The 72089-nt window shown below is 44.1% G+C and overlaps 2 protein-coding genes across 10 annotated transcripts; both read left to right on the forward strand.

Moving 5' to 3' along the window:
* Positions 1-8751: 8751 nt before the first annotated feature.
* On the forward strand, positions 8752-22201 carry gaa (alpha glucosidase). 8 transcript variants are annotated; one of them, XM_090194014.1, is made up of 20 exons: positions 8774-8870; positions 9149-9845; positions 10092-10243; positions 10656-10821; positions 10930-11026; positions 11242-11361; positions 16043-16161; positions 16441-16572; positions 16822-16932; positions 17214-17327; positions 17487-17571; positions 17676-17793; positions 17952-18085; positions 18524-18681; positions 19070-19218; positions 19364-19505; positions 20302-20400; positions 20745-20909; positions 21384-21536; positions 21688-22201. In XM_090194014.1, exons 2-20 carry the CDS (start codon positions 9234-9236, stop codon positions 21751-21753), a joined length of 2892 nt encoding a protein of 963 aa, XP_090050140.1. In that variant the 5' UTR covers positions 8774-8870; positions 9149-9233; the 3' UTR covers positions 21754-22201. The 8 variants fall into 8 exon arrangements, 6 of the variants coding, with proteins under 6 accessions (XP_090050139.1, XP_090050141.1, XP_090050140.1 ...); XM_090194013.1 differs by having other exon boundaries at positions 8752-9845; XM_090194015.1 differs by having other exon boundaries at positions 8752-9845; positions 18524-18675.
* A 920-nt stretch (positions 22202-23121) lies between these two features.
* On the forward strand, positions 23122-50337 carry LOC110539036 (TBC1 domain family member 16). Of its 2 annotated transcripts, none has more exons than XR_016485403.1 (13): positions 23122-23539; positions 28618-28824; positions 29836-29998; positions 31983-32291; positions 40197-40391; positions 40739-40886; positions 41082-41246; positions 41589-42978; positions 43908-44042; positions 45582-45768; positions 45921-46100; positions 46491-46637; positions 47632-50337. XR_016485403.1 is itself a non-coding variant. In XM_090194019.1 (13 exons), exons 2-13 carry the CDS (start codon positions 28650-28652, stop codon positions 47908-47910), a joined length of 2232 nt encoding a protein of 743 aa, XP_090050145.1. In that variant the 5' UTR covers positions 23122-23539; positions 28618-28649; the 3' UTR covers positions 47911-50337. The 2 variants fall into 2 exon arrangements, 1 of the variants encoding a protein (XP_090050145.1); XM_090194019.1 differs by having other exon boundaries at positions 41589-41737.
* Positions 50338-72089: the final 21752 nt, after the last annotated feature.

Raw genomic sequence — 72089 nt, forward strand, 5'->3', positions numbered from 1 at the left:
AACTAGGCTGTATTACACACTGCAATGGACATTCCAACCCTGAGCCCTGGTCTGCTCTGCTCTTACTGATCAAAAACCTGTCAAAAGCCTTTTCCGAATATTTGTTGGTTAGGCCTAGCCTATGTTCTGTTCAGTTTGAGAAGGAGAAAGTGAATATGAGAAGGAGGACTCCAGGTCAACTTTGATAGCTTGCTAATACTATAATTTATTTTTGTTCAAAACAGTATGTTTGTTGCCCATGATGTAGGTCTATTTATCAGACTTATTGACATCACAATAAGACAGATTCTAGTAACTTACATTGTGGTGCTGAAACCTGAAGCAGCGACACAATCAATCGTAAAAGGGCAGCTCATTGAATTGAATTTAATTTATTTTTGTCAACAGACATATATAACAAAATGCACAATGTGGACCCAGACGATTTCACTTGAGAATGCTATTCATTGACTACAGCTCAGTGTTCAACACCAAAGTGCCCTCAAAGCTTATCAATAAGCTAAGGACCCTGGGAGTAAACATCTCCCTCTGCAACTGGATGCTGGACTTCCTGACGGGCCGCCCCTAGGTGGGGCGGCAGGGTAGCCGAGTGTTGGACTAGTAACCGAAAGGTTGCAAGTTCAAATCCCCGAGCTGACAAGGTGCCGTTCTGTCGTTCTGCCCCTGAACAGGCAGAACCCACTGTTCCTAGGCCGTCATTGAAAATAAGAATTTGTTCTTAACTGACTTGCCTAGTTAAATAAAGGTAAAATAAATACAAATAAAAGGTGGTAAGGGTAGGTAACAACACACTGATGAGTGAACAGGGGCCCTCTCAGGGGTGCGTGCTCAGTCCCCTCCTGTTCTCCCTGTTCACTCATGACTACACGGCCAGGCACGACTCCAACACCATCATTAAATTTGACCTCTATACCAGGCGGTGTCAGAGGAAGGCCCTACAAATTGTCAAAGACTCCAGCCACCCTAGTCATAGATTGTTCTCTCTGCTACCGCACGGCAAGCGGTACCGGAGCGCCAAGTCTAGGCCCAAGCCATAAGACTCCTGAACATCTAGTCAAGTGGCTACCCAGAATATTTGCACCCCCCCCCCCCCTCTTTACACCAGTGCTACTCTCTGTTGTCATCTATGCATAGTCACTTTAATAATATATTAATTGCACATCATACTGATCCTTCAAATAAAAACACCTGACCAGCTGTAGGGGGCACAAGGGGCAGTGGTGTGGTTTCCCTTTCTTAGACAACCTTGTCCAAATGGAAACCTTTGCCTGCTTTTTAAAGCTATTTTTTCTTTTTATTTTCTTGATCTCCAAGAGAAGGCTTGGCTTCCATAGACAAATGCCTGTATGGAAAAACTTGCTCCTCGAAGATTTTACAAGACACTAGCTCTGGTATTGTGACTGTGTTGGTTATAGACACAGTCACAGGCTTGTTGACAGTCAACACAGTCAACAAGCCCACCTCCCGGAACTCCTGTACCCATATATGGATCCTAGGGGGGACATTCAGCATATACGTAACTGATAACAGATTTTTTGATAGCCCACTATACCAAGCAGAGCAGGCATAATCAAAATTACACTGAATCAAGGTTTAGACAAGCAGTTTCTTAACTTTAATGTTAAAACATCTAGTGTTACGATGTAAACGTTTCAATTTGCTTTTTTCTGTCCACTCTTCCGTAAAGCCCAGCTCTGTGGAGTGTACGGCTTAAAGTGGTCCTACGGACAGATACTCTAATCTCCTCTGTGGAGCTTTGCAGCTCCTTCAGGGTTATCTTTGGTCTCTTTGCTGCCTCTTTGATTAATAGCCTCCTTGCCTGGTCTGTGAGTTTTGGTGGGTGGCCTTCTCTTTGCATGTTTGTTGTGGTGCCATATTATTTCCATTTAAATTTTTTTTATTTAATGGTGCTCCGTGGGATGTTCAACGTTTCTGATATTTTTTTATAACACAACCCTGATCTGTACTTCTCCACAACTTTGTCCTTGACCTGTTTGGAGAGGTCTTTGGTCACTTGCAGTGGTGTTGCAGACTCTGGGAACTTTCAGAACAGGTGTGTGTATATATACTGAGATCATGTGACAGATCATGTGACACTTAGAGTGCACACAAGTGAACTCTATTTAGCTAATTATGAAGGTAACTGGTTGCACCAGATCTTATTTAGGGGCTTCATAGCAAAGGGGGTGAACTCATATGCACGCACCACTTTTCCATTTTTTGACTATTTTGTTTATGTCCATTGCATGAAATCCAAATAAAAATACATTTAAATTACAGGTTGTACTGCAACAAAATAGTAAAATCACCAAGTGTGTGAATACTTTCACGAGGCACTGTATCATTGTTTTGTTTCTTTGACATTCAGGCAGAGCTACAACCTTCTATAGCCGAGGAGACACAAAATGTACTTTACTTGGGATGTAATCTAGTTCTGTCACTATCAATTGATTAACCTATTCACTTTCTGAACAATAGAACATTTCTAAACCCAGACAGCTTTTAGGGAAGCACTTGTGACCTTCTCTCATTGGGTTATATCCATGTGACCGTAGAATACGTGTAGGTATGTACGGCAGGACCAAATCGGAAAGATAGGTAGGAGCATTATCCAATCTAATTGTCCAATCTGTTGGATTTATTGCATCCGTTACTGAGAACTGGTTGTTCCAGTTTAGATGATTGAGGTGGTCTCAGTATTCAATCTTCCCTACCCTAACAGTCATTCTCAATCCAGGTTGCAGGAAATTAACAATTTCACATGTTGGCTATCCTAACTCTGGCTGGATTCCAACAGGAATTATACATCATTTTCCAAACCACCATAACGTGACTTGCAGGCCTGATGTGGCTTGTAAACCCGGAGATTCCTAACACGACTGTGATATGGTATAACTAGGCCCTCAAAGAAAGGCCTTATAATAATTACATTATAAAGGCTAATAAGGCTGGTGGAACCGTTCATAGAGGGTTCTAGGAAAAACTGTCCAAAGATAAAAGGGTTCTCGTTAGAACTCTTCATAGACGGTTCTAGGAAGACTCTTTAGATGATAAAATTGTTCTTCGCAGTACCCCTCATAGAGGGTTCTAGGTAGAACTATACACAGGGGGTTCTTTGAAGAACTCTACATATATGCTTCTAGATTGAACCCTCTGCAAAGGGTTCTACCCAGCACCAAAAATGGGGAAAAACCGAAGAATGCTGTATGGTTCTACTTAACACCATTTTTCTGAGTGTATATGTAACTACAAGAGGCAATACTGTAGCCCTCATTCTTGATGACTGGAATCTCTTTCTGGAGTCTGTTTGGCGTTGAGGCATTAATTAGAACATTATAAATACCAAGTTTGCCAAATCTTTGTACATATCCAAAGTACCTCAATTGTAGGATGTGTGTATTTGGTTAAATCACCCATAGCTTCTCAATGGATGTTGATTGATTCAGTTATTTTCTGGCCATCTGAAATTGTTTCTCCATTCTAGACTGAAATACAGTGAGGCAAAAACAGTCTGGTACCCAGGCTAGTAATCCTGGGTTCCTTTAGCTACAAAGCTATAAGGTAATAAAGGAGATATTTGAGGAATTAAAGGAGGAGGAATTAAAGGAGGAATTTTCCCCTGTAGGGTGTGAGTGACTGGATTGATGCATAGTCAAAGCTGACGCGGTTGTATCGCGATGCAATCATCAATCAGCTGGAGTCAGACGGACTGAAATTGGCTGAGGCGAACTGCATGGAACACATCACTGAGGATCTGATAAAAAGTTAGTGTCTGAGATGTATTGTTTTAACATTTGTCATGGGTCCTCAGATCCTCAAAAGGTTTTACAGCTGCACCATCGAGAGCATCCTGACGGGTTGCATCACTGCCTGGTATGGCAACTGCTCGGCCTCCGACCACATGGCACTACAGAGAGTAGTGCGAACGGCCCAGTACATCACTGGGGCCAAGCTTCCTGCCATCCAGGACTTCTATACCAGGCGGTGTCAGAGGAAGGCCCTAAAAATTGTCAAAGACTCCAGCCACCCTAGTCATAGATTGTTCTCTCTGCTACCGCACGGCAAGCGGTACCGGAGCGCCAAGTCTAGGTCCAAGAGGCTTCTAAACAGCTTCTACCCCCAAGCCATAAGACTCCTGAACATCTAGTCAAGTGGCTACCCAGAATATTTGCATCCCCCCCTCTTTACACCAGTGCTACTCTCTGTTGTCATCTATGCATAGTCACTTTAATAATCTATTAATTGCACATCATACTGATCCTTCAAATAAAAACACCTGACCAGCTGTAGGGGGCACAAGGGGCAGTGGTGTGGTTTCCCTTTCTTAGACAACCTTGTCCAAATGGAAACCTTTGCCTGCTTTTTAAAGCTATTTTTACTTTTTATTTTCTTGATCTCCAAGAGAAGGCTTGGCTTCCAAATGCCTGTATGGAAAAACTTGCTCCTCACGGTAATGTTTACTCTTGGGATTTTATAAGACATAACACTAGCTCTGGTATTGTGACTGTGTTGATTATAGACACAGTCACAGGCTTGTTGACAGTCAACACAGTCAACAAGCCCACCTCCCGGAACTCCTGTACCCCTATATGAATCCTAGGGGGGACATTCAGCATATACGTAACTGATAACATTATTTAGCATGATCTGCATTTTCTTTTTCAGATTTTTTGATAGCCCACTATACCAAGCTGAGCAGGCATAATCAAAATGACACTGAATCAAGGTTTAGACAAGCAGTTTCTTAACTTTAATGTTAAAATATCTAGTGTTACGATGTAAACATTTCAATTTGTTTGCCATTTAGAAATAATTTTAGCAGCAATGAGGTCTCCAGAAAGGGATTGATCTAGGGACACACCAAGATAAGTTACACTTCAATCTCCTTGCCTGCACAGTTTACCATTATCTTGTCAGCCCTAAGTAATCTACATTTTGTTCCAAACAAAATAGACTACGTTTTTCCCAAATGTAGTGACACTTTGTTGTCAGACAACCATTCTAATGAAAAAATGCAATTCCTTACTCAGGGTCTCCTCTACATAAACTGTATCCTTCCTTGATGCCAGTATGGCTGAATCATCAGCATAAAGCAAGAGTTTGCACTTTACTGCATCTGGCATATCATTAATGTATATAAGAAATGAGGGGGCTAAAATGGTGCTGAAAATGGGCATATTCTATAAGGCAATCATTTAAACTTTATTTTAATTAGACTTTACTAACAACAATTCTATTTAACTTCCTATTTAAGAAAGGTAGGCCTACCTGTTTGACAGACAAAATGAAGCTATAGGCTGCTATATCCATAGATATAGTCAATTCCTCCACCCATCATGCACTCTTTAAATACCAGCTCTTCACTGACACAGAAGTAGGCTAAGTTAAAACCAAGACTGGAATTGAGGGGGTATGAGAGGGTATGCCATAGGCCTGCTTTTTATCAAAGAAAATAGAAAAAAGCACAAGCCTACCCCTTGCTAGCTCAAGATTTTGAAGAAAATACAAAGGATCTGATTTATAAAGTGATCTATAACACACTTTTTTAAATGCTAGTGTAACGGATGTGAAATGGCTAGCTTAGTTAGCGTGGGCGCTAAATAGCGTTTCAATCAGTGACGTCACCTGCTCTGAGACCTTGAAGTAGTAGTTCCCCTTGCTCTGCGGCTGTTGTGGAGCGATGGGTAACGATGCTTCGAGGGTGACTGTTGATGTGTGCAGAGGGTCCCTGGTTTGCGCCTGGGTATGGGCGAGGGGACCGTTTAAAGTTATACTGTTACACTAGAAACAAGTTGCGAAAGTATTCACCCATTTGGCATTTTTCCTATTTTGTTGCCTTACAACCTGGAATTGAAATGGATTTTTGTGGGAGTTTGTATCATCAGCTCATCTGACCAGAGTACCTTATTCCATATGTTTGGGGAGTATCCCACATGCCTTTTGGCCAACCACAAATGTATTTCTTATTTTTTTCTTCATGCAATGGCTTTTTTCTGTTCACCCTTCCGTAAAGCCCAGCTTTGCTAAGTGTACGGCTTAAAGTGGTAACTGGTTGCACCAGATCTTATTTAGGGGCTTCATAGCAAAGGGGGTGAACACATATGCACGCACCACTTTTCAATTTTTTGACTATTTTGTTTATGTCCATTGCATGAAATCCAAATAAAAATACATTTAAATTACAGGTTGTACTGCAACAAAATAGTAAAATCACCAAGTGTGTGAATACTTTCACAGGCACTGTATCATTGTTTTGTTTCTTTGACATTGAGGCAGAGCTACAACCTTCTATAGCCGAGGAGACACAAAATGTACTTTACTTGGGATGTAATCTAGTTCTGTCACTATCAATTGATTAACCTATTCGCTTTCTGAACAATAGAACATTTCTAAACCCAGACAGCTTTTAGGGAAGCACTTGTGACCTTCTCTCATTGGGTTAAGGAAGAAGATCAGCCAGCAGTTAAAGCATATTTTTCCTGCGTCTGTAGGCCTGGGATGGAATGGTAGGCCTAACTTTTGAAAGTACCATGCTCAGATTCCTAATGAGGTCCCAGATTTAATTATTTACAAACAGGGACAGTATCATTGTAAACAAGACACACTGCAACTCAATATTAGGAAGGTGTTCATAATGTTTTGTACACTGTGTATATAATGGTGTGTACAGACAGTATGGACAGTATATGAATAGAAAAGGTGTGTACAGCAGTAGTTATATAGGATGAGCCTTGACTAGAATACAGTATATATATATATATGAAGTCGGTAAAACAGTATGTAAGCATTAAAGTGACCAGTGTTGTACATAGATACTGCTGCCCTAAGGTGCTGTCACTCGAATGAAATACTATATTGGTATTAGTAGTTAATTGTGTAACATTAATACTTATTTAATTATTGAAAAAAACTAAGATTGTTATCAGAATTCATCAAATATATAACATATAGACATATTTATTTGTGACTACAGCCTCCTTTTTAATATACTGAACAAAAATATAAACACAACATGCAAAAATGTCAATGATTTAACTGAGTTACAATTCATATAAGCAAATCAGTCAATTTAAATAAATGAATTTGGCCCTAATCTGTGGATTTCACATGACTGGGCAGGGGCGCAGCCACGGGTGGGCCTGGGAGTAAATAGGCCCACCCACTTGGGAGAAAGGCCCAACCACTGGGGAGCCAGGCTCAGCCAATGAGAGAGAATTAGTTTTTCCCCACAAGAGGATGTTATTACAGACAGAAATACTCCTTAGTTTCATTAGCTGTCTGGGTGGCTGATCTCAGACAATCCCACAGGTGAAAAAGCCGGATGTGGAGGTCCTGGGCTGGCGAGGTTACACGTGGACTGCGGTTGGGAGGCCGGTTGGACATGCTGTCAAATTCCCTAAAACGACTTTTGAGACAACTTATGGCAGAGAAATGAACATTAAATTATCTGGCGACAGCTCTGGTGGACATTCCAGCAGTCAGCATGCCAATACCACGCTTCCTCAAAACTTGAGACATCTGTGGCACTGTGTTGTGTGACAAAACTGCACATTTCAGTGTGGCCTTTTATTGTCCCCAGCACAAAGTGCACCTGTGTAATGATCATGCTGTTTCATCAGCTTCTTGATATACCACACCAGTTAGGTGGATGGATTATCTTGGCAAGGAGAAATGCTCACTAACAGGGATGTAAACACATTTCTGCACAAGATTTGAGAGAAATAAGCTTTTTGTGTGTATGGATGATTTCAGGGGTCTTTTATTTCAGCTCATGAAACATGGGACCAACACTTTACATGTTGTGTTTGTATTTTTGTTCAGTATTGATAGCCTCACTAAATGTGTGCAAGTGACATTCGATAACTGTATGCTGTTTCCCATAGAGTAACCATTACGATGAAATTCCTGATCTCCAACAGACGTTCCCAAAAGGCTTTATGTCCTCCTTCACCTCCTGCTTCCCCCACCTGCTGCTGAACACATACCTGGCCATGCACACCTGTGCTGAGGAGCTGACTTTCCAGAAATGCTACTCCAAGTTGAGAGAGGCGTGGATGGTCTATGACACACCCACATCCTAAGACCAAAAAGTACTTTACACCAACCTTTGAAGTGATGACAACCAAGCCACCAGCCCAAATATTCTGTCTTTTGTTTTGAGGATCTGCAGAGAATGGGAGAAACTCCCCAAATACAAGCTTGCAGCATCATACCCAAGAAGACTTGAGGCTGTAATCGCTGCCAAAGGGGCTTCAAACAAAGTACTGAGTAAAGGGTCTGAATACTTATGTAAATGTGATATTTAGTTTTTATTTGTAAACATTTTGCAAAAAAAAACCAAACCTGTTTTTGCTTTGTCACTATGGGGTATTATGTGTATATTGATGAGGGGGAAAAACGATTTAATCAACTATAGAATAAGGCTGTAACATAACAAAATGTGGAAAAGTCAAGGGGTCTGAATACTTTCCGAATGTGATAACATGATGTCTGTACTGTAGCTACTAATTCATTTTGAAGCTTTGCGAAATCTAATCACTCAAAACTAGTGGTTCACATGGTGCCTCAATATCCTAAATATTCTCTAAGTCCCAGTAATTGGAAATGGGTTCACTTCACATTCATTACAATTAACACATGAGCATAATGGATAATGTTTGTATTGGTAGTTTTAAACAACACAAGACGTTTTAGATAGATGCACTCAAATAATCTAAGTATAGGTTACTTCCACTGTGTGGTAGCCCAATAGGCAGCGCCCAGTTTGTCCCTAGCGGCATGCCGTCGAAATGTCTCAGTCCAGTTCAACAACAACTTTCCATGTGCGAGGACAAGCGACATTCAATGCATTTTGTGTGGCCTGCCCTAGAGTAAGTCTTGGGGAAAATGCATACTTTTCATCTCCTAATTTTCACCCGCTTTCTAATATCCCTTGCTAACGTTTAGCTATGTATGCACTAGGCATACAATTCTAGCTACAGTTTGTTCTAGCTAGCTTGTACACTTCCTTGTTAATGTGTGTAGACTGTGTAACGTTACGTCTGTCAGCTGACAAATAACATCGATAGTAAGTGGTAGGTCCACAATTTGTTGTAGTAAGTCCATAGTTGCCAATTATCCTAGGCGACCGTTTCATATCATTTTTCAGACTTCTACACTGACACACGGGCTCGTCAGCATTTGGAGACAGTTTTTCCCTAACACCTCCCAGATGTCCCAACTCGACACAGGCCATGGGTTTGTCTAGTTGTCTGTCTGCCCTGTCTCTCTCAGCCCTGCTCACCCTGGCCTTGATAACTTGTTTACACCTTAGCTACCTGTCTGACCAAAAGTTGTCACTGATAAAGTTAACTAGCAAACAACAACCAGATGAGACACCAATACACCTATCAGTAAGACCTGGTTTAGAGGAAGATCCAGCAACAAAACAGGCCGGTGAGAGGGAGATAGTGAACCTCCAGAGGGGTAGCACCCATCCAGCCCCCAGCCACAGATTGCTGTGGGAAGGCCCCCATCCAGCCATCTCCAGTGGTCCCAGAGAGGCAGAGTGTAGGAGGGGGGCCCTGGAGAGCCGCTTTGACTGCGCCCGGGACCGAGTTCTGAGCCAGACAGAGTGTCAGGGGAGAGGGTGCTGCTATGCCCCCCTACCTCAAGGCCTCTCTGGAGGACCCCCCTGGTGCTTCTACCCCCCGTCATACAGCGGCTACAGGATGGGGCCCCTCACTCCCACTTCCAGGGGCCAGGCTGCCACCCTTACGAGGCCCACTCCCTCCTACCTGCCCCGGGATATCTCTACGCTCCGGTTGGAGATCCTGGATGAGACAGAAGGCCGACTGCACCTCACGGTGAGTCTCTGTGGCTGAAAACCACTCGTATATTTACTGCAGAGATACAGGGTTTGGTTGCCATTGTCTTTCTCTATAACATTTCTTTTAAAAGTGCTGCCTCTGAAAAGGGCGTACAGTATTTGCTAAATGTTTTCTCTTTACTTTTTCATGACTTTTATTATAACCAATCGCTCATCACTGAGAATCATTCTTCTCAGACCACATTATTGTGTAAGAGTCATAACACGTTTCTTCTCCTGACAGTTGAAGGATCCGTTGTCCCGGCGATATGAAGTTCCTTTATCCACTGCCCAGTCCAGGGGTAACACTGACACCCAGGACCACCAATATGTTACTGAGTTTCAACCCGACCCTTTTGGGATCATAGTGCGCCGAAAATCCAACGGCCGTGTCCTGTGAGTATTCATCGTCAGTTGTTCTTTATGTCTAATATGTCTGGCACTGGTTCATTGATCAGATCTTATAAACCTGACATAAAACTGTTGTAACCATGTCATAGGACTAACACATAAGATCAGTTAGGATTTATAGATCCCAAAGGGTAAATTGGCTTGCAGATACTACTGCACTGTTGGAGCTAGAAACACAAGCATTTTGCTACACCTGCAATAACTCCTGCTAAATATGTGTATGTGACCGATACAATTTCATTTGATTTATATCGCTGTGTTTCTACTTGTCGCAGTCATAAGCATGACATAAGGTGCCCCTGTCCCTACTTATAGTTGCCATAAGCATGACTTAAGATGCTCTCTGTCCTGACTTACAACTGTCATAATCATGACACCTCTGTCTTCTGTCTGTCAGTGTGAACACCACAGTGGCCCCGCTGCTGTATGCTGACCAGTACCTGCAGCTGTCCACCTCCCTGGCCTCCTCACTGGTGTCTGGGCTGGGGGAACACTACACCCCCCTCAGCCTGGACCTCAATTGGACCTCCCTTACCCTTTGGAACAGGGACATGGCGCCCCACGTGAGTCTGACGTCATTATCATTATCGTCATCATTATCATACATTTGTTTCCTTTTTAAATCATGGTCAGGAGTGGGAAGTCATGTGTCTTCTTTCTCCTCCATGCAGGGCGATGCCAACCTTTATGGCTCTCATCCGTTCTACATGGTGCAGGAGGGGGATGGACAGGCTCACGGGGTCTTCCTGCTCAACAGTAATGCCATGGGTAAGAAAGCATGTTACTCCATGTACCATATCCTTAAGCAGAAATGTTTTGTTCTAATAGGATAGCTTTGGTTTGAGCTAGTAGAGTTTGTAATGTATCATGCTACTTAGCAGCTCTGGACAGAATTTTGTTGTGTTCACATGGCACAGTACTTCAACTGTATCAAGATACAGGTTTACATGATGGAGCTGAGTTTGACCTCCTTCTCTCTGTAGAGGTGGTGCTGCAGCCTAGCCCTGCTCTGACCTGGGTGGCTGTGGGAGGAATCCTGGACCTGTACATCTTCCTGGGCCCTGACCCTCAGAGTGTTGTCAGACAGTACCTCCAGGTTATAGGTATGGCAATATATGACCTTTAGCTGTAACTTCCTGTTACTGAATATCATTTTCTTGTCTCATATCCCAATGTTGCTATGGTGGGTCGGGCACTGCTGGGTCACAACTAATTCCTTTTGGGTAATGGCTAAGGGAAAGATAGTGGCTGTCTGTGTCCCAATGTCCTAGTAGTCTGAACTTGCTGCCTCATCTCCTTTCATTCATCTCCTTTCACTTATGTGAAAGAACTAGACTGGTGAAAGCAAATACATTTTCCACCATTAGGCACCATCCACCATATAGGTATTATCCACCATATAGGTATTATCCACCATATAGGTATTATCCACCAAATAGGCACCATCCACCATATAGGTATTATCCACCATATAGGTATTATCCACCATATAGGTATTATCCACCATATAGGCACCATCCACCATATAGGTATTATCCACCATATAGGTATTATCCACCATATAGGCACCATCCACCATATAGGTATTATCCACCATATAGGTATTATCCACCATATAGGCACCATCCACCATATAGGTATTATCCACCATATAGGTATTATCCACCATATAGGTATTATCCACCATATAGGCACCATCCACCATATAGGTATTATCCACCATATAGGTATTATCCACCATATAGGCACCATCCACCATATATGTATTATCTACCATATAGGTATTATCCACCATATAGGTATTATCCACCATATAGGTATTATCCACCATATAGGTATTATCCACCATATAGGTATTATCCACCATATAGGCACCATCCACCATATAGGTATTATCCACCATATAGGTATTATCCACCATATAGGTATTATCCACCATATAGGTATTATCCACCATATAGGCACCATCCACCATATAGGTATTATCCACCATATAGGTATTATCCACCATATAGGTATTATCCACCATATAGGTATTATCCACCATATAGGCACCATCCACCATATAGGTATTATCCACCATATAGGTATTATCCACCATATAGGCACCATCCACCATATAGGTATTATCCACCATATAGGTATTATCCACCATATAGGTATTATCCACCATATAGGCACCATCCACCATATAGGTATTATCCACCATATAGGTATTATCCACCATATAGGTATTATCCACCATATAGGTATTATCCACCATATAGGTATTATCCACCATATAGGCACCATCCACCATATAGGTATTATCCACCATATAGGTATTATCCACCATATAGGCACCATCCACCATATAGGTATTATCCACCATATAGGTATTATCCACCATATAGGTATTATCCACCATATAGGCACCATCCACCATATAGGTATTATCCACCATATAGGTATTATCCACCATATAGGTATTATCCACCATATAGGTATTATCCACCATATAGGCACCATCCACCATATAGGTATTATCCACCATATAGGTATTATCCACCATATAGGTATTATCCACCATATAGGCACCATCCACCATATAGGTATTATCCACCATATAGGTATTATCCACCATATAGGCACCATCCACCATATAGGTATTATCCACCATATAGGTATTATCCACCATATAGGCACCATCCACCATATAGGTATTATCCACCATATAGGTATTATCCATCATATAGGTATTATCCACCATATAGGCACCATCCACCATATAGGTATTATCCACCATATAGGTATTATCCACCATATAGGTATTATCCACCATATAGGCACCATCCATCATATAGGTATTATCCACCATATAGGTATTATCCACCATATAGGCACCATCCACCATATAGGTATTATCCACCATATAGGCACCATCCACCATATAGGTATTATCCACCATATAGGTATTATCCACCATATAGGCACCATCCACCATATAGGTATTATCCACCATATAGGTATTATCCACCATATAGGTATTATCCACCATATAGGCACCATCCACCATATAGGTATTATCCACCATATAGGTATTATCCACCATATAGGCACCATCCACCATATAGGTATTATCCACCATATAGGTATTATCCACCATATAGGCACCATCCACCATATATGTATTATCCACCATATAGGCACCATCCACCATATAGGCACCATCCACCATATAGGTATTATCCACCATATAGGTATTATCCACCATATAGGTATTATCCACCATATAGGCACCATCCACCATATAGGCACCATCCACCATATAGGTATTATCCACCATATAGGCACCATCCACCATATAGGTATTATCCACCATATAGGCACCATCCACCATATAGGTATTATCCACCATATAGGTATTATCCACCATATAGGCACCATCCACCATATATGTATTATCCACCATATAGGCACCATCCACCATATAGGTATTATCCACCATATAGGTATTATCCACCATATAGGTATTATCCACCATATAGGCACCATCCACCATATAGGCACCATCCACCATATAGGTATTATCCACCATATAGGCACCATCCACCATATATGTATTATCCACCATATAGGCACCATCACCATATAGGCACCATCCACCATATAGGTATTATCCACCATTAGGCACCATCCACCATATAGGTATTATCCACCATATAGGCACCATCCACCATATAGGCACCATCCACCATATAGGTATTATCCACCATATAGGCACAATCCACCATATATGTATTATCCACCATATAGGCACCATCACCATATAGGCACCATCACCATATAGGCACCATCCACCATATAGGTATTATCCACCATTAGGCACCATCCACCATATAGGTCTTATCCACCATAATATGGTGTGGCTTGTTTGGTGTCTGCTGTGAAGTAATACCACAACAAGTCAACTACTTGATTGATGAAAGCATGTCATCCAGCAAAGGCAGCAGCGCGGTCATCAACTACATGCACCATTTCTTCAACTACATGCACCATTTCTTCACCAACTACGGAGTGTGGACCTGAATTGTGAAAACTGCAGTGGCCGAAACAAGAACAAGTTTGTGTTCTGGTATTGTGCCTGGTGGACCATACACAAGCTCCACCACAGTCTGGGCCTTCACTTCCTGATCACAGGCCACACCAAGTTTGCCCGCGACTGGTGCTTCAGCCTCATCAAACAGCGCTTCAGAAAGACCAGAGTGAACACTTTGTCTGAGATTGCTGGTGTTGTGAAGGACAGCACTGTGACAGGAGTCAACATCCCACAGCTGGTTGGACTGGAGAATGGTACGGTGCTGGTGGAAAGCTATGGCTGGTAACAACACCTGACTCCGTACTTCAGGTCGCTGCCACAGTTCAAGCGGTACCAGCACTTCAGGTGAATATCATTTTCATTGCATTGTATGAGGTTATTCTTCTTATCTAAACTTGGGAGGTGAATTGATGTCTTCTATATTTTTTTGGTTATTTCCTGTTTTACAGCTTCAATGCTCTGGAATCTGGTGTTGTTGTCGCCAAGGAGCATTCAGACTCTGCTGCTGCGCAATGCTGACATCCTTCCGCCCATGGATGGTCTGCCTGTACAAGCACCACCTGGACACAGCTACACAAACATAGGTTTTTGAGAAGATCAGGGATTTTTGCTGACGAAGAGGCTATGGACATCACATGCCCTGCACCAAAGTCAAGGGCAGGACAGAAACAGGCTCTCCAAATAAATATAGATTCCCTTGTGTGTGGTTCTGACAGACCATCAGCACTATCTGCAGTGCCTCTATTCAAATGACTCTCTCCTGCTACTATTATAATTTATTTATCCTGCTGTTCATCTATCACTGATATTGTTATTGATATTGTTCTTGTAAATACTGTATATTATATTTATTTTGACACTTTCTGATATTGCTACTATGCAGGTAACCATTTGGCTGTGCCGTTTACACATTCTATAGAGACCCATCCACTTGGCAAGATGTGGCTAGGGTTATAGCATTTCTTTCACATGACCCATCAATTAAGTGTGTCTGGGTAGGAGTCAATCAATATTTTAAAATATTTTTTTTCTGGACACTTTCTGTTTACCTGGAACTTTTCATTATTGTAGACTACTACTACTTTTACCACTTTAAATCTGAATCTTTCCTTAAAGAGATGAGTGGGGCTAAGGCTTAAGAGGGTGTGAACAATGCTGAATGGGTGTAAACAAAGAGCTCTCCAGTAGGAACCAAATCATAGGTATCATAGCTCCAGTAAGTACCAAATCATAGGTATCATAGCTCCAGTAGGTACCAAATCATAGGTATCATAGCTCCAGTAGGTACCAAATCATAGGTATCATAGCTCCAGTAGGTACCAAATCATAGGTATCATAGCTCCAGTAGGTACCAAATCATAGGTATCATAGCTCCAGTAGGTACCAAATCATAGGTATCATAGCTCCAGTAGGTACCAAATCATAGGTATCATAGCTCCAGTAGGTACCAAAACATTCAAAGGCCATTTTCTCAAAAGTGAGTTCATAAGTTTATCAACTTTCAAAGCAGAATGTCTTTCCCATTGTTCCTCAAACATGCAGTGTATGATATACCATAGCTGTGAGTCTCTACTTTTATCCAATGTAAAAATACATTTAAAAAATTCAAATTTTGCTACGTAAGTCCAATTTGAGCAGGTTGGTTTGCTCTCACCTTTTGTGAATCTTCCGTCATAGCTAATGTTTATCCCGTCCTCCTCCCCCAGGGTACCCTATGATGCCTCCTTATTGGTCACTGGGGTTCCACCTGTGTCGCTGGGGTTACCGGTCCACTAACGCAACCCGAGAGGTGGTGCGACGCATGCACAACGCCAACTTCCCCCTGGTAAAGATGCTGGAGAAAACACTTATATTGTACTACATTATCACTTGGGTTGACAACTATTGGGTAATGCTAACATTGAATGAGCATCAACATTGGATTAGCAGATTAGCATGGAGAAAACTCATTATAGTATTATCATGCTACAATGGGTTTTCTCCATGCTAATGCTAATTGGATGTTTGCGTTCTCAAGTACAGTATTATCATGCCACTGAGGGTTCACAACTCATGGAAAACACTCACTGCATTATTTAGTTCAACTGCTTTTGTTTTTGGTCAGGACGTGCAGTGGAATGACCTGGATTACGCAGACAAGCGTCGGGTGTTCACCTTTGACCCCCAGCGCTTTGTGGACCTGCCAGACATGGTGAAGGAGTTCCATCAGAAGGGCATGAAGTACATTCTCATCCTGGTAAGAGAGAGGCCTCAACCCTCACAACATGTGGGACACATAGGCACACTAATAACTCATATTAGCTTGAAATAGTGGTTCAATGTGATTTTTGATTCTAAATTACAGTGCGTTGTGATTAAATTGTTAAAAATGCAGTATTGGAAGGTACAAGTCAAGGGAACTTTCCTTCTCAATCCTCAAGATGGCAGCAAAAGCATTACTGTCATTTATTTTAGAGGCATCTTTCCTGTTTGTTCTCTTTCCCAGGACCCTGGGATCAGCAGTACCAGCCCCCCTGGTACTTACCCACCCTTTGATGAGGGTCAGCGGAGAGGGGTCTTCATCAGGAACTCTACAGGACAGACACTCATAGGGAAGGTCAGACCTAAAACTCTCACTTCTCTATCTGGAGACCCACTGTAAACTGGGCTACATATACTGTGAATAGTTTGGAAAGAACATATTTTTTATCTGCTTGATAACATTGTGTATGTCCATTGTGTATTCAAGTAATGTGTCCTCTGAAAAGCAAGGTTACACTAAACAAAACCCCCTCTTGAAGGTGTGTGTGTGTGTGTGTGTGTGTGTGTGTGCAGGTGTGTGTGTTGTGTGGAAAGGTATGCATGTTCGGTTCCTCACTCGTCTTCCTCTGTGTACAGGTGTGGCCTGGTCCGACAGCGTTCCCTGACTTCACCAACCCAGAGACACAGAGCTGGTGGGAGGACTGCATTCGGGAGTTCCACTCCAGAGTCCCGCTAGATGGCCTGTGGATTGTGAGTGTGTCTCAGATAGAATGTCTTGTAGAGGGCTGAAATCATCCCCTATTCTATTGTATTGTATTCTATATTTGCACTAACAAGCTTGCATCATCCAGGCTGTGTCAATGCTACTCAGCATCCAGCATACTCTTTCTCTTGTCCCTCTGTTCTCAGGATATGAATGAACAAGCCAGTTTTGTGCAGGGCTCTGTGGAGGGGTGTCCTGACAGTGATTTGGATAGCCCCCCCTACGTGCCACGTGAGTGTGCTGCAGCTGAGTAGTTTCCTGTCTATTTAAAATCAATAGAGGAATTTAGTGAATTCATTCATTCATTTCCATTCTGTCTCCATACGGTCATACAGCGGTGATTGGAGGACAGCTGAACACTGGTACACTCTGCATGTCAGCTCAGCAGAACCTGTCCACTCACTACAACCTGCATAACCTCTATGGGCTGACGGAGGCTAGCGCCACCCACAGGTCAGACACAGCACCACAGGGATCAGTGCGTACTTATCCTGAGACTGTTGGCACTTTTACTTCTGCTTGTTTGAATGAAGCTGATTTTATTTATCTTGTCTACATTACATATTTGTAACTGTAGTTGGTAGATCATTTATAGCCTTTGACCCTCTCAGTGCCCTGGTGAAGGTTCGGGGGTCGCGACCCTTCGTGCTGTCCCGCTCCTCCTTCCCTGGCATTGGCCGTTTCTCCGGAGTCTGGACGGGAGATGTGAGGAGCGACTGGGAGCAGCTCAGATACTCCATCCCTGGTGAGGGGAAAGACATCCCCAACATTCCCAACTCCGTTCCAAGCCATTCCTATTCTCAACGAGATTCCCAAAGCCATTCACAAGCCCTGTGTGTTTTAGCCATCAGAGTACTAATGGTACCGATGCACCATCCAGACAGTACATGTTGCAGTGTGCTCTTACTCAGCAGTTTGTCTCTATTGTCTTTAGTTGAAAGAGTGCCTAGACAGAGTTGGAGCCTTTTCAGTGGTAGTTATCTATGGATTTGAATGAGGGGTTTGAATAGAAAAATACCCAGACTTGTAATGGAACCACTTACTATTTATTTGATACTATGTAGCTAGCAAGTACAGAGAGATGCCTCTGACTGCCTGACATCAAAGTTAAATAATGAATACAGTAATAATGAATAAAGGGAATTAATATGTTCAATATCCATCTGTCCCTCCACCCCCCCAGCGGTGCTGCTGTTTGGCCTGTTCGGGGTGCCCCTGGTGGGGGCGGATGTGTGTGGGTTCGGGGGGGACACCACAGAGGAGCTGTGTGTACGCTGGACCCAGCTTGGAGCCTTCTACCCCTTCATGAGGAACCACAACGACAAGCCCAACGCTGTGGGTGTGGGTGGTTTTATGGTCTTTACAGTTAACTCGGTTGGATAGGAATTTACCACAATCTTTTCCTGACCTGCTAATATCTTTTCACTGTCTCCATGTAACCAAGTTACAATATTTTCCTATTTACCATGGTGGCTGATTTACCATATTTACCATGGTGGCTGATCTGCTAGTGTCTTTTCACTGTCTCCATGTAACCAAGTTACAATGTTTTCCTATTTACCATGGTGGCTGACCTTCTAGTGTCTTTTCACTGTGTCCATGTAACCAAGTTACAATGTTTTCCTATTTACCATGGTGGCTGACCTGCTAGTGTCTTTTCACTGTGTCTATGTAACAGTCCATCAGTCCCATGTATTATGAATTGAGGTAACTCTAGCTCTGTGTGTAGCCCCAGGAGCCCTATGTGTTTGGTCAGGAGGCCCAGACAGCCATGCGTAGCGCGGTGATGTTACGTTACTCTCTCCTGCCGTTCCTCTACACACTCTTCTACCACGCACACACCTCCGCAGACACTGTGGCCACGCCTCTCTTCCTCCAGTACGTCCCTCTACTCCTCTTCTTCAGTTGCCATTGTCCAATCTTCCCTTCTCTCTCTCTTCAACATTTGGATACTATTGTAACACATCTTATTTACTGTGTTGATACTGTTCTCTGGCCCTCCCTCTCTGTCCATCTCTCCCAGGTTCCCCTCGGACCCTAACTGCCAGACCATAGACAGACAGTTCCTGTGGGGGAGTTCTCTGCTTGTCAGCCCAGTGTTAGAGCAGGGGGCAGTGGAGCTGGCTGCCTACCTCCCCCCGGGGACTTGGTACAGTCTGCACAATGTAAACAGCTCCGAGATTCAATACAGTTATACACTGAGCGTACAAAACATTATGAACACCTTCCTAATATTGAGTTGGACCCCCCCCCCCCTTGCCCTCAGAACAGGCTCAATTTGTCGGGGCACGAACTCTACAAGGTGCCGAAAGCCTTCCACAAGGATGCTGGCCCATGTTGACTCCAGTGCTTCCCACAGTTGTGTCTAGTTGTCTGGATGTCCTTTTGGTAGTGGACCATTCTTGATACATACGGGAAACTATTGAAAACCCAGCAGCGTTGCAGTTCTTGACACAAACTGGTGCGCCTGGCACCTACTACCATACCCCGTTCATAGGCACTTAAATATTTTGTCTTGCCCATTCACCCTTTGAATGGCACACATAAACAATCCATGTCTCAATTGTCTCAAGGTTTAAAAATCCTTATTTCACTTCTCCTCCCCTTCATCTACACTGATTGAAGTGGATTTAACAAGTGACAACAAGAGATCATAGCTTTCACCTGGATCAGTCCATGGCATGGAAAGAGCAGGTGATCCTAATGTTTTGTACACTCAGTGTATTTCTGTAGGCCTTTCATAATGTCACTGCAATTAGTTCGCAACTGATTAAAGGGATTCCTAGGAGACCGAGACCATATTTTCTGTCGTCACACAGATTGATAAAAATCCATCTGTGTGAGCCTTTCTTAGGGTCTTGAAGGCTTACTTTAGGACCAGGCAAAGATGTGTAATACGGTTGTACTGTGTATACTAGAACCATATTTTAGTGGTCACCTCTTTCATCCCTTCCTCACTAGGGCCAGCCGTTCTACAGCAAGGGTCAGTACCTGCTCCTCCCAGCCCCTCTGGACACCATCAATGTCCATGTGAGAGAGGGACACATCATCCCACAGCAGGTGTGTGTCCTCTGTACACAATAGAATTTGGTTGTCTGTTGTTTCATTGTGCGACAAAGCTTCATCTTAGGCCCATATTGTGGGTGTTACATACTGATGGTGGAGGAGATGAATGAGCTGCCAAACTCTTATATCATGAAATCAATGAAAGTTATTTGTCATAGAAATTCCTTTGTGAAACTATGTGATAAAACCTCAAATGAAATACTCTCTGCGTACTAATCTGACCATGTTGTTTTGAAGCTTGTATGAGTTTGTGTAAAACCTGTTGCCTGTCTTAATCAGTAATTATATTATATCTTTCAATGAAAAATCCCCTCAAACCCCCTCTAACTGAGATACAGGAGCCAGGCCTGACTACCTCAGCTTCTCGCAGTAACCCTTTCCTCCTGACGGTGGCGCTGTCTGCTGGGGGCTGGGCCTGGGGTGACCTGTTCTGGGACGACGGGGACAGTCTGGACACCTTCCAGAGAGGAGACTACTCCTATGTTATCTTCATCGCTGGACAGGTAGGAGATGTAGAGGTCACATATGGTCCTGAGTTTTTCATGATCACATGACCTGACCAAGGAAAACTCTGGGCCCAAGTTATAGCCCACTTCAAGGCTATCCCTGATGCAGTGAAGAAAAGGAAGTAAGCTTTATGTGACATCTTTTTGAGTGCGGACCATCAAACCTTTTGTCTGTCCTACTTCAAGGTATTTCATGACATCTGGGTAGGAAAAACGTAGGGCCCTAATTGGACTTTAAAGAGGATGGAGATCAGAGAATTATCTAGGGTGATTTGGATGTTTCTGCAGTACAGTATGTTTCTAGCAATGCTCTCAAGATTGAGATCCAGGTCCAATCCAATCAAGATAGAAGACATACTCTTTCCTGCCATCCTGTGAACAGTAGACCTAACTGTTAATGTCTAATGTATACTGGTACTATACATGTGTGTGTTTGCCAGTGGGGATAAATAAGGTTTTCATTTGACCCAGTCCCAGGTGATGAGTGACCCCCTGCGTCAGAACGGGGCGCTGGACGGGCTGGTGCTGGGAGGGCTGCGAGTGTTCGGGGTGCCTTCCCCACCCCGCTATGTATGGGCCAATGGAAAGAAAGTGTGGGATTTCTCTTATCAGACTGACACCAAGGTGAGCTCTAGCTGTCTGAGTTACCTCTATAGAGTTCAGAATTAAGAAATAGTAGAACGAACAGTCTAATTCTGCTTACCTACCTGTCTATTCTATTCTACAGTATAATATGATATTGTTTATAATCCTTTCTTTCTGTGTCTGTCTGTAGGTTCTGACGGTGACCAGCCTGGCCCTGCCCATGTCAGAGGTGTTTGAAGTCCTGTGGACCTTGTGAGCCTTATGAACTGTGACTCAGTGGACTCTGACCCAGTAGACAGCCTCTCAGGTGGTTCTAGAACTCCTGAACTAGCACATCTCTGACAAAAACCTCCACCCAAAGTTTCCCCTCAGTCACTGCTACCCTGGATAAGACATTGCTCTAATAGACTCCTGGGTTTCTGAATGGACAGGCTACACTGAAGAATTTTTGGAAATCATGTTTTTATATTCAACTGTATTTTCAATAAAATGATGTGAACTGTGTGAGTTAAAGCTCTATCAGATATCTTTCCATTTCCTTGTTGTTGCAGATGAGTGATTACATGACATTGTCTCAGGTGAGATTCTGAGACAGTGGTGTGAATTTGAGAATTATGGTCATTCTAGAACACTAGGCCAAAATGTATTGTTGTTTTACTATTTTAATTTGTCTCTAAGAATATATAAATATTTTTAAATCTTTCTAACCTTTTATTTTATTTGTTAAGCACTTTTGAAATGCATCACCTGTAAGAAATGTTCTCTATAAATAACATCTGATTAATTGATAAATATTGTGCTGAGGAGGACAGCAGTGGCTCTACACAATTATTTTTATTAATTGAACATCTAAAATTGACCAGAATATGCCCATTCTGTACTCTTCTAGTATGATGGTAGGCTCTGTGTTAAGTCTCATCAAATTACTTCCAGTGATATTGCCACATTGTTACCATTAAAGGCAATTGATAGCTCTGGGTTTGTTTCTCCTAAGCTAAGCATTGTTTCTCGTGTTCTCCTATTAGTGAGCTGTCACCACTCAGTGTTTGAATGTGCAGTCAATTATCTCTTTCTTAATCTATTCATAGTCCCGAGGGTGGTCTAAGGCACTGCTTCTCAGTGCTAGAGGCATCACTACGGACCATGGTTCGATTCCAGGCTGTATCACTTCCGGCCATGATTGGGAGTCCCATAGGGCAGCGCACAATTGGCCCAGCGTCGTCCGGGTTTGGCCGTCATTGTAAATTAGAATTTGTTCTTAACTGACTTGCCTAGTTAAATAAAAATAGTCTTCCCATCTGGAACATCTTCCTTATAACTCAGTGCAGTTAAGCTCAATACAGTTACATATTGTAAACTATTCTGAATTGTAAATATCATACCTGTAATATGGTTATGTTAGCTTATGTTTTAAAATATTTTTGGTTATTGTTTAAAACATTGCCCTCGAAATACCTTGTTTTGAAATAGTCATTTTGAAAAGTGCTGTTTATTGTTTAAATGATTGCTCATTGTCCTTGCTGCTAGTGGTTTACCTGCCATATATAAGAGTTCCAGCGGGACATCTGAGATCCGCGTCATGATGCTCAGACTCCAGCTCCACTGGTCCTGATAATGCTCATGTGAGTTCGGGATCAGCCAACTGCAGTGAAGCTTTCGGCATTGACCTCTAAAACGTCATACTATGATAAAAGGTCAGCCTTACTTAGATATATCATTGTGGTGTGTTGACGATCATTTGCTTTTGCTAATAAGACAAACATACTTCCAAATGTAAGGCGATCCTAATAGTTGACTGGTCCGTGCATTCACAGAAGCAGCCTTTATCCAGTCTGCCATCCCGGAAGCAGAGGAATTTGGGGGTTGGGTTAGTGAAACATAGCAGCTCCGCGTGCGGTAGAGAAAGACCGCACGGATACAAACACTCACACCGCGTAACAAAATACCGAAGACGTGACCTCAAACTACACGGATACAACCACCATAAACATCGCTCCGGAATGGATAAGCGGCAAAGACAGTAGTCTCGGGTGGGACAGAGGGTGAGAAAGCAAGACCGCATCGCCTGTGTTTTTGAGTGTGCATTTATTTATTAAGTCCACTGCTCGCACAGGTGTACACCGATGACCGAGAAAGAATCAAACGACCTCGTTTATTATGGATAAGGTTATGCTGTTTGTAGCCTACACGACCCCCTTATTTCCTAGGCTAGGCTATTCCTTTGGCGAACTATGCGGGTTGGTCGGGATGTGCACTGCATGTGATGGGGAGAAATTTGAGGACATAGGCCAGCCAGCTAGACTAAAATATGTATTCGTGATGGTAGGCTTAACTACAGATAAAATCCCTGCCCGGCCAAACCGATAGCAATGTCGGAGAGGCAGGAGAAGGACTGGGCCCGTGAAAAATAATGGTGCGGCAGCGAGAATCCCGCTGCTCCATCCTCTCCTGTCAAATGGATGTTGCCTGTCATTGGTACAATGTGTCAATAGTTGATGTAGCCTCGTCATCACGGACGGGACGCCACTCTTGAGGATACTCCTCCGTTACTATGTCGCGTAGGCTATTGATATCCTACAGCTAAAATGTCCATATGGCTATCTCATTGACTTCATATCTATCAGTTTATAGCTTAATAACATGATCAAATTATAGGCCCATGCTTTGTGAATGTGATTTGGAAAGGTGAGCTAACCCAACAATTTTCAGCTCCCATTCGAGTTGTCTCACCTAGGCTACTTCCATTCAAGCTCTACTTTACTAGGTCTAATGTAAACAGAATACTTATTGCTGTCTGTGTCTGTGTCTGATACATAGTCTATTGACTCTTTGCTCATGGAAGTGAGTCAGCCTGAGGGATTGCAACTCACTGAGAGTCCATGTGGTTATTTAAGTCTTTTAAGTGCCCCTCAGGCAGTGGTTTGGTGTCACGATCCAGATGAACAGGAGAGGCAGTTAATTATGGAAGCCTCCTCTATTCAAATGTCAGCAGCCTGACAAGTTTGTTAGCGTGGCCCGGAGGTGAACTTGGACACACTGATCTGAGGCACAGGAATCCTCTGCGTTTATAGTCATTGAGGCTGGCAGGACACAGTGGGATACTGTACTGATACACTCGCTCTGTAATCTCGTTGGGGAACGTTTGGTTGTCTCAGAAAATCCTTAGGACTGTTTTGTTTGATGTTTTTCTGAACAAAACAACTCCATACAGCAAGGCAGAAGGAGATGAATACTAAATTAGATGAATGGCTACAGAAAAAATTATGACCGAATGCAGACTTCACACTCACAGGAGAGTAACACGTTCTTTGGAAAGCTGTCTCCATTGTTGGAATGCTACAGTAGGACCAGTGTGAGGTGACCAAGGCTAAAGTAGAGGAGACAAGGCAATGTGTGAACACACACTGAGGTGATGACAGCATGGAAGAAGGAGAGAGCATTGTGCTATATCAGTCAGGCTCCCTGCTTAGTCATACGCTGAATATGGAATCATATCACACTCTGACCTCTTCTCGCCCTGCTGCTATCATACCGACCAGAATAACCTCAGGCTATGGATACACACAGAGAACTGGCTATAGCTGTTGTTTTACCACCAAATAACCTCTAACTTCCCTGTTTTGGTGGAGATCTCCACTGTCTATCAACCGGTTAGGGGTAGCTGTTGTCTGGGGCGATCAGAAGACTATGAAATGTAGCTTTAATCTGCTGAGGTGTGGATGGAAGGTCCAGGGGGGTATAGTTGACACTGAACACCTGGTATAGTGAGTTCAGCCTGGTTTACTACTGCTCATTTGCAAGTGAATTCAATGGATTGGCTTTGTTCTGTAAGCAGTTACCATGCAAATGTTTAGGTGAGCAGCTCAGCGCTATGGTCAGAGTGGTTTTAGGATGGTTGTAGTTCTGAAGAATAGTGTGGACATGCAGTGTTCTAAGAGAGAAACTTAATCATTGTAAAGTGTTACCCGGCCAAATGAGTACCTCACTCACTCTCCCTAGCCTGGTACCCGGTCTGTTTGTGCTGTCCTGCCAACTCCTATGATCATTGTCAGTCCAAAGACCATAGCAGTTGGCAAGACGGCACAAACATATCTGGGACCAGGCTATAGTACATACTCACTGGCCTTGCCCGGATTCCGGGGTAGAAGACTTCCTGTCCGAGTCCTGATAAGCCAGTAGGGTGAAGTTACCCCTAGATGCTGATCTTGTGTCAGTTTTGCATTTCCCCCACAAATTGTTAGAATTGGGAGAGGGGAAGCTGATCCTAGATCTTTACCGAGGGGAAACTTCACCCTGGAGCCCTGTTAACAGGAAGTCGTGCGGCATAGAGTTAATCAGAGGAGGTAAACATGGCTACCTCCCAAATGGCACTCTATTCTCTATGTAGCACAGTACTTTCTACCTCGGCACATAGGGCTCTGGACTAAAGTAGTGCACCATATAGGGGAGAGGGTGCCATTTGGGTCACAGGTCATGACTCAGGGTTCTCAGGAAGAGGAAAAGGAGGGAACATTCCACACATTCAGGAGTAGTGGGGCACTGGGAATGTGTTCGATGTCATAGACTGTAGTGATAGGGAACTAGGCTACATTATCATAGGGTCGCACAGAGGAACTTACATAGTATGGACCAACACTGATATGCCAGTAGCGCTAGTGGCCAATTCCAGTCATAGCAGAAAGGTTGACTGGAGTGAACAGCAAAATGATTTTGTTTACAGTCCTAGTGTAGTCTCTGTCATCAGCCGCTGTGAAAGCTATGAGTCTGGCATGAGACTAGTCATAGTGTAGTCTCTGTCATCAGCCGCTGTGAAAGCTATGAGTCTGGCATGAGACTAGTCATAGTGTAGTCTCTGTCATCAGCCGCTGTGAAAGCTATGAGTCTGGCATGAGACTAGTCATAGTGTAGTCTCTGTCATCAGCCGCTGTGAAAGCTATGAGTCTGGCATGAGACTAGTCATAGTGTAGTCTCTGTCATCAGCCGCTGTGAAAGCTATGAGTCTGGCATGAGACTAGTCATAGTGTAGTCTCTGTCATCAGCCGCTGTGAAAGCTGTGAGTCTGGCATGAGACTAGTCATAGTGTAGTCTCTGTCATCAGCTGCTGTGAAAGCTGTGAGTCTGGCACATGAGACTAGTCATAGTGTAGTCTCTCATCAGCTGCTGTGAAAGCTATGAGACTGGCACATGAGACTAGTCATAGTGTAGTCTCTCATCAGCTGCTGTGAAAGCTATGAGACTGGCACATGAGACTAGTCATAGTGTAGTCTCTCATCAGCTGCTGTGAAAGCTATGAGTCTGGCACATGAGACCAGTCATAGTGTAGTCTCTCATCAGCTGCTGTGAAAGCTATGAGTCTGGCATGTGAGAGCAGTCATAGTGCACAGTTGTGTGACATGTTGAGAATAGCCATAGATGCTGACATCTGTTAGCTCCTAATAACAGACTAGGATTTCACATAGAAGGATAGACCAGGTTTGTGTAGTGTGTGTGTGTTTATTCAAGGTGGGGGACACACTTGCACACACACCTACACTAACAGAGCCAAGTGTGTGAGTCAAGATGGTTGACGTGGCATAGGAAAACACTAACTGTGAGGTTTTGTTGCATGGCAGGGTTGACTTGTCGGGGTAAGAACACACTAATACTGTACAAACATCACAGTGTAACTTGAGTACAAATGTCTGTCACTGCCTTTAAATGAAAGCTCAACCTGTAAAAGAGTTAGCTTTGCCATGTATGACTATATACGTTGCCTTCAGAAACTATTCACAGCCCTCGATTTATGATGTTATAGCCTGAATTAAAAATGAATAAAATAAAACATTTCACACCCATCTACACACAATAATAATGACAATGTGAGAACATGTTTTTAGAAATGTTAGGACATTTTAAGAGCTTTGCACACCTGGATTGTACAATATTTGCACATTATTCTTTTAAAAATTCTTCAAGCTCTGTCAAATTGGTTTGTTGATCATTTCTAGTGAGCCATTTTCAATTCTTGCCATAGATTTTGAAGTAGATTTGAGTCAAAACTGTAACTAGGCCACATTGAAACATTCAATGTCGTCTTGGTAAGCAACTCCATTGTATATTTGACTTTGTGTTTTAGGATATTGTCCTGCTGTAAAGGTAATTTGTCTCCCAGTGTCTGTTGGAAAGCAGACTGAACCAGGTTTTCCTCTAGGATCTTGCCTGTGCTTAGCTCTATTTGTTTCTTTTCATACAAAAACATCTAGATTCTCTGGTCTGATGAAACCAAGATTGAACTCTTTGGCCTGAATGCCAAGCGTCACGTCTGGAGGAAACCTGGCACCATCCCTACAGTGAAGCATGGTGGTGGCAGCATCATGCTGTGGGGATGTTTTTCAGTGGCAGGGACTGGGAGACTAGTTTGGAACGAGGGAAATATGAATGGAGCAAAGTACACAGAAATCCTTGATGAAAACCTGCTCAGGACCTCCAACTGGGGCAAAGGTTCACCATCCAAAAGGACAACGACCTTAAGCGGTACAGCCAAAACCACGCATGGGAGAATCTCCCCAAATATAGGTGTGTCAAGCTTGTAGTGTCATACCCAAGAAGAATCGAGGCTGTAATCGCTGCCAAAGGTGCTTCAACGAAGTACTTAGTAAAGGTTCTGAAAACTTATGTAAATCAAATCAAATTGTATTTGTCACATACACATGTTTAGCAGATGTTATAGCGGGTGTAGCGAAATGCTTGTGTTTCTATCTCCAACAGTGCAGTAATATCTAACAATACGCACAACCTAAAAGTCAAATGAAGAATATATAAATGTGATATTTCAGTTTTTATTTTTAATAAATTAACTAACATTTATAAAAAACAGTTTTTGCTTTGTCATTATGGGGTATTGTGTATAGATGAGGGGAAAAGACAATTTAATACATTTTAGAATAAGGCTGTAACAAAACGGAGAAAAGGTCAAGGGGTCTGAATACTTTCCGAAGGCACTCTATATATGATTTGTTAATTTGAATAGGTAAATGTCATACTGTAAAACACTAGTGCCCCATGTCCTCCATTCTGACCTGATTCTGTCTCTCTCCATCCCTGTCCCCCTCTCTCACCTTTCCTCCTCCCCCCACCCCAGAGGATGGGCGCAGAGTCCTGGTGTCGGTGTAGATGTCTCTCGGTCGGCTCTTGCGACGCGCCTCCTCAAAGGCCTCGGACCTCCTGACCTTTAACCCAGGGTCGGCGGGTTCGCGGAACGGCTTGGACGGAGAGATCATCTTCTCCAAGAACAATGTGTGTGTGCACCCTGCCGAGCCCCTCCCGGGCCTGCCCGAACACCACCCAGGTACAGTATATAGCTGTCTAAGAGTCCCCTACATAAGGGTCCTATTCATTAGGGCACACCGTAACGAACGTCTTTGAAATGGAGAAAAGCATTTATCGGACAAGTTCAGGCAGTCCCTTCCTGTTTCAGTCCGTTTTCTTGCATTTGGTGCCTAGTACATACAACCCTGGGGTGTATTCAGTGAGCTGAACTATTCTGAACATCACAGAAATGTAATGAATAGCACTAACACGATTACCTATTCTACCTGACAATCATATTTGTTCTACACCATACATTTCTATCTGAATGTTCTGTAACATTACATCCTCCTGAACAGGCCCCAGCTATGACTATAGCGTTCACCTATTCCTCTGCTGTTCTTCTCTTCCCAGTGTGTCCTATAGTGTCTCTCTCTCTTTCCACCATGTACCGATGAACTCTCACCTGAGAGATATGAGACTGTATGGTTCATTGTCTCTCACCTCTGCATTTCCTTGTTTGTTCATGAGTCAGATCTCCTTATTTCTTTTCAGGTTACTTCCTCTTTGCCTCACTTGTTTTTTGTCATACCTAGTAATGTTTCCATGTACAGTATGCCACTACTTTGTCACCTCTTCCATCATGGTATGGTATGTTAGCTATGGACAGTATATTTGTGTATCAACTTATTAAGGTTATAGATGTCTAATATATTATAGTTCTCAGGCCAAAATATTTTTCCCATGAACCAGAAGTCAGATTGACTCCAGATTTGGTATATTTATCTATCTGACTTCTGGTTCATGGGAAGAAGGTTTGTCCTGAGGAGAACTGACTGGGTTCTGGGATCCTTTTCTCTTAGTGTGATCTTCTCAGGTGACTTCGGTTCTTGTGTTTTCTTGTGTGTCCTCTTTCTCAACCTGTCTCCAATCCTCTGATGATATGATTTCATCAGAGTGAGTGTGTGTTCTCGTGTGTGTTGTTGTCTGTGTTCCTGTGTGTTTGTGGCCATGTTTCTCCATCTCTCTCATGACTTCCTTCTCTCCTCAGGGTACCTGTGTGTGCACATGGAGAAGGATGAGAGCCTGGGAACCACTCTGATCCTAACCTGGGTTCCCAACTCCCGCATCCAGAGACAGGACGAGGAGGCCCTGCGTTACATCACCCCAGAGAGCTCACCTGTCCGCAGGAACGCTCGGCGCAGGCCCCGCAGGTAGAGTGGGGGGAAGGGAACGTAATGGACTTCTGTAGCTGGTGATATTGCAATAACGGGTGTTATCGGGAAAACGGCTTGTATCGCGGTAACAGGTTTTATTGTGATAACTGCTTGCATCGCGGTAACAGGTTTTATTGTGATAACTGCTTGCATCGCGGTAACAGGTTTTATTGTGATAACTGCTTGCATCGCGGTAACAGGTTTTATTGTGATAACTGCTTGTATCCTGACAACTGAGCCTGAACTTTTGTAATATACAGTGCCTTGCGAAAGTATTCGGCCCCCTTGAACTTTGCGACCCTTTGCCACATTTCAGGCTTCAAACATAAAGATATAAAACTGTATTTTTTTGTGAAGAATCAACAACAAGTGGGACACAATCATGAAGTGGAATGACATTTATTGGATATTTCAAACTCTTTTAACAAATCAAAAACGGAAAAATTGGGCGTGCAAAATTATTCAGCCCCTTTACTTTCAGTGCAGCAAACTCTTTCCAGAAGTTCAGTGAGGATCTCTGAATGATCCAATGTTGACCTAAATGACTAATGATGATAAATACAATCCACCTGTGTGTAATCAAGTCTCCGTATAAATGCACCTGCACTGTGATAGTCTCAGAGGTCCGTTAAAAGCGCAGAGAGCATCATGAAGAACAAGGAACACACCAGGCAGGTCCGAGATACTGTTGTGAAGAAGTTTAAAGCCGGATTTGGATACAAAAAGATTTCCCAAGCTTTAAACATCTCAAGGAGCACTGTGCAAGCGATAATATTGAAATGGAAGGAGTATCAGACCACTGCAAATCTACCAAGACCTGGCCGTCCCTCTAAACTTTCAGCTCATACAAGGAGAAGACTGATCAGAGATGCAGCCAAGAGGCCCATGATCACTCTGGATGAACTGCAGAGATCTACAGCTGAGGTGGGAGACTCTGTCCATAGGACAACAATCAGTCATATATTGCACAAATCTGGCCTTTATGGAAGAGTGGCAAGAAGAAAGCCATTTCTTAAAGATATCCATAAAAAGTGTCGTTTAAAGTTTGCCACAAGCCACCTGGGAGACACACCAAACATGTGGAAGAAGGTGCTCTGGTCAGATGAAACCAAAATTGAACTTTTTGGCAACAATGCAAAACGTTATGTTTGGCGTAAAAGCAACAGAGCTGAACACACCATCCCCACTGTCAAACATGGTGGTGGCAGCATCATGGTTTGGGCCTGCTTTTCTTCAGCAGGGACAGGGAAGATGGTTAAAATTGATGGGAAGATGGATGGAGCCAAATACAGGACCATTCTGGAAGAAAACCTGATGGAGTCTGCAAAAGACCTGAGACTGGGACGGAGATTTGTCTTCCAACAAGACAATGATCCAAAACATAAAGCAAAATCTACAATGGAATGGTTCAAAAATAAACATATCCAGGTGTTAGAATGGCCAAGTCAAAGTCCAGATCTGAATCCAATCGAGAATCTGTGGAAAGAACTGAAAACTGCTGTTCACAAATGCTCTCCATCCAACCTCACTGCGCTCGAGCTGTTTTGCAAGGAGGAATGGGAAAAAAATGTCAGTCTCTCGATGTGCAAAACTGATAGAGACATACCCCAAGCGACTTACAGCTGTAATCGCAGCAAAAGGTGGCGCTACAAAGTATTAACTTAAGGGGGCTGAATAATTTTGCACGCCCAATTTTTCAGTTTTTGATTTGTTAAAAAAGTTTGAAATATCCAATAAATGTCATTCCACTTCATGATTGTGTCCCACTTGTTGTTGATTCTTCACAAAAAAATACAGTTTTATATCTATATGTTTGAAGTCTGAAATGTGGCAAAAGGTCGCAAAGTTCAAGGGGGCCGAATACTTTCGCAAGGCACTGTAGGTGAACACTGTTTCAGGATGGTGCTTCATTTCCATCTGGTCGAATTTCATCCTCTGAAAAAACATTTTACGGTAACACTAATGTTAACCCTACCTGCAGGCCCCATTCCCGACACCCTCCCGCCCAGGAGGAAGATGAGGACCGGGAGGAGGAGGAGAGGATTGGGAACGGAACTGGGATTGGAGGGGGCCTGGGTCTGGAGGCCAGCATAGAGCCCCCTCCTCCCCAGCAACAGCAGTCCCAGTCTGGGACGGATGAGGGGGATGAGCTGTCGGCTGACGAGGTGAGCAGGGACAGCACCATGGGCTCGGACTCAGACACCACCTTCTCCTCACCTTTCTGTCTGTCGCCCGTCAGCGAGTCCCTCTTTGAGAGCAGCGGCTCTGTGTTCCTGGACAACGAGAGCAGGTGAGCTGGGAGGGGATGTGCTTGTGTGTGTGGATAATACAGACCTTGGTTCATATTGTAATTTAAATCCTTTCAAATACTTTATCAGGGCTTTGAGTTTACATGTTATCATTAAACCAATAGAAAAAATCAGGCTAATGCAAATAAAAGTATTTCAAAGATTTCAGTATTTGAATGCAGGTCTGTTGTCTGCACGTATTTGTTTGTGGCTTGTGTTAGACATGGATATGAATGGGGTGTTTTGGTGAGTTATTATCAGTTGGATTTTGTGTGAATTATCTATGCGAGTTAGCTATTGATATGCAGGGCACAAATGGAGCTGTAGTTTCCATGGTATTTATAATTTATGTATGTATTGAATCCAGTCTCTGTAAGTTCAGACGCTGAATATTGGTGTCTTATCTCGCAGTGGAGACATATTGAAATAGTTTAAGCATATAAGCACATGACAGAAATGCTTTTCCAATTATTTGGGTAGAGAAGCATCCAACTTGTTAAATACATATTTGAAACTGACTGCCTAAATACCAACAAGAACCTGCAACCATTTGCATAAATATCCTATGGATATTTTAGGTAACTGGCGATTTGATCGTTTCCCCACCACTTTATAAAAGAGTTTTAAAAAGAGAGCGAGAGAGAGCAGTGGTCGTCCGTGTTTAACGGCTATAACCTTGAATCATGTTGAACCTACACTCCAGATGCCAGTTTCTCACCTCGCAAGACAGAATTTCTCACCAGATCAAGGTAGTTGTAATAGGCCAAATCTACCACATGGTGGAGCCACCGAGAAGGGGATAAGTGTACTCTTACTGTCATTGGGGGAGGTTCACACTTCACACAGCATTTTTTTAAATTAAACCTTTATTTAACTAGGCAAGTCTGTAAATTAGAATTTGTTAACTATTACTGCCTCCCAAGGCTGGATGTGTCACTGTAGGAGAGAACGGGCTGTTAAAGCAGACAATTACAAGGTTACAAGGTTCTTATTGGCAACATGGGCCAAAACACACACATTGTCCTTCGCTAAATCGATTCAATTAAAGCCGCTTAGTTAGCAGTTAGGAGTTAGCAGTTAGGAGTTAGCAGTTAGCACACACATTCATTATGTGGTCCATGCAGGAATTCTACCAACACTCTGCTCCAACCAACTAAACCATCTGGACTAAACCACTATCATGTTGCTGTACTGACCTTATGGCCATTCTCCTTTATACATCCCTCAGAGGTCGTTTCCACACAGAGGTATTTGGCCAGAAACACAGCCCAGGATGAGGGAGTTTGAAGTGTGTGTTTGTCCATTTAACACTGTAAGTGCAGTTAGTGTGTGACTTGGCAGCTTTCTCTTGCACTGCCTCTAACCTTTTCTTCCTCTCTTGCTCTCTCTCTTTTTCTTTCTCTCTTTCACTCGTTCTCTCGCTCTCTCTCTCTCTTTATCCTTCGCTAATGTTTCTCTTTAACTCAATCTCCATTTTTTTTCTCCCTGTACTTCCTCTCCCCTCTTCACCCCCTCTCCCTCCCTGGGTCTGTGTGAAACTCTCTTTGATTCCTCCCTGCTCCTGGGGTTGTTGTACTGGGCTGTGTGTCAACTGGGTGGATTAGAGGAATGGAGAGTGGTCTGGTCGGGGCCTACAGGCAGCAGCCAACCCCTCTGGAACAGCACAGCTCTCAGCTTTAATTGACACTGTTAAGGGGCCTGGGACTGGAAACATGTCACTAGGAATCATGCAGAGAGAAATAATCTGTGTGCAAGAAAGTGAGTGGGAAGAGGGAGTGTAAGAAAGTGAGAGTACATTATGTTGTTGTGTGGGAGAGACTGTGTATTGTAGCTTTGTGTGTGTGCATGCATGCATACGTGTTCCCAATGCTATTATTGTTTCACACTTTTGAAACTCATCTATATGGTTAAGCTATTATTGGCTCCAGTACAGCATCTATATGGCTCCAGTACAGCATCTATATGGCTCCAGTACAGCATCTATATGGCTCCAGTACAGCATCTATATGGCTCCAGTACAGCATCTATAGTTGAAGTCAGAAGTTTACAAACACTTAGGTTGAAGCCATTAAAACTCGTTTTTCAACCACTCCACAAATTTCTTGTTAATAAACTATAGTTTTGGCAAGTCGGTTAGGACAACTACTTTGTGCCTGACACAAGTCATTTTTCCAACAATTATTTACAGACAGATTATTTCACTTACAATTCCAGTGGGTCAGAAGTTTACATGCACTAAATTGACTGTGCCTTCAAACAGCTTGGAAATTTCCAAAAAATGTAATGGCTTTAGAAGCTTCTGATATGCTAATTGGCATAATTTGAGTCAATTAGAGGTGTACCTGTGGATTTATTTCAAGGCCTACCTTCAAACTCAGTGCCTCTTTGCTTGACATCATGGGAAAATCAAAAGAAATCAGCCAAGACCTCAGGAAAAAAATGGTAGAGCTCCACAAGTCTGGTTCATCCTTGGGAGCAATTTCCAAACGCCTGAAGGTACCGCGTTCACCTGTACAAACAATAGTACGCAAGTATAAACACCTTGGGACCACGCAGCCATCATACCGCTCAGGAAGGAGACGTGTTCTGTCTCCTTGAGATGAACGTACTTTGGTCCCAAAAGTGCAAATCAATCCCAGAACAACAGCAAAGGACCTTGTGAAGATGCTGGAGGAAACCGGTACAAAAGTATCTATATCCACAGTAAAACGAGTCCTATATCGACATAACCTGAAAGGCCGCTCAGCAAGGAAGAAGCCACTGCTCCAAAGCCAGACTACGGTTTGCAACTGAACATGGTGACAAAGATTGTACTTTTTGGAGAAATGTCCTCTTGTCTGATGAAACAAAAAAAGAACACCACCATCCCAACCGTGAAGCATGGGGGTGGCAGCATCATGTTGTGGGGGTGCATTGCTGCAGGAGGGACTGATGCACTTCACAAAATAGATGGCATCATGAGAAGGAAAATGATGTGGATATATTGAAGCAACATCTCAAGACATCAGTCAGGAAGCAAGCATACTTCCAAAGTTGTGGAAAAATGTCTTAAGGGCAACAAAGTCAAGGTATTGGAGTGGCCATCACAAAGCCCTGACCTCAATGCTATAGAAAATTTGTGGGCAGAACCTGACTCAGTTACAACAGCGCTGTCAGGAGGAATGGGCCAAAATTCACCCAACTTATTGTGGGAAGCTTGTGGAAGGCTACCTGAAACATTTGACCCAAGTTCAACAATTTTAAAGGCAATGCTACCAAATACTAATTGAATGTGTGTAAACTTCTGACCCACCGGGAATGTGATGAAAGAAATAAAAGCTGAAATAAACAAGATCCTATCTGACCTAAGACAGGGAATTTTTACGGGGATTAAATGTCAGGAATTGTGAAAAACGTAGTTTAAATGTATTAGGCTAAGGTGTATGTAAACTTCCGTCTTCAACTATATATGGCTCCAGTACAGTATTCTAAACCACTGAATGTAGTGCGTCTGTAGGACAAAATTGCTATTTTTTTTCTTTAAAACTTTTAAATTCTTAATGTATCTCAAAAGTATTTTGCTGCCCTGTACAATTGTTAGAATCCTAAACATAGGTAATTAAATCATAGTGAATTTCCATGCAAATGTACAATAATATATTTATATAACAACATAAAACCTATTTTTAGCTCTCCTCCTTTCCTTGCCCTCCCCAGAGTTTTGATTAGATGTTGTGTTTATATTTTTGTTTAGTATAAAAACATGTCATGTGTTGGTCCCCTGTTTCATGAGCTGAAATATAAGATCTCAGAAATTTTCAATATGAACAAAAGCTTATTTCTCTCAAATTTTGTGCACAAATTTGCTTACATCCCTGTTAGTGAGCATTTCTCCTTTGTCAAGATAATCCATCCACCTGACAGGTGTGGCATATCAAGATGCTGATTAAATAGCATGATCATTACACAGGTGCACCTTATGCTGGGGAAATGTTTTCTTCACAAAACACATGTGAAGAACACATGTTTTGAGGGAGCATGCAATTGGCATGCTGACTGCAGGAATGTCCACCAGAGCTGTTGCTAGATAATTTAATGTTTATTTCTCTACCATAAGCCGCCTCCAACATTGTTTTAGAGAATTTGGCAGAGCCCAACCGGCTTCACAATCACAGACAACATGTAACCACGCCAGCCCAGGATCTCCACATCTGGCTTCTTCACCTGCGGGATCGTCTGAGACCAGCCACGCAGACAGCTGATGAAACTGGATTTGCACAACCGAAGAACTTCTGTACAACTGTCAGAAACCGTCTCAGGGAAGCTCATCTGCGTGCTGGTCGTTCTCACCAGGGGCTTGACCTGACTGCTGTTCACCAACTTCAGGGGGCAAATTCTCACCTTCGATGGCCACTGGTACGCTGGAGAAGTGTGCTCTTCATGGATTAATGCCAGTTTCAACTCTAACGGTCAGATGGCGTTGTGTGGGCGAGTGGTTTGCTGATGTCAATGTTGTGAAACCGAGTGTCTCGTGGTGAGGTTATGGTATGGGCAGACATAAGCTATGAACAAACACAATTACATTTTATCGATGGCAAGTTTGAATGCACAGAGATACCATGACGAGATCCTGAGGCCCATTGTCGTGCCATTCATCTGCCGCCATCACCTCATGTTTCAGCATGATAATGCACTGCCCCATGTCGCAAGGATCTATACACAATTCCTGGAAGCTGGAACCTGGACAACATTCCACAGGCCACATTCAACAGCCTGATCAACTCTATGTATGAAGATGTGTCGCGCTGCATGAAGCAAATGGTGGTCCCACCAGATACTGACTGGTATACTGATCCACGCCCCTACATTTTCTTTAAGGTATCTGTGACCAACTGATGCATTTCTGTAGTCCCAGTAATGTGAAATCCATTGATTAGGGCCTAATGAATTTGTTTCAATTGACTGATTTCCTCTTATGAACTGTAATTCAGTAAAATTGTTGAAATTGTTGCATATTTGTGTATTTCATTAGCTGTTGAAAAAGCAGCAGCCACACAACATAGAACATGACAACATGCAGAACACTAATAGATAAGAACACAAATGTAAAGCTACATTTAAAACATCTAAAGAAAACTGTTAGTGTGTGTCTCTTCACAGTCCGCGTTGTTCCTTGAGGTGTTTCATATTTCTTGCCTGAGTTACCATGTACTCATTTTCCCAGTCTCTGTTCTTACTTGGGGACTGGGTTTTTGAGCTGTGATAACTGGCTGAAAAGACAACGTGGTACTTTCAACACATCAATATTTCTTACAACGATCGACAGTGATTCAGTCAATCTCTCGTCCACTCTGAGCCAGGAGTGGCTGATATGCATGTTATTGACATTGGCCCTCCATGTACATTTGAGGGCCAGACGTGCTGCTCTGTTCTGTGCCAGCTGCAGCTTTTCTAGGTATTTGTTTTGCTGCACCTGACTGGACAACTGTTTGGTTGCATGTGATGTAAAAACAAATCAGGGCATCTCTTTATCACAGACGGACCTCTCCATCTTTACAACAATGCAATCAATACAGTTTACAATCTAATAGAACACCAAGAAGTGTAGTCTCTTCTACTTGCTCAACAGCCACATCATTCATTGAGTTTAGGGACCATGGGGGTTGAGCCCCAGGCTCTGGTTCTCAGGGTGACGCCAGAGCTCTGTCCCTAGGGTAGAGCATCACGTAGGTGGGGAGCTTGTAGCTGTAGCTCCCCTGACGAGGGACATGCCATTAGAACAGCTTTTCCATCAAAACATGCTGTTGACATATACTGAGTGTACTAAACATTAAGAACACCTTCCTAATATTGAGTTGCACCCCCTCCCCCACTACTTTTTGCCCTCAGAACAGCCTCAATTTGTCAGGGTATGGACTCTACAAGGTGTCAAGCGTTCCACAGGGATGCTGGCCCATGTTGACTCCAATGCTTCCCACAGTCGACAAATTGGCTGGATGTCATTTGGGTGGTGGACCATTCTAGATACCCACCGGAAACTGTTGTGCATGAAAAACCCAGCACCGCTGCAGTTCTTGGCACTAAAATATTTTGTCTTGTGCATTCACCCTCTGAATGCCACACATACACAATCCACGTCTCAAAATCCTTCTTTAACCTGTTTCTTTCCATTCATCTACACTGATTGTAGTGGATTTCACAAGTGACATCAATAAGGGATCATAACTTTCACCTGGATTCAGTCTGTCATGGAAAGAGCAGGTGTTAATGTTTTGTCCACTCAGTGCATAGTCTGTGTCTAACACTGTATACATAGGCTACAGTGTAGTCGCTATAGAGAACAGCATCAGCTACTAGTGTGAATATTTAGCATTAGCTCATTGAGATCCACTGAGGTAGATGGCATTTAAAACGTCTCCGTAAGCTTACAGTAACATAACAGTGGGTGCTATCTTCACTTCATTGATTAAGTAGACGACATTTAAAACAGGTCCATGTTCAACACCTTCTGTTGATGCTGATTAGTTAACTGGAAAGCCCATAGAGACAGATAGCTTAGCAATATCTCTGACAGTTACAGTAGTTAGCATGTAGCGCAGTTTAAATATTCCTTTATTGAAGCAATGTTTTAATCAATCAAATGTTGTCAGATTTTATTCAAGCAGACCATTAAGTGTGAGACTTTTGGTTTCTGTATGTTCTCTCAGCACCTCAATGTAATACAATAGGCCTATGACGCAGACCTGGGTTCAAATACTTTTAAAAATCATTTAAAATTCTTCTGCCGGGCTTGATTGAGATTTCCTGTTGCAATGGAACCGATAGACAAGTCCAAAATCTGCAACGCCCGTTCACCGGGCACTCCAGACAGATTTCAAATAGTTTTTGAACCCAGGTCTGCTATGACTAGGTTTATATTGAGGCAGAGAGAATCTCCCCACTCCTCTGTGCTGTAGTGTCCCAGGACTAGGACCTTGTTCATGATTTGATACATGATCCAGAGGGCAGTGAATCTGACCAATGAGGTGAGACCTTGCTGTCTCGATGGATCTCACATTATTTTCCCATATACAGGTATGTGACAACCCGAGACATGATCAATTCACTACCATTGATTTAGTTTGAAACTGACCAGCTCTGGCTCCTCTCATGGGACCAATAGGCTGTTTGTATTTATTATGGACTTAGAGAAATACTGTTCCATCGGCATACAAGGAAACAGCATTTAAATGTGAATGTTTTCCATATGATTGACTTGTGTTTACTGGCCCTATTTGCAATTAATACGTCACTGTGCTTCTCAGGTCTGGCTCTCCGAGACTTGTCATGGGGTGTGTTTTGGTTGTTAATTGTTTGATTTACCCCCTTACCCAGGTGTGTGTGTGTGTGTGTGTGTGTGTTTTAACGCAGTAGAGGAACCCCCAGCTCGGGTTACAGTGCCGGGGAAACAAACAGTGGCCGTGGGGGAATGACTGGGGAAATTGGAAGGCAGACGCTGTGACGTGTGTGTGTGTGTGTGTGTGTGTGTACAGTTTCTGTTGTGTGCACTGTGTGTGTGTGTGTGATGTGCGTGGTTCCCCCCCTGCACAGTAACCGCCATGCATTCTTCTCTGTCCCATGGTCTAAGCCAGAACAATCCCAGGACATAAAGCAAGGAACCACAACAGGGCAGTAAAATAGACTCCTGATATTCAACACTAGTCACAAACAGTACATGTTTGTACAAACAGTACCCTGTTTGCCATATCTATGCTTATGTGTTGTTAGAATTACATCTGTGTGCAATGCAATGATTCTCCAAAATCATGGTCCCATCAGTTTCCCTTAGACGCTGATCTAAGGTCTGTTTTGCATTGAGCCAGTAATAGTTGTAAGTTTATCTGATCCTATAACCAACTCAACTTCTCCCCCCCCCCTCATTTTCTCAGGGAGCTGTGCGACGAGTCCATGACCCATTCGGCTAGCTCCGCCTCCAGCCTGGACAGCCACGCTCCCTCTGAGAACAACAGCCAATCGCAGGGCATGCGGTGGGAGGAACAGCAGAAGGTGCTGGCGTTGGAGCAGCTGGGGGGAGTGTTCCGGGTCGACCTGGGTCACATGAGGTCGCTCCGCCTCTTCTTCAGGTCAGCCAGGGGTCATGTGGGGTCATGTTGTCTGGATACTTTAAGACCTCAGGAACTTTACTCTCATAACAACTCACCTGCATACAGTTGTGTTTGGCCTGTGAGGGTAAAGGGGAGGATTATCATTGTCCAACGATTACAAAAATGAAAAGTCACTTCAGAAACTGGCCTATATGTATGTAAAAAATGACTGTATTTGACAATTCAGGAAATGTTTCTGAAATTCTTCTCCAACTGAGAGTTTGCTGTATATGTTATAAGCCATGTTTTAGCAGTGCAGTAACATTGTATGTGTGTCTCTTTCAGCCAGTGTTTCTGTATGTTTGAATGGTATGTTGTGATTCCAGTGATGAGGCGTGTAATAGTGGTCAGCTGGTGATCGCCAGCAGGGAGAGCCAGTATAAGGTCCTCCACTTCCACCACGCAGGTCTGGACAAGCTGGCTGAGGTCTTCCAACAGTGGAAGTGCTGCAGAGAGACGCAGCTCAAAGACCAGGTGAGGCATGTTAGCATTGGGGCTAGATATCATGTTCCTACAGTGTTAGCATTGTGGCTAGATACCATGTTATTTCAGTTTTAGCATAATGGCTAGTTCCTTGATATCTCTCGCTCTCTGCCCCACACCCATCTGTCTCGCTCCCTCTCTGCCCCCCACCTATTGATCTCTCTTTCTCTTCCCTCGCTCTTCCAGGTAGTGGATGAGAAGTCATGTATGCAGTTCTCCATCCGGAGGCCCACCCTGCCGTCCGCTGAGACCCACCCGGAGGAACGTCTGTACCGCCGCCTGGACGTCACCACCTGGCTCCGACACCTCAACCACAACGGACAGGTGGAGGAGGAGTACAAGCTACGCAAGGTGAGTGTGTAGCTGGGATAAGACCTTGGAAGACTGACAAACTTGCTTACATTTGTATACGATCACGTGTCTCTATTATGCATGGGAATATTTGAACAGATTTCTTAACTAAAAATGACATGGAGCTGATTTCCTGATGTTTTTAGTCTTATGTCAAAAACGTTTTCTTTTTTTTTGAAAATTCTCCCAATAAATGGGGGGCCAAATAAAACCACCACAGCACTAATTCGGCCAATGGGCCACCAGTTGGGGAACCCTGGTGTAGTTACTGTAAATAACATTGTTGAATTCTAGACTTCTACTACCCAGGCTGATCATGTCCTCTCTGTCCCCCCCCCTCAGGCCATCTTCTTTGGGGGCATTGACCCATCCATCCGTGGGGAGGTGTGGCCCTTCTTACTGCACTACTACAGCTGTGACTCCTCCTCCCAGGAGAGAGAGGCCTGGAGACTGCAGAAACGCTCTGAGTACCACCACATCCAGCAGAGGAGGTAGGTGGCTGGGGGGTTTACTATAAGTAATAGCTCTCCATCCAGGGGAGCTGCACTGCTGCTGACCGTGTGTGTGTGTGTGTGGTGGTGGGGGGGGGTTCTATTGTGTTGTTTTCGATGAAAGAAGGACATTCATAACAATGGTACATACAGTATGTGGTTAATTTATACAAAGGAATAAGGTGGCACCAAGCCATATCCTGCTAACTGTTACTCACACACACACACACCTTGTGGTTTCACTTTGCAAATGGAGCAATCAATAGACACAATTACAGAACGTTGTTATGGGAGTGCTGGGTGTAAATTAACAGGCCTCCTGGGTAAAAACATGTAATCGCTGATCAAATCATATTCTCATATTCTACCCATATTCTACTCTCATATTCTATCAATATGCTCGAAATGCACACACCACGCACGCACACACCACGCATGCACACACACCGCACGCACGCACGCACACACCACACACACACTAAAAGAGAGTAAAGGGTTCAACCAGTCATTTATTTGAACCTCCCAGCGTTACTTGTCTGTCTGTCCCTAATCCTTTTTCTTTTTCAATACATTTACATTTACATTTGAGTCATTTAGCAGACGCTTGTCCAGAGCCACTTTCAGGAGCAGTTCGAGTTAAGTGCCTTGATCCAGGGCACATTGGCAGATGTTTCACCTAGTCGGCTTGGATATTCAAACCAGCGACCATTTGGTTAATGGCCGTTTGCTCTTAACCGCTAGGCTACCTAAGCTTCCACACAGTGTGCATGTTTGCACAGGTGTGATACACGAGTGGACAGAATTGATATGATAATTGCTCTTAACCGCTAGGCTACCTAAGCTTCCACACAGTGTGCATGTTTGCACAGGTGTGATACACGAGTGGACAGAATTGATATGATAATTGCTCTTAACCGCTAGGCTACCTAAGCTTCCACACAGTGTGCATGTTTGCGCAGGTGTGATACACGAGTAGACAGAATTGATATGATAATTGTCTGGTCTTCAGCGGAATGGCGTATTAACCTTTAGATTACATCAGAAGATGTCATCCAAACCAGCCAATTAGACGCTCTCTTCCTCCTGTGATGTGATGAGGCTGATGGAAAAACACTTGACTGAGCCTCCGGGGGCCATTGGCTCATCATTAAGACCCTGGAACTACAGTCTCGGCCTTCTAAAGGTGGTGGCACCGGTAACACTCTACTTAGAGCCTGCAGATATGATGCATTATGATGCAGGTATAATAACTGATTAGACTTGTCATGAACATGTATGACACCCTTATAATCATCTGTTTGTGATCCTGACTAACGACCAGCCCCTGTTAATTAAATCAATTAGTTCTATATGGAAATAAAACATTACATTATTTATATAAGTCACATTTTGAAGAATCAATTATTGCTTGTTTGATTTGATGTTGTGCTGTAGCCAGTACTGTTGAAGATGTTAAACATGGATGATCCTGCTGGAGAGGAGAGAGATAGTATATACCTGTTCTGAACAAACACTGGAGGAGGAGAGGGTTGTGGAGAGTTGATTCAGTTTGCTCATCTATTTTCTACAAGGTCTGGTGTCTCTGTGGTCTTACATGTTAATGTTGAGTTACACGATTAGGGGATTCTGGTAGCAGGACCAGGTACAGCTGCTGACAGTTCTCCAGAAAGGGAAGAAGAGAGGGAGAGAGTGAGGCATGGAGGTAGAGAGGGGACAAGGGACTGGGCGAGAGGGATCAAGGGACTGGGAGAGAGAAGGGAGTGAGGGAGGAGACGCCGAGGGAGAGGCAGACAAACACAGACCCAGAAAGTAAACAGTTGCGTGAAGTTGCATCAGGCCTAGTGTTATTGTTCCTGGCGGGGCTCAATGGAAAACAAATAGTGTTAATGAAATCCCCTCTGCTCTGCTCGTTAGGGTAGGGGTCAGGTCCTCAGTGTTCAGGTTCTCAGCCAGAGAGTGATGGGAGGGGGTTAGGGTTAGATCATAGGTTGTTCAAGTGGTTTACATTGCCCCAACATCCTCACCCTACCCTTTTCTTGACATCCTATCAAGGGTTAAATTAAAAGTACATTTTTGAAGTTGAGTAACTGCCCTTAAGTTTGGTTGACATTAGTGCGTAGCCCCAGTATTTAACCCAGTAAAAACCCCTGTCTGTCCCTGCCATCCCCAGGTTGTCTATGAGTCCTGAGGAGCACAGTGACTTCTGGAGGAAGGTTCAGTTCACCGTGGATAAGGACGTGGTGAGAACAGACCGCAGCAACCACTTCTTCAGGGGAGAGAACAACCCCAATGTGGAGATCATGAGGTCAGGACAGATGGCTCTGTCTGGGTATTTCCCTCTCTTCTCTCTTCTCTTACACTTTCTCTCCCCTACCACTTGTCTTTCCTCTCATCTCTATCCATATCCTTCCCTCTGTCACTCTTTATTCTACATTTCACTCTCTCCTCTCTTACCACTCTTTTCTCCTCCCTTTCTTCCTCGCCTTTTCCATTTCTCATCTTTCCTATCCCATAGTCCAGTGCACAGGAGGTAATATTGTACATGAATATCATATTCTGAACCCTGGGGGAAGCTAGCTAATGACTTTCATGCTTTATTGACTCCCAGTAAGTTGTTAGAGCGCTAGTTCTGATGCATACTTACAGCTAATAGCTTCCTAAATGAAGGAGCTAAAGGCTTTCAAAACCAGGCTGTTAAGTGACTCATGGCTGGTTCTCGGTATTGGTAAAAGTAACTGGGTCAAGTAGAGTAGGGGTGGGGGAGGTTAGAACTCTCATGTATTATTATGGACCAATATTGTCTCACCACTTTTCATATTTGTCTTATTCATTCGCTTACTCTGTTTTAATGCCATAGTGTTGTTTAGCTTTAAGTTCCTCTGTGTCCATATCACTAAGGACTGATCATGGTCCACACACTCCAACACAGTCGTGAAGGCACAACAACACCTCTTCCCCCTCAGGAGGCTGAAAAGATTTGGCAGGGACCCTCGGATCGTTATAAAGTTCAACAGCTGCACCATTGAGAGCATCTTGACTGGCTGCATCACCGCTTTGTTTGGCAACAGCTTGGCATCCGACCGCAAGGCTCTACAGAGGGTAGTGTGTACGGCCCAGTACATCACTGGGGCCGAGCTTCCTGCCATTAAGGACCTCTATACCAGGCGGTGTCAAAGGAAGGCCCTAAAAATGATCAGACTCCAGCCACCCTAGTCATAGACTGTTCTCTCTGATACCGCACGGCAAGCGGTACCGATGCACCAAGTCTGGAACCAACAGGACCCTGAACAGCTTCTACCCCCAAGCCATTAGACTGCTAAATAGTTAGTCCGGGTGGCTATTGGTTAACTATTTAACTATCTGCAGTGACCTGTTTTACACTAACGTTTTTGACTCATCACGTACGCTGCTGTGACTGTTTATTATCTATCCTGTTACCTAGTCACTTTATAGGGCCCTACCTATATGTACATATCTACCTCAATGACCTCGTACCCCTGTACATGGACTCTGTACTGGTACCTCGTGTATATAGCCAAGCTATCATTACTCATTGTGTATTTATCTCTCTGAATAGTTAGGATGAGAAGTAAGCATTTCACTGTTGGTCTACCTACACCTGTTTACAAAGCATGTGAAAAATACCATTTGATTTGGTCTAAATTGATTGTTTTAACGACAGTGTCTAAACATCTATACGACCTGTTGGTTAGGGTGATGGGTTAGTATGACTTTGTATGTATAACTTTATGTATGACTTAGTATGAGGTAATATGTGTAACTTAGTATGAGGCGACTATGATCTCTTGATATTGTCTGTGGTGGTGTTCCTCCCTTCCTCCAGGTGTGTGCTGCTGAACTACGCGGTGTTCAACCCAGAGATGGGCTACTGCCAGGGCATGTCTGACCTGGTGGCCCCCCTGCTGACCGAGGTGCAGGATGAGAGTGACACGTTCTGGTGCTTCGTAGGCCTGATGGAGAACACCATCTTCATCAGCTCTCCCCGCGACGAGGACATGGAGAGACAACTAGTAAGGGGACAGAGAAAGTGTCTTTCTCTCTTTTTATTACACACACTTTTCTCTCTCGCTATCTGTGATTCTCGTGTTTTATTTTGTGTGTGTGTGGTGTTACATTCATATCCACATTAGTGCCCTAACCATCTCTTTCTTCCGCGTTCCAGATGTACCTGAGGGAGCTGTTGCGTCTGATGCTGCCCCGGTTCCACCAGCACCTGACCCAGCTGGGGGAGGACGGCCTACAGCTGCTGTTCTGTCACCGCTGGCTCCTACTCTGCTTCAAACGGGAGTTCCCCGACACAGAGGCCCTGCGTATGTGGGAGGCCTGCTGGGCACACTACCAGGTACCCAAGTTTACATCAGCATACGCACAGCAACATCATGTTGTATATGGCATTGGTGTACACCGAGCAACATCATCATGTTGTACATGGCATTGGTGTACACAGAGCAACATTATCATGTTGTACGTGGAATTGGTATACATAGAACAATACAAACACACAACATTAGCATACATACACCAATATCAAACAATGTGTATTAGCAACTGTGTGTAACAATGTTAGGAGTTTATAGCCTGCCATAGGTATAACCATCATTCATACAACACACTAGTTATGGAGATTAGAGTTGGATGTAGACACAACCAGACACACAAACTGTACTGTAGGCAGGCTCTCCACAGTCCAGTATAAATGTACTTTGTCAATAACTCGCTATCGCTCCCTCAGACGGACTACTTCCATCTGTTTGCGTGTGTGGCCATCATCGTGCTGTACGGTGATGACGTGACGGAGCAACAGTTAGCCACCGACCAGATGTTGCTCCACTTCAGTAACCTCTCCATGCACATGAACGGGGAGCTGGTGCTGCGCAAGGTAACGCTAGCAGTTAGCCTTAGCATGACGATGCGTTACTCCATCCAAGGCTGGGCCACTTTTCCTCATGCTATGCTAGGCTATACTAGCATGTTATGCAACGCTAGCATTTTACCCTCTAGTTAGCATACTATGGTGGCTGTTTAATTCTTAACTCATCCCCTCAGTGTACACTCATCGCCTGCGCCGAAGGGATTTAAAAGGAATGGCGTTTGTAATACAACAAAGCATAATAGTCCTTGTTGCTCTCCAGCCCTCAAGGAGTCTTGAAATACTTGCTGTGATCCTGCCATGTTGAGGATTTCTGAGTCATGGCCGGTAGTGTGTCTCTGTCTTCTCCTCATGTTTATGGATGCCATGTTGAGGATTTCTGAGTCATGGCCGGTAGTGTGTCTCTGTCTTCTCCTCATGTTTATGGATGCCATGTTGAGGATTTCTGAGTCATGGCCGGTAGTGTGTCTCTGTCTTCTTCTCATGTTTATGGATGCCATGTTGAGGATTTCTGAGTCATGGCCGGTAGTGTGTCTCTGTCTTCTCATGTTTATGGATGCCATGTTAGTAGTGCTGCTGCAGCAGCAACAGCACATTTTAGCATGCAGGTGTTAGGACTGTTATAGAACCCCTATCAGGTTTGATGTGTCTGAACAGCTCAGCCCTATTTAGTTTAAATTAGATCACGTTAATTGATTTTGGCTGTGTTAGATCATGTTCTTCCACGTCTGAAGGAGCTATTGATTTAGTCAAATGTTATTCAAATCTCCATGATACTAAGTGTGATACTGTTAGCTGTTTTGTAAGTCTTGAGGTATAGCTTCTTCGCTGCCTTCTGTTTCCTCTTTTCTATGTGTTTTCCTCGTGTTTAACCTTTCTCTCATTCACTGCCACTCCTCTCCTCCAGTCCCTTGTTCTCTCACGTGCTCTCTTTCTCTCCATTCCTTGACTCTCTCTTACGTTCTCTCTCTTCCTTTCTCTCTCCCACCCTTCCTACTACCAGGCCCGTAGTCTGCTCTACCAGTTCCGTCTGTTACCCAGAATCCCGTGCAGCCTCCATGACCTGTGTAAGCTGTGCGGTCCAGGGATGTGGGACAGTCGCTACATCCCGGCCGTGGAGTGTTCTGGGGAGCACCCCGACTCCCAGAGCTGCCCCTATGGAGGCACAGCCACCCCCCAGCCCTCAGCCTCCCCGTCACCCTCACCCAACCCCACCCCACTCCCCGAGGGCAAGAGAGGCTCCAAGACCAGAGACATCTTCATGTTTCGGAAGCAGTCCTGAGTTTAAATAGGGGGGAGGGAGACAATGGTGCTAACTATAACTGTTGAGTAGATCAGAAGCTGCAGTACCACTTTTCTGCCACTAGGATTCCCAACATACTGTATGTGCTTCTCTCTGATACTTCTCTTCACGCTCTCCCCCTTTTCACAATCCCCATCTTATTAAAAGGATTTTCCACCTGATCCTTTTGTCCGGTGTGACATGGAACACTGCCTTATAAGAATGTATATTTATTTGGAACATTCAGTACCACAGACACTTGGCACTACGTTTCCCATGAAGAAGCTGCTGCTCTGCTATTGGAGGAGATTGGACAATCATCACTCTGTTGGACTGTAACCTTTCAGGGTCCACACTGTGGTCTAAGGTTGCTGGACTGGATTCAATGTGACTCCAATGGTCAAATACTGACTTGAAGGGGAATTGTCGAGATTTGAACTCCATTGAAAGGTTTTCATATGCTCACAATGGAATGTTTGTGTGAATAATGGAATGATATATTATCTCAGCATATTGCAATCAGGCTCAAGCCTATTAACACGACACACATATAAACCTCCATCAACCAAGAGAGGCAAGCTGTCATTTCAACTGTCACTAAGTTAAATATTGTTACTTTTCAAATCATATTTTTTTTCTGTTCCCTTCAAAGAGGGAGTGTGTGTATTTGTGGGTTTGCGATTACAATATTTAGCAATATAGTACGATTATATCCTTGCATGAGCAACCCTTTAAGTATAAAGGGCACAACCTGTTTAGCGAATAACACAAAGCGCAAAACAGAGGTGTGTGTGTATATAGGAAACTGTTTCCACAACAAGTTTTCTACAAACATCCTTATCAGACTCCTGTTCAGAAACCTGCTCATTTATTCTTACATTATCAGATGACACTGCCCGTCAGGCTGAAGGAAGGTGGGATTTCATTTATCTTTGATAAGAGGGGATATGAATAAATATGGCATCTATCAAAGCAATAGGGATTAATAAATAAAAAGTTAGACTAGATGTAGAGCTTAAATATGTGATGATGGTTGTGGATATCCCACCACTACCAGTCAGTGTACAGTTTGGTCAGCTAGCTACATATCGAATATGAGATCATGTTTAAGTTTACTTTAAGTTTGTTTTTGTTAAATGTCAGATAGGGCGGTTGTGTAAAAGCTCAGTGTTTTTGTTTTTCCATATCTAGAAACACATTGACCTCCACCTTGACCTCCAAGTGAATGAACACCACCATCGTTGTCACTGCACTAAACAATATTAGAATTCATTACATTTGTACAGCACAGCTTCCATCAAATACAATGAAATCTCAAGGTTCTTCACCTGCACCAACCAAGTGAATTTGTCCATATGAATGTATCCACTTTGTTACTTTCTATTCTCTTGACTTTATTTCACGTGTGTGTGTGTAAACAGCAGTGACCTCCCAACATCTGGTAATGAGTTGGGGAGCAGCCACCAATAGGCCTCCACTGACTGATCTCCTCAATTACACAACACATCATCACAGAGCGGGTGAAAGAAAACCAACCAAAGAGGAATGGCAGCTCTGTACCCAACCTGCTCCAAATACTATTTGAAATCATTTAAAATGGTTTATTTGTGGTTGAGCGAGCTTGCCTGGCTGAGTAATGGGCCAATAGATTAGTCCCAAAAGGCAGGCAGATGACACCAAAAGCTTAAAGTATTTAAAGATTTTAATTATTTAATTCAAATGTATTTCTCAGAGAACTATCAAGGCCTATCAAGTGAAGTGTTGAGATCTGCATGTTTCCTGTAATCTGTGAGTTGTCACGGTGGCGAGGGTTCTGGGGGTGGGTGTTAGAGTGCCACTCCTGGGGGAAAAACATCTTCAAATTGCCACTAAAAGGTAACATTAGGATCTTCAAGCTGCTTCCCCTCTCTCTCCTGCTCAACATGCAGTCTCTGCAAATGACATGCATTACTGGCCCCTGCGTCCATTAGTCATCTGTGGCTGCTGCTCGCTGAAAAAGCCTGGAGATTTAGAAGATTGTACCAACCACTTTATAAAGGGCTAACCGATGGATGGTAACGTGGTTTGGAAAATAATTGGGTGGCAAGGCAGCGGGGCTTTGTGTGTGTGTGTGTGTGTTTATTTACTTGCTTATCTCGATTCTTCATCTCTTTCCATGGACTGTTTATCTCACGTTGAAACTGTTTCTGAACGTGAGTCACTGTAACATGTCTTTGGGTTTAGTTATATTTCAAAATGTTTGTGACCGAGTTATCACTGAATGTGGAGTTCTATAAGGTTCTATAATAATACACAGGCCACTGATGAGGGCCTACTGTAGTCCTATGCTGTAGTGTAGTCAACACATACAAGACTGGCTTTCACATGCTGCAGGGCCGTGGTGAAGGCAGAAACATTGGTGATTTCAAATAAATGGTGTAAATGGAACTTATTTTTCACATACTTTTCTCTCTGCATTCTGACCTTGAACTTAAGCATGAGGAAATGCATGTGCCAGCCAGCTCTTCATTTGGGAGGAGATCACATAAATGGCGGTCTGGCAGAGGTGTGCCTACAGATACTCTACTTGATTTCTGACCTTCCCTAATAACTTCCACACCGTTATGCTATTGTTCCATGAAGTAGGATTTGTGATTATTCCCTAAACATAAATGTGTGTAAAATCACTGTTTTTAAATCTAATGGTGGGTTCTGAAATGGAGACAATTATCCACTAATTGTACAAAACATTAGGAACATGACTCAATTTGTCAGGGCATGGACAACAAGGTGTCAAACCTTCCACAGGGATCCTGGCCCGTGTTGACTCCAATGCTTCCCACAGTTGTGTCAAGTTGGCTGGATGTTCTTTGGGTGGTTGACCATTCTCTATACACACAGGAAGTGGTTGAGTGTGAAAAACACAGCAGTGTTGCAGTTTTTCACACACAGGAAGTGGTTGAGTGTGAAAAACACAGCAGTGTTGCAGTTTTTGACACACTCAAACGGTTGCCCTGGCATCTACTACCATACCCTGCTCAAAGGCACTTAAATATTTGTTATTGGCCATTCACCCTCTGAATGGCACACATTACACATGTCCATGTCTCGAGGCTTAAACATCCTTATTTAACCTGTCTCCTCCCCTTCATCTACACTGATTGAAATTAAAATAACAGGTGACATCAAGGGATCATAGCTTTCACCAGGATTGGCCTGGTCAGTCTGTCATGGAAAAGCATGCTTTCTACACTGTGTGTATGTTTTCATGGCTATCTTTCCATATTGTGAACACATTCTCAATAGTCTACATTCTAGTCTGGTGCCGACCAAATTCAAATTAAAGGTACACGGTATTAAAGGGATTATTTTAGATGAAAGAACAGAAAAACATTTAACTACTCCCTCTTCAAATTGGTAGGCTACCCAGCGGGTGTGTATTCTGGGGTGGAATTATATTTATCGAGTTTGCGCAAGGGAGCCACACCCGCAGACCTTGTTACACACCTTCATTCGGTAAAAGCCGATTTATGGTCAATTGGATATCTGCAGAACCAGTACAGCATTTACAGCAATAGGGCCTCTGCAGAAGTCAGAGCATTCAGACTTCTTGTGCTTCAGGGAGCTGCCATAGGCATCCAATAAATAGTTCTGTACCGCACCACTCGTAGTGATTCAGGGCTAATCTCTATAGGCATCCAGCTAATTACGAGCAACTGGCTAAACGAAAAGACTAGACCTTACCGCTTCTGAGATGTTGGAGTCCGTTTCCCGGTGCTTGATATAAGAGCACAGCCAAGATAGCATGACGTTTAAAGGCTGCACTGTTTTCCCACCTGCATCTCCATCCTGAATCTTCTCTGCCCCCCAGAAAAATTAGCCTACATGTAGGCTATTGTTTATATGTGTATTTCAGGTAAACATCGGAGTATAATGCTGGTATGGAAGTCAACCCAAATACATGTCCATGTCATCGTTACCAATCAACTGCATTACAGTTAAAAACGACTGTCTACCACCACCCATTTCTCTATGCTAGCTATGCTAATCAGCTAATACAAACGGGAGTTAGCACTTAGCAGTCACTTCTTCTAAACCTGAAAAGTGTTTCTTCTAAATGAGCAGCCACTTCTAAATGTTATGCAGCGAAAACAATCAGATTTTAGTAGCCACATTGTGAGCCTGTTGCAATACCTCAATCATGACGGATTTGATAAATATCCACTTTGTTAGAATCAGATTTGTTGAATATGCGCCTATTCACTCACTGTCCTATCCCAAACGGTCTGAATTCCATTAACCTCTTTACCGCGTCTATCCCCATTACATCCCCGATCTCTTTCCAGGAGTTAAAATAGCTTTTGGTATCTTTTGAAATCCAAACACAAGGTATCATAAAGATGTATTTTATTTGTGATCTAGTTATAATAGCATTTTGTCAAAGATTCTCCATGTGTGTTGTCAAGGAAGTGAGTTTGTGTTTATACAGGATGTACCGCCCCCACCTACCGTCAACCAATCATGTCAATGTGGAGCTAAGCGGAGCCCTCCACATTGTTACAACATATAGGAGGTGCATGACAACGCAGTACAGAGCTCGATTTGGCCTCTGCAAGCTTCCGGAGGCTCCTCAATTGTCTCACGCGTCCATACGGAGCCTCCGGACCACATTCCTAGATCAACCATAAATCTTCTTTAAGTCTGAATAGCAACTACTGAGAAGTGAGTAGGAAAAGGCATACATTTCCTATGTCTGAATCGGACCCCAAATGAAAGAGAACTCAAAAACAGCGACAGACTACTTGGACTTGTCAAATAAGAAACCATTTTTCTGTTTTCCATTTGAAACTGTTTTAAAATGATTTCTGTTGCTAACAAACAAGAACCAGATAGAATCGGTGTCTGCCAGTAAAGGGTTGTTAACATGGTGACAGTATAGGTGTTTTTCCTCGAGTTCCACCCTGAAAACTAGGATATTTAGTACACAATCTAACCTGGAATGATTGTTTACTGTAGCTTCTCATTATGGTTGGAGGACTGTATCACGTGCTGGATTCTTAAACTGCCTGTCATCAACATCTGTTAAGATAGCATCAGAATGATCGCCAGGTGGCCTTGTCTTGGAGAGCAACAGGGACACTCAAACCAGGGTTGCCAGATTTGTATAAAATCCCCCAGTCTCTGCTCTCTACTCATGTTGGATCAATTGAAGCCTTATAAGAAGATGGTCTCTGTCAATTTAGTTTAAGATATCACTGCAACACTGACATATTTATCATAGTTCATAATTTGAAAAAGGGGAGGTCGCTGAAACTAGCCGACAAAAATGTACTTATATGACATTCAGATATGTAAAATAAATTGGACATGATTTCAAAATGTGATAATGTTCATTGTAGTTCACTGGCTGATGCTGCAGGCCTATTGGCCGGTTTCACCCTGAGTGACGCTGCTGCCTCTCAGATTTTAACCAAAGAAATACCACGACTAGAACGGACATCCCCATTCAAGTGAATGATCTTTAATTGGTGGATCGGCAGCCATATTGAGTGTATCCATTAGAATGCACGTTTTTATTTCCGTTCTAATAACTATATTGCTATGCTTGGAACTGACTGCAATTACACAACCCATTAGCAGCTGATTGATAGCCCCTGTCAGGCTTAATGCTTTTCAAGAGCAGTAAACCAGATAATGGGAAAATGACAATAAATACATAAATGAATAAAACGCCACTTCTCATTACTCCTATCTACAGTCTCCTTTGAGTTACTCCTGTGAGGTTCATCTACACAACAACATTACTGTTGAATGATGATGGAAGCTGACTGAGGAATTGCACATGTGAAGGAAGAGCACTATAAGATCTGTGGGGGCCCGTATTCATGAAGCGTCTTAGAGTAGGAGTGCTGATCTAGGATCAGGTTTCCCCCTGAACATTTAATCGTATTCATTATGATCTAAAAGGCTAAACTGATCTGTGTGCAGCAGCATTGCAGGAAAAGCAGATGTCATCTGCCTTCATGTTCATGTAAACTGTTCATCTGAGAGGCGCTCATCGTCATGTGCTGCTTTGCCTAAACCTACAGTGGCAAGGTGGATTAAACAGCTGTCATCACAGCTCTATGTGATTGATAAGATCTGAGGTGTAACTGTAAGTGCTCTATCCCTCTCAGACTTGGGTGAAAGCCCAACCAACCAACCAACCAGCACCGTCTGCAACCTCACACTGCTGCCACCATAGACATACAGACACGTTCCAGTCAGTACCTCTGCCACTGTGCCACACCTACAGCACTATCTGTGTGTGTGTGTGTGTGTGTGTCAGTCTCTGTGTTTTCCATTAGAATTTGTATGCTGCAGATCAGTGTGGGTGTGTGATTCATCTGTGTGGTCCTCCTCTATCACATCTATCTGTTTCTCAGCATTGTGTGTGTGTGTGAGGGTATGCCTGCCTGCCTAAGTTCATACCTGCGTTCATGCCTGCCAATGTGCAAGCCATGCCTGCCTGTTTGTGTGTTTGTCTCTCCAAGCTTCCCTTACTGAATTGCAGCCAACAACCTACCCCCATCTCTCTCCCGCTCTCTTTTCTTTGAGTGACAGTGTGGGGCCTGGCCCCTCCCTCTCTCTCCCCTGCTGTGGGTCTGCATTGACCACTGGGCTATTGCCCCTTAATTATCAATTACAGGGCCACACTTCCACACCTGGAGACAGGCTGGGCTGAGAATGAGTTTGGCCCATTAGGGTGGACCCCGGCTGGGCTGTTTATCGAGGGGGCTGGGCGGTGTGGTGCGGAGGTGTTAATGGACCTGCCACTGCCACAGTCAGTCACCACCATAAAACAGTAGTGAATGGAGAGTGACGGGGAAGCTTGGTGCTTGTGGAAGCTACTATGTTCTCTGTGTTCATTGGCACATTTCCTGATATTGGATTTTATGTTTGTTTTGGTTCATTGTTTTGGAATTTATTTAGGGTTTAAAAAAAATACTGACGTTTTCCTGTTAATTTGTTCTAACTCAAGATATGATATGTTGTGTTCTTTCAGTGCAGTAACAGTAGTCCATAATAAACTGGTCTTATGGTGACGTACACAGTAGTATACAAGTAGTGTTATATGGAGTCCTGGATACAACAATGACTCTGAAACATCATTTCATAAAGACCCAGTCCACAGGCTTAGTTTAACTTTGAATGCAATTATGGAGCTTAGATATTTTATGATCAATGATACAGACACAGTTTCGCTCCCCTAAATTGGCCACACTATCTATGCTATTATCATTGCATGGGAGTGAGAGGATGGGGATTGAGTGGGAGGGAGGGAGGGATGACTTATTGAATATACTCAGATGGCTGTCTTATTGATAGAAGTATGAAAGAGGGAAGACAGAAGGTTGTCTGGATTTGTGATGTCATTTTGAAAGAATTATGGGCCATAAATGATGGCTGATCATTCTCAATTACTTCTAGATTGGGTCAGGCCAAAGTTTGTATCAGGACAAAATCTTATAAATAAGGAATTTTCCTTGCATAATGCCTGTTCTTTGCTAGAGCAAAAAGAGTCATGGCATTGAAAAAAATACATCTGTATTTCATACATTGTAATCATATTTCTAAGTCTATTGCATGTTATTTCATTAGACATCTGATACTTATTTTCCTTTATACACTGAGCGTCGAAACATTAGGAACACCTGCTCTTTCCATGACAGACTGACCAGGTGAATTCAGATGAAAGCTATGATCCCTTATTGATGTCACCCATTAAATCCACTTCAATCAGTGTAGATGAAGGGGGGGGGGGACAGGTTAAAGAAGGATTTCTAAGCTTAGAGAGCTGAGACATGGATTGTGTATGTGTGCCATTCAGAGGGTGAATGGGCAAGACAACATATTTGAGTGCCTTTGAACAAGGTATGGTAGTAGGTGCTAGGTGCACCGGTTTGAGTGTGTCAAGAACTGTAACGCTGCTGGGTTTTTCCACACACAACAGTTTCCCGTGTGTATCAAGAATGGTCCACCACCCAAAGGACATCCAGCCTATTTGACAAAACTGTGGGAAGCATTGGAGTCAACATGGGTCAGCATCCCTGTGGAACGCTTTTGGCACCTTGTAGAGTCCATGCCCCGATGAATTGAGGCTGTTCTGAGGGCAAAAGGGGGTGCAACTCAATATTAGTAAGGTGTTCCTAATGTTTTGTACACTCAGTGTATATCGCCTCTGCTCTGTCACTTTGGGAGCAGCCATCTTGCCTGTACTCTGTGTTCTCTGTCCATGTAAGGATCAGGGAAAAAATAGATTCATGTTCATGCTCTAATGCAAATGGCTTAACTTGTCTTGGCCTCTCACCATAAAGTCAAAACTCAGCTCTGCCACAACGGTACTATTCTAACATTGGTGGCATGTTGGTTAAAAGTATGGCTTATTACAGAAATATAGTGGTTCATAAACACAAATATTATGCTTGGTCTTCTGTGCAAAACAGTAGTAGCTTTGAAATGGGCACTTTGTGTCAAATTGTGTGTACAGTTGAAGTTGGAAGTTTATGTACACTTAGGTTGGAGTCATTAAAACTCATTTTTCAACCACTCCACAAATTTCTTGTTAACAAACCATAGTTTTGGCAAGTCGGTTAGGACAGCTACTTTGTGCATGACACAAGTCATTTTTCCAACAATTGTTTACAGACCGATTATTTCACTTATAATTCACTGTGTCACAATTCCAGTGGGTCAGAAGTTAACAAACACTAAGTTGACTGTGCTTGGAAAATTCCAGAAAATGATGTCATGGCTTTAGAAGCTTCTGATAGGCTAATTGACATCATTTGAGTCAATTGGAGGTGTACCTGTGGATGTCTTTCAAGGCCTACCTTCAAACTTAGTGCCTCTGCTTGACATCATGGCAAAATCAAAAGAAATCAGCCAAGACCTCAGAAAATAAATGGTAGGTCTCCACACGTCTGGTTCATCCTTGCGAGAAATTTCCAAATGTCTGAAGGTACCACGTTCATCTGTACAAACAATAGTATGCAAGTATAAACACAATGGGACCACGCAGCCGTCATACCGCCCAGGAAGGAGACGCGTTCTGTCTCCTAGAGATGTATGTACTTTGGTGTGCGAGAAGTGCAAATCAATCCCAGAACAACAGCAAAGGACACTGTGAAGATGCTGGAGGAAACACGTACAAAATATCTATATCCACAGTAAAAAGAGTCCTATATCGACATAACCTGAAAGGCCACTCGGCAAGGAAGAAGCCACTGCTCCAAAACCGCCATAAAAAAGCCAGACTACGCTTTGCAACTGCACATGGGGACAAAGATTGTACTTTTTTGGAGAAATGTCCTCTTGTCTGATGAAACAAAAATAGAACTGTTTGGCCATAATGACCATCGTTATATTTGGAGGAAAAAGGGGGAGGCTTGCAAGCCAAAGAACACCATCCCAACCGTGAAGCACGGGGTGGTAGCATCATGTTGTGGGGGTGCTTTGCTGCAGGAGGGACTGGTGCACTTCACAAAATAGATGGCATCATGAGGAAAGGAAATTGTGTGGATATATTGAAGCAACAACTCAAGACATCAGTCAGAAAGTTAAAGCTTGGTCACAAATGGGTCTTCCAAATGGACAATGACCCCAAGCATACTTCCAAAGTTGTGGCAAAATGGCTTAAGGACAACAAAGTCAAGATATTGGAGTGGCCATCACAAAGCCCTGACCTTAATCCCATAGAAAGTTTGTAGGCAGAACTGAAAAAGCGTGCGCGAGCAAGGAGGCCTACATACCTGACTCAGTTACACCAGTTCTGTCAGGAGGAATGGGCAGCTTGTGGAAGGCTACTCGAAATGTTTGACCCAAGAAAAACTATTTAAAGGCAATGCTACCAAATACTCATTTGGTGTATGTAAAGTTTTGACCAACTGGGAATGTGATGAAAGAAATTAAGAAATTAAAGCTGAAATAAAAAATTCTCTCAACTATTATTCTGGCATTTCACATTCTTAAAATAAAGTGGTGATCCTAAGTGACCTAAGACAGGGAATTTTTTACAAGGATTAAATGTCAGGAATTGTGAAAAACTGAGTTGAAATGTATTTGGCTGAGGTGTATGTAAACTTCTGACTTCAACTGTATGTGCATGCTTGTGGATGTGTCAGCTACTGTAATGAACATCCAGAGAGAGAGAAAACGAATAACTGAGAGAGCTGCCTATTTATTTTTCTAAAATTGTAATCATAATGGTTCTGGAATTGAGTGGAGATGTAAAATATTTGGATATTATGGAACAGTTGGGCTCTCTGACTTATAATGGAAAAGTCAGGGGTGAGGAAAACTGATGTTAGAGCAGCTGTTCAGGTGCAGCCCTCACTTTGTAATTCAGCTTTCAGGTTAATGTAGACCACATGGATTGAAGCATGGAAAATGTGTTGCCATGGTGATGGATCTACTGTAGCCTCTATGTCATGTCATATCACCTCATCAGACTAAACGTCACTGTTTCTGTGCCACAGTCGTTCAATGGCTCACACAAAAGATTGTTCACTGCTTTTTATACATTAGGTTGAACCTCTGTTTTTAAAATATTGCATCGTTCTTAAAATAAAATGTATGTAAAAAACTATATAAGATATTAGTATTTTTCTCAACGTAAGGCTCTCAGAATAGAATAAAATACAATAGACTAGAATAACAACTGCTCTGTGAGGATGATGAAACTCTTGCTTGGGGTAACGTGACTCATGTACTGTATAATGTGAATGATGTAACATGGTCACAGTGGTGCTGTTAAAGGCCCAGTGCAGTCAAACTGGATTTTCCTGTGTGCTATATATATTTACACACCATGAGGTTGGAACAATACTGTGAAAATTATGATAATGCATTTTTAGTGTAAGAGCTGCTTTGAAAAGACAGCCTGAAATGTCTGCCTGTTTTGGCGGGATGGAGTTTTGGCCTTCCATGGTGACATCACCAGGCGGTAAATTAGTTGATAGACCAAGACAAAGAGAGTTTCAAGCCCCTCTGCCAATAACAGCTAGTTTTCTCCCTCCCCACTCAGACCAATCCCAGACAGTCCTAGATAAAAATATATTGTTTGAGAAATTGCTCTTTGCTAAGAAGCTGTTTTTGTTTCTTTTTGACAATTTTATTTGAAAACAATCACAGTAAGGTACTTAATTGTTACCCAGAAGTGATTTGATATTGTGGTAAAAACAGCTGCATTGGACCTTTAATGGTTGTTAAGGGTTAAAACATTAGCTCCAGTCTCTCCCCTGACATGCTCCACCGGAGCCATGGGATACGGGTGATGACGCAAGTTAAAACCCCACACGACACGAGCCAGCAGGGAAACACACCGTCAGGTTAGCAGAGCTCAGTGGTTGAAGGTACGGTAACACTGATGATAAACGGTGAGCCATGTTGAGAAAAACAAAATGTATGATGAATTTTCACTGGAAGGCCATCCTTTTACTTGATACACTGATTTGATTGACTCATTTTCATTTCAAATATAGGTTATATTTTAGTATCAGTGCAGTAGTTATCAGGTTAATATTTAGTCACTTACATACTCCAGTCACTCCAGTCCATTTTCCCAGGGCTTATCACTGTGTCATCTGTATTCAGCAACCTGGTTTCTGTTTGAGTTTGAGTTTTAACCATCACAGTGAAATGTAAGCATCTGAAAACTCATTTACCATTGATTGAACACCATCTTACTTTCAGTTCTTGTTTTGACAAATTAAACGTCAAAGGAAATGATAAAGGTTCTGGCTATCATCCGTTAACCATCCATTCTCCAAGCCAAACTCATACAGTACAGAGGACAGTCACTGGATCTGCTGTTAACTAGCGTTCCCTATGATGTGCTCTCTCTGAGAGGGCAGTACTGGGGTCATTCCTAGCAGGCTTGTGGTGTTGACTCACCTGGTGTTGTTGCTCAGAGCATGGGGACTCTCTCACGTCTAGGAGGACCAACATTAAAGGGGTGATTTGTCACTCTCTAATGTCCCGTGAAACCCCCTTGTGGTTTTAGAAAGGATGGCGAGGTCCCTCTTTTGTGGTCCCTACCTCTGGTGGTCCCTACCTCTGGTTGTCCCTACCTCTGGATGTCCCTACCTCTGGTGGTCCCTACCTCTGGTTGTCCCTACCTCTGGATGTCCCTACCTCTGGTTGTCCCTACCTCTGGTGGTCCCTACCTCTGGATGTCCCTACCTCTGGTGGTCCCTATCTCTGGATGTCCCTACCTCTGGATGTCCCTACCTCTGGATGTCCCTACCTCTGGTTGTCCCTACCTCTGGTGGTCCCTACCTCTGGATGTCCCTACCTCTGGATGTCCCTACCTCTGGATGTCCCTACCTCTGGTGGTCCCTACCTCTGGATGTCCCTACCTCTGGTTGTCCCTACCTCTGGATGTCCCTACCTCTGGTTGTCCCTACCTCTGGATGTCCCTACCTCTGGATGTCCCTACCTCTGGTGGTCCCTACCTCTGGTTGTCCCTACCTCTGGTGGTCCCTACCTCTGGATGTCCCTACCTCTGGATGTCCCTACCTCTGGATGTCCCTACCTCTGGTGGTCCCTACCTCTGGATGTCCCTACCTCTGGTTGTCCCTACCTCTGGTGGTCCCTACCTCTGGTTGTCCCTACCTCTGGTTGTCCCTACCTCTGGTTGTCCCTACCTCTGGATGTCCCTACCTCTGGTTGTCCCTACCTCTGGTTGTCCCTACCTCTGGATGTCCCTACCTCTGGTGGTCCCTACCTCTGGTTGTCCCTACCTCTGGTTGTCCCTACCTCTGGTTGTCCCTACCTCTGGTTGTCCCTACCTCTGGATGTCCCTACCTCTGGTGGTCCCTACCTCTGGATGTCCCTACCTCTGGTGGTCCCTACCTCTGGTTGTCCCTACCTCTGGATGTCCCTACCTCTGGATGTCCCTACCTCTGGTGGTCCCTACCTCTGGATGTCCCTACCTCTGGTTGTCCCTACCTCTGGTTGTCCCTACCTCTGGTTGTCCCTACCTCTGGATGTCCCTACCTCTGGTGGTCCCTACCTCTGGTTGTCCCTACCTCTGGATGTCCCTACCTCTGGTGGTCCCTACCTCTGGTTGTCCCTACCTCTGGTTGTCCCTACCTCTGGTTGTCCCTACCTCTGGATGTCCCTACCTCTGGTTGTCCCTACCTCTGGATGTCCCTACCTCTGGTGGTCCCTACCTCTGGATGTCCCTACCTCTGGATGTCCTTACCTCTGGATGTCCCTACCTCTGGTGGTCCCTACCTCTGGATGTCCCTACCTCTGGTGGTCCCTACCTCTGGTGGTCCCTACCTCTGGTTGTCCCTACCTCTGGTTGTCCCTACCTCTGTTGGTCCCTACCTCTGGTTGTCCCTACCTCTGGTTGTCCCTACCTCTGGATGTCCCTACCTCTGGTTGTCCCTACCTCTGGATGTCCCTACCTCTGGATGTCCCTACCTCTGGTTGTCCCTACCTCTGGTGGTCCCTACCTCTGGTTGTCCCCTCAGGCAACTCTGACTTTGTTCCATATCTGAGGTTCACGCTTTCATTCTTTCGTTCTCTTGTTCATGCCTTTTTCTATTCTCTCGTTCTCTTATCTCTCCCTCTCTCTCTCTCTCTCTCTCTCTCTCTCTCTCTCTCTCTCTGTGTCTCTCTGTGTGTGTCTCTCTCTCTCTCTCTCTCTCTCTTTCTCTCTCTGTGTGTCTCTCTGTGTCTCTCTCTCTCTCTCTCTCTCTCTCTCTCTCTCTCTGTCTCTCTGTGTCTGTCTCTCTCTCTCTCTGTCTCTCTGTGTCTCTCTGTCTCTCTCTCTCCCTCTCTCTCTCTCTCTCTCTCTCTCTCTCTCTCTCTCTTTCTCTCTCTGTGTGTCTCTCTGTGTGTCTCTCTGTGTCTCTCTCTCTCTCTCTCTCTCTCTCTCTGTCTCTCTGTGTCTGTCTCTCTCTCTCTCTCTGTCTCTCTGTGTCTCTCTGTCTCTCTCTCTCCCTCTCTCTCTCTCTCTCTCTCTCTCTCTCTCTCTGTCTCTCTCTGTCTCTCTGTGTCTCTCTGTGTCTCTCTCTCTCTCTCTCTCTTGCTCTCTCTGTGTGTCTCTCTGTGTGTCTCTCTCCCCCTTCCTCTTTTCCTCCCTCCCACCATTCAGGGCATTCACCCGACACGTGTACTTTGTTATTTTGTTTTACTCGTGACGTGAATATGTGCTAATAAATTCCAGGGGTCCCAGTCAATGCCATGAAACATTCAAAACAAAAATCATTGGCGTATATCTCTATGAGATTGTTTCAGGCCTTACCCTAAAGGCTGCCAAGCCTGTGGCTACCATGACTGTCAAAACATCCCTTTACCAGACAGAAGACACCTGTAAGGGCTCTCTGTATGTCAGCATACAGAATTATTCCTGTACAGCAATGCTTTTATACGTGTACAGCAGTCATGCTTGTTTCATGTTTCATTGCCTCTTCAAATAAAAGGACATATTTTACAGAGTGTGTGAGTGTGTTATGTGTGATGAGAGACTGAGCGTTCTATTACAAAATGGCCGCCGTGGGCTATGAAGATGATTTAGTCTAGCGCTGCACCATAACCACACATCGTTGGTGGCTCTCTTCTAACAATCTCACCACCAACCTCTTAGATCGTAAATTAAATTCTGTTGAATAGAAATATCATCCACTATTATCCCTCTTTATCAACCATCATCATTCAATATCATTCATCTCCCCCGGCTTTTCTCTCATAACTGGTTGAATGAATGCAATGCCCCTGAGGCGACTGCCTGCCTTGGATGGGGTAGGGTTTGCTGCCATTTTGTCTAATAAGCCTGTGTTTGTCTGTGTTATTGGATTTGATGGATTGTCTCCTCTCCGTTCCTCTGTGAGTGACTGTGAGGGGGTACAGCCGGTGCCTGAGGCGCAGCTGTGTACGATCAGCCCCCTTTGGAGTCCCTGGTCGCTCCGTAGGGAGCAGCTCCTAAATCCAGGATTATTCTGGCAGGGCCCACAGCCCGGGATTAGGATGGGAAAGGGCACAGTCAGCACTCTCTTCTTTAGCAGCTCAAGGGATTACCCAACATAGACGAGGCACGACGAGGTCTTGGTTTCTGCAAGGGGTCGCGTGCTCCTTTTGTAGCCAGGGCACTATGTGGAGATGGGAGAAGGTGTCGGAGAACACTCACACTGGAGAGGTGTTGGTGCTTTAGGTTCTTGTTTTAGGTTTCTTGAATACAGTGTCAACTATACAAGGGGTGATTGGGAAGATGAGTGCTGGATGTTTGAGTGGTGATGTTGTATATTATTTGAAATGTTACTCAAACATTCCTTTCACACTTTAAAAATGCTTCAGTTCAGGTATTCCACATTAGAAAGCATGCGTAACAAATTGTTTTTCACCCTTATCTGGATACGAGTATAAAAACCCTCACGTTCATAGATTCAGTGTGACACCATGTCAGTTTTCATCATGGCATTACTCCATGCCAGTTGGCACGATGGCAGTTGTACGGCCATCTCACCTGTTTTGCAGGTACTGCCTGGGTGGCACATAACTGTGTGACACATAACTGTGTGGGATATAACTGTGTGACACATAACTGTGTGGGCTATAACTGTGTGACACATAACTGTGTGGGCTATAACTGTGTGGGCTATAACTGTGTGACACATAACTGTGTGGGCTATAACTGTGTGACACATAACTGTGTGGGCTATAACTGTGTGACACATAACTGTGTGGGCTATAACTGTGTGGGCTATAACTGTGTGACACATAACTGTGTGGACTATAACTGTGTGGGCTATAACTGTGTGACACATAACTGTGTGGGCTATAACTGTGTGACACATAACTGTGTGGGCTATAACTGTGTGGGCTATAACTGTGTGACACATAACTGTGTGGGCTATAACTGTGTGACACATAACTGTGTGGGCTATAACTGTGTGGGCTATAACTGTGTGACACATAACTGTGTGGGCTATAACTGTGTGACACATAACTGTGTGGGCTATAACTGTGTGACACATAACTGTGTGGGCTATAACTGTGTGACACAACTGTGTGGGCTATAACTGTGTGAGCTATAACTGTGTGGCACATAACTGTGTGGGCTATAACTGTGTGAGCTATAACTGTGTGGCACATAACTGTGTGGGCTATAACTGTGTGGCACATAACTGTGTGGCACATAACTGGGTGGCACATAACTGTGTGGCACATAACTGGGTGGCACATAACTGTGTGGCACATAACTGTGTGGGCTATAACTGTGTGGGCTATAACTGTGTGGGCTATAACTGTGTGACACATAACTGTGTGGGCTATAACTGTGTGACACATAACTGTGTGGACTATAACTGTGTGGGCTATAACTGTGTGACACATAACTGTGTGGGCTATAACTGTGTGACACATAACTGTGTGGGCTATAACTGTGTGACACATAACTGTGTGGGCTATAACTGTGTGGGCTATAACTGTGTGACACATAACTGTGTGGGCTATAACTGTGTGACACATAACTGTGTGGGCTATAACTGTGTGACACATAACTGTGTGGGCTATAACTGTGTGGGCTATAACTGTGTGACACATAACTGTGTGGGCTATAACTGTGTGACACATAACTGTGTGGGCTATAACTGTGTGACACATAACTGTGTGGGCTATAACTGTGTGGGCTATAACTGTGTGACACATAACTGTGTGGGCTATAACTGTGTGGGCTATAACTGTGTGACACATAACTGTGTGGGCTATAACTGTGTGACACATAACTGTGTGGGCTATAACTGTGTGGGCTATAACTGTGTGACACATAACTGTGTGGGCTATAACTGTGTGGGCTATAACTGTGTGACACATAACTGTGTGGGCTATAACTGTGTGGGCTATAACTGTGTGACACATAACTGTGTGGGCTATAACTGTGTGACACATAACTGTGTGGGCTATAACTGTGTGGGCTATAACTGTGTGACACATAACTGTGTGGGCTATAACTGTGTGACACATAACTGTGTGGGCTATAACTGTGTGGGCTATAACTGTGTGACACATAACTGTGTGGGCTATAACTGTGTGACACATAACTGTGTGGGCTATAACTGTGTGACACATAACTGTGTGGGCTATAACTGTGTGACACAACTGTGTGGGCTATAACTGTGTGAGCTATAACTGTGTGGCACATAACTGTGTGGGCTATAACTGTGTGAGCTATAACTGTGTGGCACATAACTGTGTGGGCTATAACTGTGTGGCACATAACTGTGTGGCACATAACTGGGTGGCACATAACTGTGTGGCACATAACTGTGTGGCACATAACTGTGTGGGCTATAACTGTGTGGGCTATAACTGTGCGGGCTATAACTGTGTGGGCTATAACTGTATGAGCTATAACTGTGTGACACAACTGTGTGGGCTATAACTGTGTGGCACATAACTGTGTGGGCTATAACTGTGTGAGCTATAACTGTGTGGGCTATAACTGTGTGGGCTATAACTGTGTGGAACATAACTGTATGGGCTATAACTGTGTGGCACATAACTGTGTGGGCTATAACTGTGTGGCACATAACTGTGTGGGCTATAACTGTGTGGCACATAACTGTGTGGGCTATAACTGTGTGGGCTATAACTGTGTGAGCTATAACTGTGTGGCACATAACTGTGTGGGCTATAACTGTGTGGCACATAACTGTGTGGCACATAACTGGGTGGCACATACCTGTGTGGCACATAACTGTGTGGGCTATAACTGTGTGGGCTATAACTGTGTGGGCTATAACTGTGCGGGCTATAACTGTGTGGGCTATAACTGTATGAGCTATAACTGTGTGACACAACTGTGTGGGCTATAACTGTGTGGCACATAACTGTGTGGGCTATAACTGTGTGAGCTATAACTGTGTGGGCTATAACTGTGTGGGCTATAACTGTGTGGAACATAACTGTATGGGCTATAACTGTGTGGCACATAACTGTGTGGGCTATAACTGTGTGGCACATAACTGTGTGGGCTATAACTGTGTGGCACATAACTGTGTGGGCTATAACTGTGTGGGCTATAACTGTGTGGGCTATAACTGTGTGGAACATAACTGTATGGGCTATAACTGTGTGGCACATAACTGTGTGGGCTATAACTGTGTGGCACATTACTGTGTGGGCTATAACTGTGTGGCACATAACTGTGTGGGCTATAACTGTGTGATACATAACTGTATAGCACATAACTGTGTGGGCTATAACTTTGTGATACATAACTGTGTGGGCTATAACTGTGTGGCACCTAACTGTGTGACACATAACTGTGTGGGCTATAACTGTGTGGCACCTAACTGTGTGGCACATAACTGTGTGGCCAGTGCAGCCAAAATAGTATTACCCTCAAAGCCCTAAATATTGGTGTGTGCGCCCGCGCGCATGGCTGGTCAGTCCACCCCCATAATCAGGTGATATTGATTGAGAACCAGTCAATGTGAGAGGACAGTTTGCATTCTCCCTATATGAAGCGGTGGACCCGTGATCAATAATTCATACAATCAAAATATTAAGCCTACATTTCTAAGGATGTGAATGAAATACCATGCTTCATCTAATTTCCCTGCAATGAACCCATCTATATCTTCTCTATGACTGAATCTGAATCACATCCCATTGATTGTGATCCCAGGAAACGATATTATAACGAACCATACTGAAAAAGACAGGTGCCTTAATTTGGTCTTTGTCACAGATAATTGAAAGCAGCCTCCTCCCTCCCCCACTCTGGCAGAGAGAGTCTTGCCTTATAAGGTTGCAGTGGCTTCAAGTGACGTCTCATTCCCAGCAGTAGATCCCTGGCAGCCAGACGAGAGTGTAAAGCCCACCATCTCAAACCCATCTGAAAGAGGAAGTCTCCCAGGCTTTGATTTGATAGCTCCAGCTGTCTACTGCTGCTGCTTGGTTGTGGATGGGAGGAGGATGATGATGATGGTGGAGTGTGGTTATGTCATAGTGGTGTTATTGACTCCAGTCCTGAATCACGTCCACCATTTTCTTTCTCTGCAAGGGGTTATTTGTTTGTTGTGTGTGTGTGTGTGTGGTGTGTGTGTGTGTGTGTGTGTGTGTGTGTGTGTGTGTGTGTGTGTGTGTGTGTGTGTGTGTGTGTGTGTGTGTGCGTGCGTGCGTAGATGCTGAGTCAGGTGGGGGATGTTGTAGATGTGGATGATGTTTCCATGGTGAAGAGAAGCAGGTGTGGACTTGGACTCATCATTCCAACATGGATTTTCTCACTGCACAGGAAAAATGCTAATATCCACCTATCCTGGAAAGTGGTTAATGGATTTCATTCAATCCCAAGTCTCTGGATATCTTTCATATTCTTTCCATCAGTCTTCCATCTCTCCTTCCCCTTACTTTCATCTCTCCTTCCCCCGTTCCTCTCTTTTCCTTTACCTCTGTATCTTCCCTATTCTCTCCCATTCTTCCTCCTTCTCCCTCTCCCTTTCTCATTCTCCCTTCTATTTCCCTCCCTCGCTTTCCTACATCTTCATACCCCCTCCCTCCTTCTCCGTCTCTCCGTCTCTCCGTCTCCCTCCCTCCGTCTCTCTGTCTCTGTTCCCCTCCCCCAGACTGGGGCTGTGTGGTGTGTATCTCTCAGTCGGGGGCAGCAGCAGGGAGGGATGTTATTTGGGGAAATGGAGGACAGCGTGCAGTCTGCTCGTTTGGAGGACGATCTGCCTACTGCTGTCTCTCTCTCTCCTTCTCTCTCTCTTCTCTCCTCTCTCTCCTTCTCTCTCTCTTTCCTTCTCCTCTCTCATCTCCTTCTCTCTCTCTTCTCTCCTCTCTCTCCTTCTCTCTCTTTCCTTCTCCTCTCTCGCTCTCATCTCTTTCTCCTCTCTCATCTTCTCTCTCTCTTTCCTTCTCCTCTCTCTCTCTCGTCTTCTCTCTCTCTCTTTCCTTCTCTCGCTCTCTCATCTCCTTCTCACTCTCTTTCTCCTCTCCCTCTCTCTCTCTCGTCTTCTCTCTCTCTCTCGTCTTCTCTCTCTCTCTCTCCTCTTATCTCTCTCTCTCTTTTTCCTCTCTCTGTCTCTTTGATTGAGACTGTAACTCTTTATTTTCTGTAATTGCTCTCCCTCTCTCTCACCATTTAACCCTGTCCCTCCTTTCAACATGTCTCTATCCATCCCTCTAGCACTCTCTTTCTCTATCCTTCTACCCATGTGTGCATCTCTTTCTTTCACCCCTCTCTCTCTCCCTCTGTGCAGATTCCCTCCTGGTTGGGTGGTTATCTGGTAATGTCGTCTCCCTCCCTCTGCTTGGTGCCAGCTCTAACAGTGGGGGCATTCTTCTGTCATTAGAGACCCTTCACAGGGAGTCCCCTCAGCACGCCGACCCGCGTCTTCAAAGCCAACGCCGTCGTTTGTCTCTTCTCCTCCTCTCCCCTCCTCTCCTATCATCTTTCTAAACCCCGATCCAACGTCTTTCTATGATCTTATAGTGTTTACTGTACACCGCTTCGTGGCCACTTGGAAACAGCTTTGGGCAAATATTTTCCTTTCATGAATATACTGTCGTTAAGTAGTGACCTCATAGGTGTGACCTCATAGGTGTTGGAACACTGTCGAAATGTTAATTGCTGCGCTATGAGGGCCTCTCCTCGTTGCATTCCTTCCTCTCTGGAATCTGGCAGGAGGAACACAGACAGACATAGTGGAGAGAGACTGTCTGCGTCTCAAATGGCATCTTATTCCCTATGTAGTGCACTACTTACCCTATAGGCCCTGGGCAAAAGTCGTGCACTATACAGGGAATAGGGTACCAATTTGAGACGCAGACAGTGTCTGGGTCGCGGCAGGCTGAGACGTAGTAGGAGACACTGAGGGCTGATATCTGTTGAAGTAGGGAAGGAGTTTTCGTGGAGTCCTCACTCTGGACTGGAGTCCTCACACTGGACTGGAGTCCTCACACTGGACTGGAGTCCTCACACTGGACTGGAGTCCTCACACTGGACTGGAGTCCTCACACTGGACTGAAGTCCTCATACTGGACTGGAGTCCTCACACTGGACTGGAGTCCTCACACTGGACTGGAGTCCTCACACTGGACTGGAGTCCTCACACTGGACTGGAGTCCTCACACTGGACTGAAGTCCTCATACTGGACTGGAGTCCTCACACTGGACTGGAGTCCTCACACTGGACTGGAGTCCTCACACTGGACTGGAGTCCTCACACTGGACTGGAGTCCTCACACTGGACTGAAGTCCTCATACTGGACTGGAGTCCTCACACTGGACTGGAGTCCTCACACTGGACTGGAGTCCTCACACTGGACTGGAGTCCTCACACTGGACTGGAGTCCTCACACTGGACTGGAGTCCTCACACTGGACCAGAAGATTTGGATGCAGGTGATAGATGATTCTTTTGATTCCCTGGGTCCCGATCACAATGTGGTCACAGATACCAAATCAAATCTATGTAGTGAAATGCTTGTTTCTAGCTCCAACAGTGCAGTAGTATCTAACAATTCACACCATACACACACATCTAAAAGTAAAATAATATAATAAGAACATATATAAATATTAGGACGAGCAATGTCACAGTGACATCGACTAAAATCCAGTAGAATAGAATACAGTATATACATATGAGATGAGTAAAGCAGTATGTAAACATTATTACAGTGATTCTATGTCTATATACATCGGGCAGCAGCCTCTAAGGTGCAGGGTTGTGTAACCAGGTCATTGAGGATCATCCCAATCATCCCAGTGACACCAGCCTCTCTGACTGAGACTCACAGCTGGTGGTGACAGAGGCAGGGCCAGGCTGTCACACCAGCACCATGTCCATGTTTGTGGCAGCTTGTCTCTTCCTTTGTCTGGCCTTGTGGGTTCATGAGAGAGAGCACTGGAGTGAGACAAGGAGGATACATTCTCCAGTGCACAGGGATGTTTGTTCCCCCTATAGAACAGAACACTGCAATGGCTGCATTGAAACAGGTCTGTCATGCTTCTGGATCTGAAGTGGGTGTAAGGTCCTCAAGCCTATCTCGCCAACTCATCCAGCGGAGGCTTGTGATTGGACAAATCGTTGGATGGGGCTCATTGTAATGGAATGAATGGAAAGATTGAAACACTTTTTAATTCAATCCATTATTACAGTTATTACAATGACTCATCCTATTGTCCTCTATATCTCCCTATTCTGTTCCTTCTCCCTTTCTCCCTTTCTCCCTCTCTCCTTCTCCCTTTCTGCCTCTCTCCCTCTCTCCTTCTCTCTCCCTTTCTCCCTCTCTCCTTCTCCCTTTCTGCCTCTCTCCCTCTCTCCTTCTCTCTCCATTTCCCTTCATCTCCTTCTCCCTTTCTGCCTCTCTCCCTCTCTCCTTCTCTCTCCATTTCCCTTCATCTCCTTCTCCCTTTCTGCCTCTCTCCCTCTCTCCTTCTCCCTTTATGCCTCTCTCCCTCTCTCCTTCTCTCTCCATTTCCCTTCATCTCCTTCTCCCTTTCTGCCTCTCTCCCTCTCCTTCTCCCTTTCTGCCTCTCTCCCTCTCTCCTTCTCTCTCCATTTCCCTTCATTTTCTTCTCCCTTTCTCCCTCTCTCCTTCTCTCTCCATTTCCCTTCATCTCCTTTACCCTTTCTGCCTCTCTCCCTCTCTCAATTTCCCTTTATCTCCTTCTGCCTTTCTCCCTCTCTCTCCATTTCCCTTCATCTCCTTCTCCCTTTCTGCCTCTCTCCCTCTCTCCTTCTCCCTTTCTCCCTTTCTGCCTCTCTCCTTCTCTCTCCATTTCCCTTCATCTCCTTCTCCCTTTCTGCCTCTCTCCCTCTCTCCTTCTCTCTCCATTTCCCTTCATCTCCTTCTCCCTTTCTGCCTCTCTCCCTCTCTCCTTCTCTCTCCATTTCCCTTCACCTCCTTCTCCCTTTCTCCCTTTCTGCCTCTCTCCTTCTCTCTCCATTTCCCTTCATCTCCTTCTCCCTTTCTGCCTCTCTCCCTCTCTCCTTCTCTCTCCATTTCCCTTCATCTCCTTCTCCCTTTCTGCCTCTCTCCCTCTCTCCTTCTCTCTCCATTTCCCTTCATCTCCTTCTCCCTTTCTGCCTCTCTCCCTCTCTCCTTCTCTCTCCATTTCCCTTCATCTCCTTCTCCCTTTCTGCCTCTCTCCCTCTCTCCTTCTCCCTTTCTGCCTGTCTCCCTCTCTCCTTCTCTCTCCATTTCCCTTCATCTCCTTCTCCCTTTCTCCCTTTCTGCCTCTCTCCTTCTCTCTCCATTTCCCTTCATCTCCTTCTCCCTTTCTGCCTCTCTCCTTCTCTCTCCCTTTCTCCCTCTCTCCTTCTCCCTTTCTGCCTCTCTCCCTCTCTCCTTCTCTCTCTCTCCATTTCCCTTCATCTCCTTCTCCCTTTCTGCCTCTCTCCCTCTCTCCTTCTCTCTCTCTCCATTTCCCTTCATCTCCTTCTCCCTTTCTGCCTCTCTCCCTCTCTCCTTCTCTCTCTCTCCATTTCCCTTCATCTCCTTCTCCCTTTCTGCCTCTCTCCCTCTCTCCTTCTCTCTACATTTCCCTTCATCTCCTTCTCCCTTTCTGCCTCTCTCCCTCTCTCCTTCTCCCTTTCTCCCTTTCTGCCTCTCTCCTTCTCTCTCCATTTCCCTTCATCTCCTTCTCCCTTTCTGCCTCTCTCCCTCTCTCCTTCTCTCTCCATTTCCCTTCATCTCCTTCTCCCTTTCTGCCTCTCTCCTTCTCTCTCTCTCCATTTCCCTTCATCTCCTTCTCCCTTTCTGCCTTTCTCCCTCTCTCCTTCTGCCTTTCTCCCTCTCTCCTTCTCTCTCAATTTCCCTTCATCTCCTTCTCCCTTTCTGCCTCTCTCCCTCTCTCCTTCTCTCTCCATTTCCCTTCATCTCCTTCTCTCTCCCTTTCTGCCTCTCTCCCTCTCTCCTTCTCTCTCTCTCCATTTCCCTTCATCTCCTTCTCCCTTTCTGCCTTTCTCCCTCTCTCCTTCTCTCTCCATTTCCCTTCATCTCCTTCTCTCTCCTCCTCTTCTCCTGCTGCCGCTCCTTCTTCCCTCTACCTTGATTTTCCTCTGCCTTCTACCTCTCCATTCTCCATCCCTCTTTCTCTCTTTCTTTCTCTCCTTTCTCCATCCCCCTTTCTCTCTTTCTTCCTCTCCATTCTCCATCCCCCTTTCTCTCTTTCTTCCTCTCCATTCTCCATCCCTC

Source organism: Oncorhynchus mykiss, chromosome 12, assembly GCF_057628025.1.
Source record: "Oncorhynchus mykiss isolate SJ-2025 chromosome 12, ASM5762802v1, whole genome shotgun sequence".
In the NCBI taxonomy this organism is placed as follows: Eukaryota; Metazoa; Chordata; class Actinopteri; order Salmoniformes; family Salmonidae; genus Oncorhynchus; species Oncorhynchus mykiss.

What these genes read in the sequence shown, in the direction of transcription:
- gaa (XM_090194013.1), top strand. Translation starts at nt 9,234, where the DNA reads ATGGGTTTGTCTAGTTGTCTGTCTGCCCTGTCTCTCTCAGCCCTGCTC. An exon ending in TGAAGTACATTCTCATCCTG is followed by an intron (nt 16,573 to 16,821) that starts GTAAGAGAGAGG and finishes TCTCTTTCCCAG; the next exon opens with GACCCTGGGATCAGCAGTAC. An exon ending in GAGGCTAGCGCCACCCACAG is followed by an intron (nt 17,794 to 17,951) that starts GTCAGACACAGC and finishes TGACCCTCTCAG; the next exon opens with TGCCCTGGTGAAGGTTCGGG.
- LOC110539036 (XM_090194019.1), top strand. Translation starts at nt 28,650, where the DNA reads ATGTCTCTCGGTCGGCTCTTGCGACGCGCCTCCTCAAAGGCCTCGGAC. An exon ending in CCCAATGTGGAGATCATGAG is followed by an intron (nt 44,043 to 45,581) that starts GTCAGGACAGAT and finishes CCCTTCCTCCAG; the next exon opens with GTGTGTGCTGCTGAACTACG. An exon ending in AGGACATGGAGAGACAACTA is followed by an intron (nt 45,769 to 45,920) that starts GTAAGGGGACAG and finishes TCCGCGTTCCAG; the next exon opens with ATGTACCTGAGGGAGCTGTT.